Genomic DNA, 70,198 nt, shown 5'->3' with positions numbered 1-70,198 from the left:
CCCCGGGTGGCAGCCTCTGCCCCAGCAGGCTGTGTGCGTGTGGGGCTGGGGCTGGGTGACGGGAACCCCAGGACTGGGGCCCAGTGACACAGGGTCAGGGCTGGGCTGGCAGCGGGACGAGCGTCACTCCCACAGGGGGCCCCCAGCTGAGCCCCCAGGGAACCTGGGGAAGGAGGGGACAGGGCCCCCGTCCCACGGCCCCTCCAGTTCCCCGCGGGGATGGCGTGACGCACAGCCTGGCCGTGGGCCTCTCAGGGCCGCAGGCGGGCGGCTGACTCCCTCCTCCGTCTCACACTGCCCCCGCCAGGATGCCCCCCCCCGCTCCGGGCGGGCGAGGGGCTGGGTTGGGGGAGCGCTGCGGGGGGGAAGGAGTTAAGCTCAGGCCACGCTGCACGTCACGGCCAGGCCGGGGCCTGCAGGCGGCTGAGGGGGTGGATCAGCGTCAGCGGCTGACGTCAAGGCCCCGGCGCGGCGCAGCGGTGGGGGAGGCGGGGAGCGCGGTGTGCCGGGGATAAAGTCCCCACCCCCGGCAGCGGGGAGGAGGGCCGGGGGCCGGAGCAGCCCTGAGCCCGGGGAGGAGGGAGCAGCCGCGGAGCAGCCACAGAGCAGCTGTTCTCCGGAGCGGTGCCAGCGTGGCCACGCGGTGCTGCTGGGGAGGGACCAGGGCCAGGCTCCTTGCCGGTGCCGGGGGGGCCAGGCCTTCACTTCCCCATTAGCATGAGCTGCTGGGCCCCTCACCTCCGCGACCCATTGGGCAGGGGGAGGGGAGCCCGCGTGGAGAACGGGGGTGGAGAAAGGCCGAGCTGAACAGAGAGAGCCGCACACGGGTCCAGGCAGCTGCACACACATCCTGAGAGGTGCACACGCACATGCACCCGCCCCCAAGATGTGTACACACACATGTGCACACACGCACGTGTGCACACACAGCCATGCACACCCCGAGATGTGCACACACGCACATCTGGGCACACACTCCCCAAGACAGGCACATATACACGTACACGCACACACAATGAGATGTGCGCGCACACCCCTGTGCACCCACTCGTGCAACCGCACACCCCGAGATGTGCACACTCACACGTGCACACTCATGCACAGACCTGCATCCCTGCCCTCCCAGCTGCCTGCGTGTGCACAGAGACACACATGCCTGCTGCCCCCTCCCCACCCCGGAGGCAAACTCTCCTCCCGCTCTCCGGGCAAAGCAGCCGGAAGGGGGAGAGGTCTGCAGACACCTGGCTCCCCCTCCCTTGCGAGGGAGGCTGGTCCTAGGGCCCCAGCTAGAGATGCTACAGGGAGGCGATCGATCGATTCCAACTGCAAGGGGCAGGGGGCGGGAGGCCACTGGTAACACAAGCCAGAGCCTGACTGTAATTGAAATCACATGGCCTGGCCACATGCTGGCTGCCCCGAGCCACCCGCCCGCCCGTTAAAGCCAAGCGGCTCCAAGGGGGCAGGCGGGGGCTCTGCCAGCTCCTGGGTCACACGCCCAGGCACCCAATCCCCGGCAGGCATGTCGGGGTGGTGCTGGGAGCCATCGGAGGGGTCCTTTCCCCACTGACCCCAGCGGCTTGCGAGGGTACCGGTCACTGGGTGGTGAGTGCTCGGCCCGGAGCCAGGGTGCTGAGCGCCAGGACAGCAGGGCTGGACCCGGGCCTCTCTCAGATCTCAGGGCTGCCAAACCTGTGTTGCATGGAGAATTAACCCCTGGCTTGCTGGTGCCCTGCAGCCAAGGCCCTGGGCACGTTTGCCAGCGGCCTGCGTGGGCACCGGTGGGGGAGCATTTGGCTTGATACGCGCAGGGCGCGGCGTTACCCCGAGGGGGGCCCGGAGAACACCAGGGCTGCAGCTTTGCGTCGCCTCCCTGCTGCCCCATGCGCTCTGCTCCGTTGGGTCCCCCCTGCTTGCCATGGGAGGGAGCCTCCCAGGGCAGCTGCAGGGGCCCCGCGGGGGCTCTTCCTTCAGCCCGCGGGGGCTGGTTCCTGAGTGCCCCTGCGGGCGATTTGGGTGTTAACGACCAACCCTTTGCCTCCAGCATCTCCCTTCCTGTGGCCCCGCCGCTAAGGAGGGCGAGCCAGGCTTGGGGGCAGGCACGGTGGCCTCCGAGGCCTGGGCTCCCGTCCGGATTGGGTCACATGTGCACTGAGTTGGAAGGTCTCGGCCTAATCCCTGCGGGACATTGATCCGCCTCGCCCAGGCTGCGCCGTGAGAATGAACCAAATGCCCCGGTAATGGGGGGAAACAGGATTGGTGATGGAAGGGGCCTGCAGACCCCATTGCATTCCCTGGAAATGCCTGTCCCCCCTCCGCGTGGTACAGGCTGCACTGGGTGCCAGGGCTGCAGGTCAGCCCTTTGCCTGGACCGGTTATTGGGCGGAGGCATGGGGGCGGGTTCAGGGTCGCTCTCCTCTCCCCCAAGGGGCCCCGTGAAGAACTGGCATTGACATCGCACGGCTGCTCCCCTCCCCCACAGGAGCCCCACTTGGCAGGTCTGTCCCCCCCCCACCCCGAGCAGTTGGTCCCCAGTTGGAATCAGGGTCTCTGCACAGACACTGGGTCACTCCAGCCCCCTTTTCCCAGGACGGTCCGTGACGCAGCCTCCCCCGAGGAGCGCAGCCGTGTCCGTGGGCCAAGCCGAGGGGGCTCCAGGGCTCCCCGTGTGCGTGATCCGCGGCCGTGGGTTTGGTAGTGAGGCCAGGTGGAGGCTGCACCATTTACAGTAACCCGGCCTGCCCTGAGACCTGGGAGGGCGGCGTGACCCGCTCAGCACATTCGCTATGACTCGCATCCTCTGCCCTTTCATCTCGTCAATAATATCTGCACAAAAAATCCCTCCAGGTTCCAAAAATAGCAGCGGCCTGGGCGGCAAAAGGGGAAGCTGCAGTGCAGGGATGGAGAGCCAGCGCCCCGGTGCACGGGGCTGTACAGAGAGCTGGGCCGGGCAGCGCAGCGAAGGGGACAGCTCGACGGCGAAGCGGGGATAATCAGGTCTGGCGCACGGCCCGGAGACAAACAGAGCCGGGGATAACTCGGGGATAATTAGCTGTCGCTGCCCCTGCTTTGCAAATGGGGAAACCGAGGCACGCAGCAGCGACCTGCTGTCGGTGCCCAACTCCCCCCGGAGGTCAGTGGGAGAGGTGAGAACGGTCGCCGTGACTCACTCGTCGTGCTGCGCTAACCTCTGCTCCACACGGGTCCGCTAATCCCCTCCTATCTCGCCCAGAATGGAACATCCCCCCACACACAACACCCGCCCCCCTGCACCAGCTGGGACCACTGGCAGCTGCATGGCCTTGGTCAGACCCTGGAGGGCCCACGCTGGGGCACAGGGGTCTGTGCGGGCTGTGAGGCGAGAGCGCCCCCTCTGGAGCCCCCCAGCCTGCCCTGACCCAGGCCCCGTGCTGCCGGGGTTTCTATAGGGCGCATGCCTGGACGAGCCATTCGCCCAGGTGTAACCCGCCCCGTCCTGCCCCCGCCGGGGCTGAGCCAGAACCAGGCGGGTTTTGTCTGGTTCGGGTGGGGGATGCTGGCACCACCTGGTATGCACCCTGCAGGCACAGACCCGCTGGAGGGCCAGTCCCAGCCCTACTGGACCATCCGGCGGGCGTGGCCGTGCCGTGGCCCCAATGCTGCATTGCCGACAGGGTTGCCAGCACACTGGCTGCAAACAAGGCCTTGCAGCATGGCCAGACGCAGCGGGGACCGGAGGAGGGCTCGGGCGCAGGGAGCCGGCCTATTGCAGGAGAGCCACGTCTGTGACGCCGCCTCGGCTCCCACCCTCCCCATGAGCCTGGGGTGGGGGTCTTGGAGCGCTGCGCCCCTCCATCTGCACTGAGACATCCTGCACAGCTTCCTCGCTTGGGCGGGGACCTCCCTGCCCAGCCCTGGCCCAGGCCTGGCCTCCCCTCCGGGAGCCACGGCGGGGCCTACGCATGGCGGGAACGGGGCCAGGCAGGGATCTAATCTTGCTCTTTCCCTCCTTGAGCCCAGCATGGCCCCTGTCCAGGCATGGGGGCTACCCGGCTGGGCACCAGCCGCCCTCAGCCAGCACCTCGGTGCCAGCCCCAGGAGGGCAGCGGGCGGGAGGCAGGCTCTGTCTCAATGCGGGGCCGCCCTTGTGCAACCGCAGGGCGTGTGGAAAGCGCGGCCGGCCTGTTTCCACAGCACTTTTGGAACACGCAGCGTGTTCTGCAGCACCCTGGAGAGGGGGATGGGGCGCAGGAGTGAGCTGGGGGGGGCGGGGGTCTGTGCTGGGCAGGTGCTGCGGGGGCGAGGGGGGGGGTAAGGGAAGAGCAAGCGCCAAAACCAGAGGGGGGGTGCAGGGGTCATCCCAGCAGGGGAGAAAGCGAAGCCCAAGCGAACCTGGGAACAGCCCCTCCCGCTAGAGCAATGGGGCAGCTGCCACAGCACGTCCTGCCCCAGCCCCTGAGGAGCTGCTGGCAATTCTGCCAGGGAGCAGAGGTGCCCCCCAGCCCTGTTCCCGAGTGACCCAGAGAGTGAAGGCTGTGGGTCTGGCAGTGCCCAGCCTGGATCTGCCAATGGCCCCTGTGGACCGTGACTCGGTTTCCCTCCTGCCCCAGGTGCCTTTCACCACATTCCACCCCAAGTGACTGCAAATCCCGCCTGGAATACAAGGGCGCCCCTCCCTCAGAAGTGACGGGGGCGGGGGCAGACCAGGGCAGCTGCAGTCCCCCACCCCAGCCCTGGGCTCCCGCCCCACTGCCAGGGAGGGTCCTGGCACGGCTGGGTTTGGGTGCCGGGCGCGGTTCCAGAAGGCAGGCGGGGTTGGGGCTGCAGCACGAGCTGTTCCTCTCCTTCGTCGAGCGTTTTGGCCGGGCCCCGGGCGGGCCCTCCTGGCTGGGGCCGGTTCCCAGCAGGGCGGGCCACATGGCTGCCGTGCCGGCGCAGGATGTGGTGCGGGCAGATTGTGCAACGACGCCGGGTTTTTCCTTCCCTACATGAGGGGCGTGTTTGTGGCCCAGCAGTGCCGGGCCCCAGGGATGAAGAGCCACACAAGGCGCTGATGGGTGAGGAGGCGCTAGGCCACGTGCACTGAGTGCTGGACCGGGTCGGAGTGCCGGAGTGTGGGGGAGGGATAACTCAGTCACCCCAGGTTGTGAGGTCAATCCCTGAGAGAGCCGTTTAGGTCTCAGAGGCAAATCTGCCAGGGATGGTATTTTGGTCCTGCCATGAGGGCAGGGGACTCAACTCAATGACCTGTCAAGGTCTCTTCCTGTTCTATGATTTGCTGACTCCTGGTCTCTAGGCCTTCCTGTGGCCCAAATCCTGCATGATATGGGGGGTTCTGTCCGCCCCCCCCCCCCCCCGGGACAATCAGAAAATTTCTCCCTGGCACTGCTGTGGTGGCTGGTGAGGTTTGTAATGCCCTGGCTGACTTGTCTCCCTGCGCGCTGACATGGCAGCAGCCACCTGTGGGGCTTGGCTTGGCGTGCCCTGAGTCATCCTGACCTTGGCAGGAGCAATAGGGCTGGGCTAGCCTCCAGCAGTCGCTCCTGCGTGTTAACGCCCTGCTGCACTGCCCGAACGAACGCAGGGCAAAGCTGCTTCTCCTCCAGCCTACGCAGCAACAAACAAGCTAGGGAAATGCCCTGCCCCTTTCAGGGCCCAAAGTCCCTCTGGCTCGAGCCAGGTTCTCAGCTGATGTGCTCCCTCCTCAAGCTAGCTTAGGTGCTGCACAGTCCCAGAGGCGCTGGGGGCAGTGGAGAGAGAGGGAGACTTGGGATCACGGAATGAAAAGAAGAGGGAAGAAGCAGGTTTCAAAAAAAAAAAAAAAAAAGGAAGTTTTTCTTCACTCAGTGCACAGTGTCAACCTGTGGAACTCCTCGCCAGAGGATGTGGTGAAGACTAGGACTTTAACAGGGTTCCAAAAGGAGCTAAATCGATTCATGGAGGATAGGTCAGGTCCATCGATGCTTATTAGCTAGGATGGGCAGGAATGGTGTCCCTAGGCTCCGTTTGTCAGAAGCTGGGAATGGGCGACGGGAGGGATCACGTTCTATTCACTCTCTCTGAGGCCCCTGGCGTTGGCAGGCAGGACACTGGGCCAGATGGCCCTTTGGTCCGACCTGGTAGGGCTGTTCGTATATGATGACCCAACTGCACCAGGGCTGGGTGACTGCCCAGGAAGCTGGGACACTGTGCGGCTGGGGTGCTGCTGCAGAGCCAGACGTGCTGTTCTACCCTTGCCCTCCCGCCCTCTAAACGTGGCCTCTGGGGACCTGGGCTGGGCAGGAGCGTAGCCAGTTGGGGGGGCCTGCTCAGCATGGGACAGTGGGTACAAGTGACCCAGGATCACTCCCAGGAAGTGCCCTGGCATTTCCGTCTCCAGGCTCTGCTCTGCCCGCTGCAGACCTGCCCAGCCACATGACAGCGGCCGCTCTGCGGGCCCTAGGAAGGCCAGGAGGAGTTACCGCAGCCCGGAGGCTGCTCTACCTTACACAGGCCCAGCAAGCCCGTGGGGGGGTGGGGGGGTGACACATAGAGCCTGGCCCGGCCCGTGGAGGGCTGGGGAGAGACTATGAAAAGGGGGCGGCAGAACCAGCCTCTGTGGGTCACGGCGCTGCAGCCGCTGCCGCTCGTGTCCCGGCAGCTCCGGTGAAGCCAGACGGCTCAGCCCACGGCTGCCCCCCGCCTCCGCCGCAGGGGCACACCGAGGGCGCTCCCTCCTAGGGCAGAGCAGCTGGTCCCCACAGCGCCCGCCTTGCCAGGCCCCGGCGTGTGCAGCGGCAGCGCCTGGCTGGCTATGACTCAGCGGCTGAAGCTGCCACGATGGAGCCGGGAAGTCAATGCAGGCGGGAGAACGCCGCCTCCGCTCCATGCCACTGGGGGCGGGGAGGGGGCAACAGGCCGGTGGTAGCTGGATGCTTCCCCCCAGCACCGGTCCTGCCTCCGCAGCTCCTTTGATGGCGGCGCGTCAGCCGCTGCCCGGAACAGCCAGCGCAGGCCGCGTTGCCATAGCGATTCGTCACTGCCAATTGGTTGTTGTGGCAACTGGGGTACAGCCGTGTATGTGGTTTCCCCCTCTCTTGGCACATTGAGAACCAACCGCCCCTTCCCCGGATGCATTTCTCCTGGCCCCATCCCCATCCCACCTGAGCACCCCAGTGGGGACACATTCACCCCCTCCCTCGCCCTGGCTAGGATGGGAGCCAAGCAGGGAGGCTGTGCGGAGCAGCGACCTCAATCCAAGCCTCCCACAGTCTAGGTTTGCACCCTCAGCCCTGGGGCAAGGCTGGGCCCAGGAGTCCGGGGGAGGGAGAGAGAAGCCAGGAACTTCCCCAGAGACCCAGTGGGTGGTGCCCAGAACACAGAGCTGGGAGCCGGAACCGGGGGTTCTGATCCGGGCTCCAGCCGACAGCCGAGCCGCCTGGTTCCGTCACTTGGCCCAGCCGTCTGGACGATGGCTCAAAGCGCCGTCTGGCTCCAGGAGCAAGCGTGGCTGTACAGCCCCGTGCACCGTGCGCTCCTGCCCAGCGCCTGCGTTAGCCCCGCACGGCCAGCCCCAGGACCGTGTGGAATTTGCCCCCCTCCAGCCCAGATTGTCACTACTGAGGGGGCTGGAGGCGCGTCCCCTCGGGCTGCTCAGGGGAGGGCAGGACCCCCCCGCCCGCAGGCCGAATGCGAAGCACCACTAAGACCCGGCCAAGCAACACAGGATGGAAAATATGCAAATAGGCTGAAGTGGAGGGGAGGTCATTTCTGAGAAGGTTGGCGTGAGCGAGTGGAAACAGAAAGCCAGAGCTGGGGCAGCTCTGACACCCGGCTCGCCTCAGGAGACGATGCCCAGCCTGGTTTAGAAACCAGCCGCCATGCACAGGCTGGAGCCACAACACGCACAAGCCAGAGAGGCCCCCGGGGCGCTGGCCCAGCGGCCGGACAGGCTGGGAGCGCAGCAGGCTCACGCCCGGGCTCACTGAGCCGAGTAGGCAGCTTTCAAACGCCTACCGGGCCCCATGTCAGCCAGTGGGGGACCTGGTCAGGGCAGGCCCCGGGGGGAGGAAGGTGAGGCAGCTGGCTTCTTCCCCAGCTTCACTCTGCATCCAACCCGGAATCCTCCCTCCGGCTGAGGACGTGCCGTGAGCTGGGTCCTTCTGCCCCCGCCCATGGCTACCAGTCCCCTGTTACTCCAGGCTGCATTACGGCAGGCCCTGAGCGGTGGGCCCCACACCAGCGGTCCGGGAGCGAGGGACCAGGCTGGCCCGCTGAGGTCGCCCACCCATGGGACCCCCGGCCGGCTCCGCGCCCCCAGCACGCCAAGGCACTCGCTGTGGGCAGCAAACGAGCAGTTCGAGTGCCCAAGCGTGCCAGGCTGCCAGCCCCATGCTCCTCTGGCCCCAGCTGCATGGACAGGCCTCGGGCCGGCGAGTTCGTGTCCTGGATGGGGCTGGGATGCAGCTCCGCCTGTCCCTCCAGTCTGCTAGCTCTGGGCTGCAGACCATGTGCTTGGGGGGTTGTTTACTGGGTGGGGGGGATCAGAGGCCCCCCAAGGGAAGCTCACAGGGCAGCAGATCTCATCTACAGCCCAGCCCCGGAGCCATTTTAGTGGCCGTGTCCTTGGGACCCATGGCCAACTCCTGGGCACTTGAGAGCGTCCCTAGGGCGGGGGGTGCAGGCTGAGCCAGAGGGGTGCCAGGCACTAGGGAAGGGACAGTCAATGCAGTTCTGCTCAGTGGCAAGGGGGCTCCCAGCACTTCCTCCAGCCACCCAGTGCCACCTGCTAGCCCCCGGGTGCATCGGTGGCAGGCCTGTGGCACCAGCCTACCTCACCAGCTCCAGGGGCTGGAGGTGACAGAGAGTCACTCCTGGGGGAGCAGGCAGAGGGGGCGGGGGTCTGCCGATGAAACTGGGTGCTACATGGACAACAGCCCACCTCAGCATGGCCGCCTCAGGACTGCGACATCCCCTGCCGCCTCCCTAGTTCCTCAAGGCTGAGCTTCCAGACAGGCAGCCCTGGCGAGGAGCCTGGTTCAAGGCGACAAGAATGGTTCCCTGCAGAGGCCCTTGAGTCAGTCAGGGCTTGGGGGCATGTGGGAGAATAAGGCAGACTTGAGCCTAACACATTCCCCTGCCCCAGGGGAGGGAGCCACAGCTTGGGGAAACTGAGGCACAGCTAGTCAGCTGCAGTCAGGAATAGACTCCTGGCCCCATGCGCCCCACAGTGACGGCAGGGTCCCACCTGGGGAGCTGCTGGCAGGAAGAATGGGCCGTGCTTTGGCTTCTGTGGTGCGTTCATCACAGTCCCCACCCAGGCAACAGGCGAGTTAGGCTGTTGCTTTGCGGTCGATCCGGTGACAGGACAAACACCCGGCTGGCCCCTCGCTCACAGCGCTTCCCAGCCGCCTCCGAGCCGGCAGCGCTTCGAACTGCTCGGCCCCCTGCTCCCCCCCACGCCGTCTCTCTCCGACTTCCGGCCACACCGCAGGGTCCAGCCCCAAGCCACCAGCCACCTGGGCCCTTTGAAACCCGGCCTCGGGGCAGGCCGACAGCCAGGCATTGGGAGTGCAGGAGAGTGGCAGGCGCCTGCAAGCCACAGCGGGGCTGCCAGGGTTAACAGCGGTGCCACGCAGGGGAGCGTGGGATAAATTTACCTCCCGCCTGTCGTCAGAGGAGGCGGTAAAAATAGGTGTCTCCCGCGAGCGGGTTTGCGTGCGGGGAGAGACTGGAAAGGTCTCCACTGGGCGCCATGGCAACGCTGGCATCACCCGGCACATGCATAGGTAGATGATGGATTGGGCAGCGTCAGAGCCGGAGCCCGGAGCTGGCCGGAGCTCCCTGACACTCCCAGGAGTTTGACCAAGATTTTCCGACCGGGGCACCTCCCTCTCTGCCCTGAGGCCGTTCAGGCCCCTAATTAAAAGCAGCTTGAGTCTCAAAGCCGCTGCACCTGCTGCTCCCAGAGACGCTGCCAGGGAAAGGCAGGCCCGTTTCGTGTCAGTGCCTCGCTGTGGCCGCCCATGCGTGGGCCCGGTGCGGAGCTCCCTGCCCTGGGCTGGGCCAGCCCCTCTATCCTTCAACAGGCAGGCGCGTCGCCCCGTTCTGTTTGGCAGCCGAGCCGCAGCTGCACTGGCCTCCTCCCTGAGCCCCACTGGCCTGGCGGCCGATCCTGGCAAGCGCCTCTTCCAGGGGCTGGGTGGGTGTGCGATTGTATCACGGCACCCTTGCCGAAGGCTGAGGCAGCTGGCTCTTGCCCCTCCCACACCCTGGTTAAAGCATGGAAAATTCGCCACCTCCCCAGCACCGGCCCGGCCCGTGCCCTCGGACACAGGGCTTGCGTAATAAGCAGAGCATGGCAGAGCAGGGGGCCCGACGGGCACGGCTACACAGCAGGGCAGACAGCGAGTGAAGCGATGCCCGTGGTTAGGGCTGCCAGGTGTCCGGTATTGAACCGGACAGTCCGGTATTTGAGCTTTCTGTCTGGGAAACAAATTGAGACAATACCGGACATAGAAAAGTCGGGTATTTTCTAATTAAGTATTTTTTATTATAATCACGAGTATCAGTACGTAGTTGCGCGCTGCCTGGATGGGAGACACGCGCAAACTGCGTGAGCACGTCGACCAGCCAGGCAGATCACAACTACACAGTAGAGAGGAGGGGGGCGGGGGCGGGATGGAATCCCAGGGGCCGGACTCACCTGTGCGCCCCGCCGGAACCGTGCGCGGGACGGGCAGCACCCTGGGGTCTGCGTGCGCCTGGGCCAGCCCTGCTTCCCACCGGCTAGTTCCCCCCCACCCCACTCACCCCCCGGCCAGCCCTGCTCCCCCCAACCTCCTTCCGACCAGCCCTGCTTCCCACCAGCCGGTTCCCCCCCACCCCGCTCACCCCCCGGCCAGCCCTGCTCCCCCGACCCCTTCCTGGCCAGCCCCACTCCCCACTCCCCACTGGCTGGTTCCCCCCCGGCTAGCCCTGCTTCCTGCCGGCCGGTCTCCCCCCCCGATATCCCCCAATCAGCTCCCCTCCCAGCCAGTCTCCCTCCCCCCCATCTGAGCTCAAGTGTATATGGTATTTTTTTGAAACCATCTGGTAACCCTAGCCATGGTCAATCGCGTAGCTGAAGTAGGAACAGCTTAGTCCGGGAAGTCGAAGGAAGAGCGCTTTCCTATCGACGTCCCTCACTCCTCGTGAAACGAGGGCTGCCGGAGTCGGAGCAAGCAATCCCCCCCCCCACTCGACATGATTTCGAAATCACAGCCGCACTCCGCGGTATTTCGAAATAACGCCCGTTATGCCGAAAGAACACTGCAGTGTAGACAGACCCTATCGGCGCCAGCCCCGCCCACCCGCCAGCCCCGCATCAATTCCCTGTGGGGACGCTCCGAAGGGGCGACTCTGGCCCCTTGCGTGCGAGGGCCGAAAGCGGGCAGTGCTCCGCGGGCCAGGGAGGGAGGGCTAGGCCTGTGCTCCGCCGCCCCAGGGTCTAGGCTCCTATCTCAGCTCCTGGGCTGTGAATCTGCCCAGCCCTTGAGCTCAGGATCTGGCCAGCTGGCGGGGGTGCAGCCTTGGCCAGCTGGCGTGGAATGGGGCAAGGCAGCAGAGGCCTGGTGAAAGAGGGCAGAAAGCAGGGGGGGGGGGGGAGGGGGGGGGACAGTCATTGCTCTGCTCATTGGTGCTCACTGCTGACCCCTTCTGGCCCAAGGCAGCAGTGACGGGCTTCTCCCTGGGCTCAGGTCAGGCTGGGGCTGGGAAGGGCGGGGAGCGATGGAGGGGAGCCACGTCCCAGGAGGTTCCACAGACCCTGTAATTACAGGGGTGGGGCTGGTGCAGCCAGCGGAGCAGGTTCAGACTTTCCATCCTGAGGAAACAGCCAGCTACTCCCTCCGAGGGAGGGGGGAACAGGCCCCGGGCAGGAAGGAGGCCCCTTACCAGGGGACGGGCCAGGCAGGCGCCCCTCAGAGGAGCACTCAGCCTGGGAGTTCCCCCTCCTGGGAGCCTGTTGCCAGCTCAAGTCCCTGTCTCCACCTCGAAAGGACTCAGGCTGCTGCCAAGCGGCTCTGCCCACCCAAGGGGCACAGCGGGCTGCTCCGGCAGCAGGGCCAAGGCCTGGCGCGGGCAGGAGCCGGCCCAGCTGGTTTCCTTGCCACTCCCCTCTTTGCTGCACCCACAAATCGCTGGAGCAGCCGGCCCTGCGATGTCAGCAAACAGCCCCACCCTGCCGCCTGATGTGGCTGATCCTTGCCCCCGGGGAGGGAGGAGGGGGGGGCTCCCTGGCAGCAGACCCACCTCTCCCCCCGCACGAAGAGCCAACCCTGGGCAAGCCGAATTGGGCACCTCCTGCTCTATCCCAGGAGGGCACCCGATCCCCCCTCCCCCAGCCTCCCTGCTCCTGGAGCCTGGCTCCAAGGAGGCTGAGCGAGAACCATCCCTGCTCGTAGGTGCTCTAATCCGTTCCAGAGCGCGGCAAACCCACCCCTGGGCCTCAGTGCAAGGGGCTGGCCAGCAGCCAGGGCTGGGAGCCAGGCCTGGCCTTCCCACACTGGGATTGCCTGCAACCCCAGCACACACAACAACAGAGGCCTTTCCAGCGCACCCTTCGGGGGAGAGCCGCCCACAGGCCTGGGCTGTGGAGTTTAGACACTGGGGGGGGTCAGGCCCAGGCTCTGGGACTTACCCCTGGCAAGTCAGAACCTGGATAGCTACACTGCAACATTAACCCGAGCCGGCCCGGCCCCGGCAACTCACACAGGCCAGCTGCCTGGTTCACTGCAGCATCCACACTCCCCCAGAGCAATCAAGGCAAAAGTTAGTAGCTATGGCAACCAGGTGCCATAGGGACCCCTTGCAATCCTCTACTTCCCGGGCCGATCCTGGCGGCTGGGTTTGGCCCGACAGGAGGGATCTGTGACACCCGGTGTCTCCACGCTCCGTGCCCAGCCACAGCCTCCCCTTTCTGCTCCTGGCACAGGAAACAACGGCAGGGAGGGCAGCAGAGCCCAGCCCAACGGCCACTGGTCCAGGTTTTCAGACTCTTCCGAAGAGGGAAGGCCAGAGGTGCCCAGCAGCCGGTCTCAGCTCCCCCCCATGCCAGACACCACAGCAGGGCCCTTTGAAGGTGTCAAAGGAGGAAAAGCCCCATGAGTCAGAGGTGGGCAGCCCCCCGCCCAGTGCCTGGCAGCCATCACCTTCACGCGAGAGGAGGGCTTCTCCCCTTGTCTGGCCTGCTTCAGACATTGCCCACGCACCTTTCTGCTGGATCTGTCCCTGGGGCAGGAAGTGGGGGGTGAGCCCGCTTGGAGCTCCCCCTGCCAAGAAGGGGCAATCCCTGTGGAAGGGAGGTTAGAATCATAGAATCCCAGGGCGGACAGAGACCTCAGGAGGTCATCGAGTCCAGGCCCCTGCCCGAAGAACCAACCCAACTCAACCAACCCAGCCAGGGCTTTGGCAAGATGGGACTTAAAAACCTTTAGGGATGGAGATTCCACCCCCTCCCTAGGGAACCCAGCCCAGCGCTTCCCACCCACCTAGGGAAATAGCTTTTCCTAGTATCCAACCTAGATCTCCCCCCCCGTAACTTGAGCCCATTGCTCCTCCTTCTGCCGTCTGTCACTACTGAGAACAGCCTCTCTCCATCCTCTTTGGAACTTCCCTTCAGAAAGTTGAAGGCTGCTCTCAAATCCCCCTTCACTCTTCTCTTCTGCAGATTAAACAAACCCAAATCCCTCAGCCTCTCCTCGTAGGTCATGTGCTCCAGCCCCCTCATCATTTTGGTTGCCCTCCGCTGGACCCTCTCCAATGCGTCCACATCCTTTCTGTAGTGGGGGGCCCAGAACTGGACGCAATACTACAGATGCGGCCTCACCAGTGCTGAATAAAGGGGAATAACTGCTCTAGATCTGCTGGCAATGCTTCTCCTAATGCACCCCAATATGCAATTTGCCTTCTTGGCTGCAAGGGCGCCCTGTTGACTCATCTCCAGCTTCTCATCCACTGTAACCCCCAGGTCCTTTTCTGCAGAACTGCTACTTAGCCAGTCAGGCCTCAGCCTGTACCAACGCTTGGGATTCTTCCATCCCAAGTGCAGGACTCTGTACTTGTCCTTGTTGAAACTCATCAGATTTCTTTTGGCCCAATCCTCTAATCTGTCTAGGTCACTCTGGACCCTCTCCCTGCCCTCCAACCTATCTACCTCTCCCCCAGTTTAGTGTCGTCTGCGAACGTGCTGAGGGTACAATCCATCTCCTCATCCAGGTCATTAATAAAGATATTGAACAAAACCGGCCCTAGAACCGATCCTTGGGGCACCCTGCTTGAAACCGACCGCCAGCCAGATGTCGAGCCATCGATCACTACCCATTGGGCCCAACAATCTAGCCAGCTTTCCAGCTGCCTTACAGTCCATTTATCCAATCCAGGTTGGCTGAAAGTTGGTGCTGCCAAGTGGAATTCCCATCGTCAGCCGCACGCCCCTCTGGGGTCAATTCCCAGCCCTGGGCCTTCAAGCTTGGTGGGCGTTCCATGCTGAAAGCAGCAGCCCAATTAGCAGAGCAGGCCACAACCTTCCCCCTGAAAACACCAAGCGCAGCCCCGTTACCTGCTGCTGTCCCCCCAGCCTGTCTCCAACCCAAGGGGATGGGTGCGTCGTGCCGGGCACAGGGGCCACTAGTCTTTCTAATGTGCCTTATGGCACGGCAAAGATACCAGCCGGCCAAGTAGCTCACAGGTAGCTTAGCCTTTGATGTATTGTACGACGGAGTTTTATTCAGACTGCCCTTCGCACCCCCTCCCCCCTGGGGTACCCCAGATGCCTTGAGGGGCGTCCAAGCTGAGAACTCCAGCAAAGGATTTTCCTCGCCGTGTTACAGCCGTGGGAAGCCCTTTGGGAAAAGCCACGTCCTTACCCATAGCGCTACAGCCATGTTTGGAGTCTCCCAGATCAAGCTGATGCCTCACGTGCTATTCCTGGAGCCAGCCTGAGCCAGCACGGCCTAAGCTCACGTGTCCTCACTTAGTCACACTTCGGCTCTGGCACCTGCTAGCTGTATTTGTCACGGAGTAGCTGGAGAAGCATTTGGCTGCTGCGCTGAGGCAAGGGACTGTGGCGCTACGCTCACCTGGCTCCACAATCTCTCCCCTGGCTGCACAGTGCTGCTGGGATCAGAGCGACGCCGGGATCTCCTGAAGAGGGGTCTGGCTTTCCCGCAGCCAGAGCTGGGCCAAGCTACAGGCTGACTGGGCTACTGCCCGGGGCACCCCATCGTCAGGGGCCATGCTCCCAGGGAGCATGAATGGCTCTGGCCGGCCCTGCCCACAGCCGGCTCTATACTTCCTGGCCCAAGCACTGTGGTTTGAGCGAGCACAGACCAGACTCGTGCTGTTGCTCTGATGGAGATGGAAATCCACTGGGAGGCCAGTGGTTTCAAGTGTACGTCAAGCATTCGATTCCCTTGGTTTATTTCCTTCCCCCTGCTGCTGCAAACATCTCCGCTCCTGAGGGCCCTGCCCCCCATATCCGGGCTCCGGCTGCAGCGCAGGCTGGGACGCACAGGCACCTGTCAAACACCCAACACGTGCGAGGAACTTTTCACCACGGGTCCTGGTGCAACACCAACACAGGGCAGTGTGTTCAGGTGCAATGCCCCTGGGGAATTCAGCTGCCCCTCGTGCCGGTCTCCTCCGCCAGCTCGCAGTCTGCAAGCAAGGATCCTGGGGTGAAAGCCACACACTCCAGAGAGGGCAGCTCCGGGGGCCTGATGCATAGGCCCAGAGGGCTCTGCATGATGCTGGAGGCCCTTGGCAAATACATTAGCACCATCCTTATCCCAGGGCACCATTCTAATGTCTCGATACCTCTGTCCCAGGCAAGCCTGGGTCCCGGTTGCCCTCCTGTATGAGGCCTCTTTCCAGCTGTCCTCAGCCTGCGACCGGTGCAGCACCAGCTGCCAGGGCAGGAGTGCTGCCTTCTGCTCGGAGCCAGAACGGTCCCGCTGTCACTGCCCGGGGCGAGCAGGCCGGCAGGGGGGTTGGCCCGTGGTCATGCACGGGGGAGGAGGTGGCTAGTGGCAGTGCAAGGCTGTGGCTCAGGCAGAAAAGAGGAGGCATGTGGATGCTGGTGGCAGAGGCCACACAAGTATTCATGAGCTGTACTCAGCTCCATAGGCCCCAGCTGTAAAAACCAGGCCCCGCTGCTTGCTCAGAGCAGCATGGCCTCCCTTGTGAAGCTGCACCGGCAGGCAGGTGGCTCAGAGGTGCTCTTGGCTCTCTGGAACCACATGCTCTGAACTGAGCATCATGGCTCTCCAGCCCAGCCCTTCCCCCGCCCCAAGCAAGGCCCCCATCAGGTTCAACCCAACTCTGCCTCGCTGGCCGGTCCCCGAGAAACCTTCCCAGGACCCTCCCCAGCGGGGCAGAGAGCCCGCTTGATGCCAGACAAGCTGAGAGAAGCTCTTTTCCTTCCGCCCCCCGGCTCAGGGCCAGGAAGCCAGTGATGCACTGCAAGAGGGGGCAGCTCCTCCCAGTGCTGTCGGGGGCTGGAGCTGCCATCGCTTGGCACTAGCCAGACCAGCTCCTAGATTGACCAGGGGGCTCGTCTCCCCCTGAGCAGACAGAAGCCACTGCTTGGAGTATAAGGCCCAAGCGCTGCCACACTCTCCAGAGTCTCACCTGGGCTAAGCCAGGCTCCATCCAACTCCCACCCCTGCTAGAGGCCGGCCGGTGCCCTGGAGCTGGCTGGGAGGCAGTGCACAAAGCACCTGCTGCTCCTGGCAGGAGGCTTAGGGTTGTACCCCCCACCTGCTTAGACGACTCCTCAACCAAGTAGCAGAGAGACCCCCCAGCTTGGGCCAGCAAGAATGAACCACGGCTGGGCCTGCCCATCTCCACCAGCCAGGCGGGTCTCCAGACCAGACACTTTCTGATACGTAGCTCCTTCCAGAAAAGGCAAAGCCCCTGGCTCAATGCCGGAGGGTCGGCTTCAGCCAGAGACGAGCTGCCAGCTGGTCCCCGGAGCCGGCTGGGGGGGCATGGAATGATCTGAAATTTAGAAAGGAAAAGGAGGCGGCGGCGGTGGCGGCAAAGGGTATTTTTAGTCGCTTAACACAGCCCTGAAGTATTTCTGCGGCCACTCCCTCCGGGCGTCTCATGTGTCACTATTCCAACGCGCTCTTCCAGCTGACGGCACACAAGGTCTGAGTCACAGCGGCTCACTCAACAGAGCTGTTTACACTTTGCAAAGTTCCTGCTCTTCTAAATAGAGAGAGAGAGAGAGAGAGAGAGGTGTTCCCAGTGTAAACACATCCCTCCCCCCCAACTACGCACAGGGTCTGTTTCAACACAAGGGGTGGCCCTTGCCACAGAGCCGGGCCGGGGAACATAATTGTATTTTGGGGAAAGGGAAATTCAGAGTCAACGCAGCCAGGACAGAAAAGGGTGGTGGCGGAGTGGCAGCTTCTACTAGACAGTCAACACCCTAAAGGGAGCTCAGTAGAACACCCTGTTCAGGGGACAGGGGAGCCATGGTAACAGTCTCTGATCACACACGTCTCCTGGTGGTTAACGGGGTTTCCCATCCCCACTCGGTGTCATTTCTTTTACTTCTCTGGCTGCCTGAGCAACATAAGAACGGCCGTACTGGGTCAGACCAAAGGTCCTTCTAGCCCAGTAGCCTGTCTGCCGACAGTGGCCAGCACCAGGTGCCCCAGAGAGGGTGGACCGAAGACAATGATCAAGAGATTTGTCTCCTGCCATCCCTCTCCAGCCTCTGACAAACAGAGGCCAAGGACACCATTTTATCCCCTGGCTAGTAGCCTTTTATGGACCTAACCTCCATGAAATTATCTAACTTCTCTTTAAACTCTATTATAGTCCTAGCCTTCACAGCCTCCTCTGGCAAGGAGTTCCACAGGTTGACTACACACTGTGTGAAGAAGAACTTTCTTTTATTAGTTTTAAACCTGCTACCCATTAACTTCATTTGGTGTCCTCTAGCTCTTCTATTATGGGAGCAATTCTTACAACTTCCCTCCTTTGCTGCAGCTCCTGCCTCCACCCCCCCACTGATTCTGCTCTCCCTAGGCCAGCTGTCGTCCCCCCCCCCCCCCCCCCTCCATGTTGCGCTGGGTTTCCTCTCACACGGTTCTGTCACGCACCTGACACCCCCAAGGAAAAAAGGGGAAGGTTAGTTTGGGGCACAGACAGGGAAGATGGTCGATGCAGAACACGGATCAGTGATTCCAGCCTACGTACCATCATGGGCCGCAGCTTAACGGCCTCAAGGATGACACATGGGCCGCAGCTTTGTGATGACTGCGCTGCACATAGCCCACCGGCCCCAGGTTGAGACCCACTGGTCTATAGATGTTCTGTGCTACAGCACTACAGCTAAGTACCTGCAGGTGGACCAATGGCTCCTCTGCAGAAGGCAGGATGTGCACGCACCAGAGAAAGGCCCAAACAGCAGCCTGAGGGGGCTGGGGAGGAGGAATTCCCCTGCTGTAATGACACGCCAGCAGCACTTCCTAGTGACCTCCCACGGTCATGACTTTCAGGTCACTGAGAGTCACGAGAGGCGTGATTAGGGGGATGCTAGCCAAGGGGCATCTGTTGTAACTGCCCCATGTCTGGCCAGCACAGCCCTTCCTGCCATACCTTAGGGCAGGGGACCCTTTTCTGGGTCAGGGGCTGCTGACCCACAGAAAAAATCAATGGGGGGCTGCACACAAGTGAGAAGCAAAAAAACCCTCAACGCTCACTGACATGGCCCCCCGACTGTGGAGAAAGACGCTCGCTCCCCACATTCCCCTCACGCAGCAGAGCCTAGGGGGACCGAGTCGGGAGACTGTGCGCGCTCCAGAGGCTGGAATGCCAGCGTAGGCTCCCCAATGCTGGGGTGGCTCTAAGCCTTGAGGGCCGGATCCAGGCAAGTTGGGCCTGAGGTTCCCCACCCCTGCCTTAGGGACACAAAGAGCCACCCTTTGCAGCGTTGGCTTCCTCTCCCACAGAGGCAGCTGCAGCATTGGAAGTCTCCCGGCAGAGATGGGAAGGGGAGGGGAGTAGAACATTAAAGGGGAGAAGCTGGCACATGCCTTTTGTTCCAGTGTGGCAGTGACATGGACTTCCCAAGGCAGCCTCTGGAGCAGGAGAGCACAAGCCCCGTTTCCTTTCGCGTGGGCTCCGTGTCCCGGGCCAGAGGAAACTTGGCTGCCTCCAAACCTCTCTCGCTGGTTTTGCTCCAAGGAAGCAAGAGAGCCCCAGAGAGCAAAGATAACCAATGAAATTGTACAGGGGGAAAGGAGGGTTAAAGATGGGCATTTTAGCCTGTTAGCTTGTGAGGTTAAAAACAAACACTAATTTATTTAATAAAAAACAAACCCAACTGTCTAAAACAGAGAAGTGAAGGTCTCGGCCATGACCCAGCTCTGTCGCACGCACCAAGTGAGAGTCAGCACTGGTTCAATAAGGGAAAAATTTAAATGGGGACACCGAACAGCATGTTCACGCTTTTTCAGAAGAGGCAATTAAGGGCATCACAGTGGACATGAACACAGAGCAGTGTTTCCCAATTGGTGCTCCGTGGAACCCCGGGGTTCCGTGAGAACGTGGCATTGTCTCATCCCCTCTTAAAGAGACAGTATTTTGCAGGTTTTTTTGCTCAATCAATTCTGGTGGAGCTTTTTTTTTTTTTTGCTTGCCAAATTTTACCCTGGGAATCCTAGGTGTTCCTTGAAATTATTTTAAGCTGAAAAGGGTTCTGTGGCCAAATAAAATGGGAAACACTGACAGATACCCCTTTAAAAAAAGAAGATGTGCTCACATCAAGGTGACATCTAGACTACAGACTTTTGTCGACAGACGCTCTGTCGACAGACACTGTCGACAAAGAGCGTCTAGACTACATCCAGTTCTGTCGACAAAGCAAGCTGCTTTGTCGACATGACAGTGTAGACGCCAAGGACAGTGTAGATGCAATAACGTCTTCTGTCGACAGAACTCTGTCGACAAAAGGCATTATTCCTCATAGAATGAGGTTTACAGCTGTCGATAAAACTGCCGAGTTCTGTCGACATTACGTCAAAAGAACTTGGCAGTAGCGTAGACACAGGTATGGTTTTGTCGACAAAAGTCCACTTTTGTCAACAAAACCCTGTAGTCTAGACACACCTCAAGAGCTGAAGGGTAAGTTACCTGTAATATTTTCTCTCACACACACACACACACACACACACACACACTCTCTCTTCCACGCTGAGTCTGAACAGGTCAGCAGGGCTAATCTAGGAGCACTTCTCCTTCAGGGAACACAACCACTGAAGACTGGGGGAAAATCCTAGCACAGCTGAAGTCAATGGGGGAAATTCTGTCCTTGCTACAGTCAATGGGGGATTCCCATCCACCTCAGCAGAGCCAGGATTTCCCCCTTCGAACCCCCAGCTCCAAGATGAAAACTAAGAATAGATTGTTGCAGGAGGCTTAAGCATGCCAGATCTTGTTAGTGCAACTAATCGCCACGTGTCGCCAAGCAAGAAGCAAGTTTGGGAGGGAACAAGTCAATCTTCTTTCAGACTCCTCTCCAGAGTGACGTTAGGGTTAAGGATCAGCCAAAGCACATCCTCAGACCTCACTGTGAAAACCCCTCTCAAAGAAAGTAGTCTGAAGACTAAGTCAAGCACCAACATTTCAACCCGTTTACAAAGTCGTGTTGTCCGCAGTCTTAAAAACAAAAACAAAAAGCTGTTACCCTCTTTCACTTCCCAATGTGAAACTCACACATAGTAACAGACCAGTCAAAGCCAGGAATTAGTGATGTTATTCGAAAACCTATAGTTGCTGGTTTTTTATTTTCAGTTTTTAAATCATACAACCCAAGAGTGTTTTCCCCTTGGCCTATGCTCCAAGGCATGATAGAGAATTGCCTAATCAGAAACAGAGGGCTAGTTAAAAAAGGCTTAAAAAAATCTTTAAGATAGCTCTTAAAGCAAAGTCAAGTCCTCAATTTCAGTGTCTCGAACTAAAAAGTCTTGTGTATGCAACAGATACGAAAACCTCCCAGATCTGGGTTCAAATATAAAACAAAAAGCAAAACCAAACTCTCCTCAAAATGTTTACACAAGTTCTTAAAACATACAAGGGACGTGTGGGTGTATTAAAATATAGATAGCCTGAAATATTAAACAGAACTTAACTCCCCTCAGGAGAGAGTCTACTGAAGTCACCTCCTTTATCAAACTGAAAAGGGAACCCAAATCTTTCCAATTATGGATTTACTGGCTAAAACGGTGACAGTAATGACCCGAGCTTTACCAGCCGAGGAGGCTCTGAGGAGCGGAGAAGGTGCACAATGATTCAGAGAGTCTGTTAAGCTTGATTAACCGGGAATTAGAAATCTAATACCTTTACATACATGGCAATCTGGAGGTGACAAAATCAGATAGCCTCCCAACACTGTCTCTGGCAAAGGTACAGACAGCGTCTCATTGCTTTGCGGACTGTCTGCCTGGCTTCTTTTCCTGCTGCCCTCTTCCGCTGCTTGGTATCCCTCGGCCACGACCACCGAACACTCCTGCGGAAGAAGAGAAGCAAAGTCAGCAGTTCCGTCGCAGGTATAATCTGGGTGCAACACACACACACACACACCCACCCACCCCCATTGGTAGGCTCCTTTGCCATGGCTCCGAAGAACCTTAAAATCTACTCTGTGCTAATCCACAGCACTCCACCTAGCATCAGAGTGGTGTCAGATCGCTCCCTGCGGAGACTGTTAGCAACAGACTCCCTGCTAGGGATGTTAAGAAACGAGTCATTCGTTAATTTGTCGTCAACTACTCGATTTTCCTGCTGAGCCAAGCAACTACAGGCAGTCCCCAGGTTACATGGATCCAACTTACATCGGACCCCTACTTACAAACGGGGTGAGGCAACCCCGCACTAGCTGCTTCCCCCCAGCAGACCAGGGAGACGCGGAGCAGCTTTTCTCAGCAGACACCTCAGCTTGAGAATAGAGGACTGAGGGAAGTGAGGTGTGGGAGAATAAAACTGAGCTCTGGAGAAATGTTTGGCTAGAGTTTCCCCTACAATATGTACCAGTTCCGACTTACATACAAATTCAACTTAAGAACAAACCTACAGTCCCTATCTTGTACGTAACCCAGGGACTGCCTGTACTGAGGATGTTAAATATGACTAATTGACTAGTCGATAGGGCGATTCCGCCTTTGAAGTGTGGCAGCAGCCTTAGGGATTCCAGCTGATCCCGGGCTCCACACGGCACTTTGAAACGCAGGGAGGAGCCTGGGGATACCCCAGCTGGCCCCGGGCTGCACGCAGGGTTTCAAAGCAGCAGTGCCAGGTGGAGCCTAGGGATGTAATAGTACAGTTGATTAACTGGTAAGTAAAAGCTTATAGGTTAACGCGGTAGACTACATGCGTTCCCTTCTCCCCGCCAGTAAATTTTTAGCAGGTTGGCCAGCAGCCTGGCTCAGTCCTGGCTTGCAATGGGGTGTGACTCTGAATTTCAAGGGTATTAAGAACCAGGCGGGCAGGCAGCCCAGCTCAGTTCTGGCTTATGCCAGGTCCAAGAGCTCAGACCCGCCCTCCCCAGACAGGGACTGCTGCCATCCTGCGCTACTGCCTCTATCAGCAGCCACAGCACAAGGTGACAGGCAGCGAGTCCGTGAGGGGAGCTGGTTTTTAAACTACCTCCCCTTGCGGGCCAGCTCCTGCCTGGCACCCTGCACTGCTGCCTCCAATACAGTGGCTGCCGGCCCTGCCCCCGCGGATTATAGAATAGTTGACTAACCAATACAATTTCATGAGGTTACTTAAGTGGGTCTGGCCCACGAAAGCTCATCACCTATTAAACCATCTTGTTAGTCTTTAAAGTGCTACCCAGTCCTGTGTTTTGTTTGACTATTCAGTTACCTGATATTTAACATCCCTACCAAGTCTAGCCCCAGGCTTCAAAGGGGGCTGCCGCTTTGAAGTACCCCCCCTTTCTCTCTTGCTGCCTCTTTCTGAGCGAGGGTGTGAGCAGGGTGAATCCCAGAGCAGCCCACTCCCGGCACACGTACTCCCACCAGAAGGTCAGGCTGGAGGAGCACACTGGCAGCGCGTTCGTGCTGACCTGGACGCACGGAGATTGGGGAGCAAGGGAGAGAGGTGGACCCGGGGCCAGGCTAGGAGGCTGCTCCGTGTTGCTGAGGCCCCGCCATGAGTGCGGTCTGTCCGGGAGAGGGATTCCTTCCCCATCAGGGTGCTGCGTGCGGAGGTAGGTCTGAGGGGAGCTAGCCGTGGTAATGACACGGTGGTTCGCTCTTGTAACTGACCTATCTTCAGAGCGAGTCACTTTCTCCGCCATGTTGATTTCTGCATCCTTGTGGCAGCCTTTAGTTAGTTAGTTTTGGCCTGCAACAGAATGTGCTCATCTTGCTAAACGACTGATTTGAAAACTCGCCAAGTGCACCGACACACTGGTCACTTATTTTGAAAATTGTAACTTTTTAAATGGGACTCCTAGCTCGTTGTTCTAGGAAGCGCTGCAGTGAGCAGGGATGCAGACGTGCACTCGCCTAACCGATTCACCGATAAGCACCCACTTATTGGCGAACATCAACTACGCACAGCACTCTCCCCTCCGCAAGTAAATCTTTGAGCCGGCATGCGGGCAGACCTGGCTTGTGCGGGGACCCAGCAACAATCCCCACTGCAGCTCTGCACGGTGGTAGTTGCTAGGGACTTGACACAAACAGCTTCCTTGGGGTCCGCAAGCCAGGTCACAGCAGCTCCCAGCCTTCTGATGGGGGCACCCAACTTACATGCCGCCGGTGGGACACGGAGCCGTCTGGGGACTCTTGCTCTGCCGCCTATCCGTGCATCTGGCTCACTGCGCCCATGGACTGGTCAGGTTAGTGAAGGGAGCCACACTGCCAGCCTAAAGCTGCCTGCTCTTTCCAAGCAGCTGAAGATGTGGCCTACAGTGCCCCCTCCTGCTGGCCAGGAGTAAGAGACACAACCGACTGCTGAAAGGATCGTTCCTCTTGGCATTAGCCGTGCACCCAATTATAGCTTTGCTCCTGCCTGCTAGCTCCTTAGCAAACTGCGTGGCAGTAACAAGAGACAAGCCTTTCAGCTGATTAGCTCATGCTACAGCCTCTCTGTCCGACAGTCCCTTCGCTATTCAAAGCGGCAGGGGCTCCTCCGTTTCATTGGCTCCGCTCTCGACCGGGCGGATCCTGCGACGGCACAAGGCCCGACAGGACAGACTTCATGCAAAAGGTTTGTCCAAACCGCCAAGCCCAGAAGCGGCGACGCCAAGTGCTGTGGTGACTGGACTGGAGGAAGAGAAGGCCAGGCACCTTCAGGTGTCTCAAGGTCACTTTTGCGCTGGGAAGGCTTCTCGAGGCGGAGAAGAAGCAGCAGACACCCGAGCTGCGTTCCCCTGGGAGCGGACTGACATTCCTAGGGATAACGCCTTTGCCAACAGAGTCCCCGTCACGAGCTCTCCAGTTCCACCCTGACACTGCCTAACGCACTGCAACCACGGTGGAAAATGCCAGGTGGAAAATGCCAGGAGATCAGTGAGACTGGATGGGCTTGTCACCAGAACCGTTTCCTAACAGCCTTGGCAGCTGCTGGTGCACAGAGCTAGCTGTGCGTCACCGATGTCCTAGGTCAGTGGTTTTCAAACTTTTTTCCTCGTGCTCCAGCTGGAGAAATTTGTTGATGCCCACGACCCAGTATAATTTGACTAGGGCAAGGGTGTCCAAACTTTTTTCAAAGAGGGCCAGATTTGAAGAAGTGAACATGCGTGAGGGCCGTCCCCGCACCCTCAGCCCCAAGGCAGAGGGCCCGCGGGGTCGGAGGCGGGCGGAGAGCGCAGGACACGCCGGCCTCACGGCGGCCCGGGGGCAGGGCGAACCCGCAGCCGAGCGGGGGAGCGGGGCTGCGGACGTGCCCTACAGGGCAGGCTCTAGGACCGCGGAGGCCATGGGCGGCGGCGGCGTGGCCGGAAGCGGCGCGCTGGGCGCGCCAGTTCAAAAGAGCGCCGGGGAGCCAGGAGAGGGGGAGGAAGCGGGGGCCGTATTAAACCAGAACACGGGCCGCAATTGGCCCGCGGGCCGGACTTTGGACATGCCTGGACTAGGGCATGGCCTCCTGGGTGGAGTGAAGGACAAGAGTTTTGGGGTGTAACACGGCTCCGGCTTGGGGGAGGCGGCTCCCGCTCAGTGGCGCAGCGAGGGAGCTAAGGCAGCTTCCTGCCTGTCTTGGCACCGCAGACCCTGCTGTGGCTTGGAACAGCCAGCAGCAGATTCCCAGGCAATGGAAATGCGGAGCAAGTGCTCAGGGCCGGGGCAGGGCTCAGGGCCTCCCGCCCCCACCTAGGAGCCAGGCCTTCTGGGGTGCTGTGCAGTCAGGGAACTGCCTTAGCCCCTCCCCCTGCTGCTCAGCAAGGCCCAGCGCCCGACATTTCACCGCCCAGCCCTGGGTCACGACCCGTCACTTGAAAACCGCTAGTCTAGGCCACCTGACATTCTGCTGTAACAGAACGAGTGGGCAGTCCAGGACGGTCCTTAGGTGACACGTCAGACCTGGTTCGAGAGCAAGGGGCAGTACTGAGTGAATCCCATAGGTTTGACCAGAGGTGCAACCGGCCTTGAGGGTGGGAGACAAGAAGGAGGAGGATAAGGAATGACCAGCCACAAAAGGGTCCTAAGGCAGAGGCAACCCCTGCACGATCGTTTCTCCCAGCACAGATTTCTTAGGGTGGCTTTAAGCCGATGGCCTTAAACACCAGCTGAAGGCTTCACAACTGCAGGGCAAGATCGTGCCAAACCCTGAGCAAGTGAACCAGAGTCAGCAGCTGGGCCTCTTACAAGAGCCGCAAAGACTCCCCAAGGGATGGCCAGGTGTGCTCTTACACCCGCGCCCTGCGCCAGAAAGAGGCTTCCCCTGCCCCCTGCAGGAAGGATCCGATCCAATGCACCCTCGGACAGAACGTTACTTGCTCCCCAAGCGGGTTTGCTAGCAGAGCAGGTGGCACGAAGCTCCCGCAAAGAGGGACAGAACCATTTGACACAAACGGGCCATGGACATGGACAGGTTCAGGGCCTTGCTTCTTTGTTAAGCTCCTACCTAGTTCCAGCACCTTCGCCTGCCTTACAGGCACCTTTGGGATTTACTCCTCCTTAGCTGGCTCTTTTTCGGGGGTCAGTCCGGCCTCTCACACCACACAGCACTACCAGCGTAACATTCAAAGGAACAATTGCATATACAAGAGATCTGCTTGAGACCCAAGCGTGGCCACCCCCCTGTAAGCAAGAGAGCAAAGAAGATCATTACCTCGCCCGGCACCTCCACCTCCTCGGCCTTTCTGTTGCTTCTGCTGCTGCATGCCACCGCGACCTCTTCCTTTTGACACCACCTCCTCCTTCACCATGTCAATAATTTCATCGGGGATACGCAAATACTTAATCGTGCTGCCGCGAATGTAGCACTCCGGCATTCGCCAGAATTTGTCTCCATCCTGCGGGGGAGAAACACATGAGAGCAGAAGAGGCGTGCAAGTGCACACAAGCACTCTTACTTCTTTGGCTCAGAAGTGCCTACGTCACTTTGAAAACGGGACTACTTACTCATTGCCAGCAGCAATAATTTCGCAAATACAAAAGCATCCCTTGTGGAGGAGGGGGAGGAGGGAGAATGGACGGAATTGGGCACAGAGTTTTACCATCAGTTGTGCGACTCATCTCACAATATTCAAAGTGCACCAAGTCTGAGTTAAGATGGACGGTAAAAGCCGGACATCTACTGAGCACGAGGAGGGCCTGAAAGCGTACACAGGACATTCTACTTGGAAAGCAGACTCGAAGGCAATAAGAAACACAGCTTCCTCACCAGAGGAATATCTGCAATAGATTTCCTTCCCAAGAACATGGGAGATCACCCATCTGTTTTACCCTATTGGGCCTATTCATGTGGCACTCGACGGCTGCTTTTAGAGGAATCGAACAGAGCAGAATGTGTGTCTACCAGCTGTGTGCGGTACAGAGCTGTCATTTATGGAGCGAGTTTCAGAACCTTCCAATTCTGCTGGGGACCGAGGCCTGTTAGAATCGTAGCTCTTAAATGATCAGCGTGATGGTGAGAACAAGGGAACACAACGCAGGAGTGTCTGAGCGGAACAATAGCCCAAAGACTGATCCATAATGCAGTCTGAAGGGGAGAAGAGAGCTGGCCCTGCCCTTTGTGAGCTTATGCTAGACAGCCACCAAGAAGGGGCTTTCATTACTGAAACTGTTCTGAGGCTTGTCCGTACAGAGGGTTATTCAGGACTAGCTCCCTGTGCAGACACTTTACAACAAGGGCGCCTTGCTCCCGTTTCGCTTATGTGCTGCCCCCACCCTCTGCCTTGGATCCTCCTAGCTGGGCTGCAGCTCAAAATACAGGAAGCCACTGAGCCCGTCTCCCCTCACTTCCTTGTTTCTGTACTCGGAGGAGTAAACTAACTACAGTAAAACTCCAATAGTCCGGCATCCAATAGTCCAACACTCCTGATAGTCCGGCATCAAAATGGCAAAAGCCTAGTGAGTGAGCTTCGGCAAAAAAATGAGTCACAAGGTAACAACAGCAGCAGCTGAACTGATCAAAAAGGGTAAAAAAGGATTAAAAAACTAAAACATTACAGTATACTGTATACAGTATGTACAATAAAAAGGGTTAAGAACACTTTATATGCATTATACAGGCAGTCCCCGAGTTACGCGGATCCAACTTATGTCGGATCCGCAGTTACGAACGGGGTTTGCTGCCCGTCTCCCTGGTCTGCTGGAAACCAGGGAGCACGCGGACAGCCCAGACGCGCCACGGCTGTCCCGCTACCGGCATGCTCCGCGGCTTTGCTCCGCTTTGCTCCCCGGTCTGCTGGAGACCAGCAGACCAGGGAGACGGGGAGCAAAGCTGCGGAGCACGAGGGCAGCATGACAGCCGCGGCGCGTCTGGGCTGTCCCCGTGCTCCGCGGCTTTGCTCCGGACGCCTGTGGTACAGCAGCTGGGGCACTGCCGGTTGCTCTGGGCAGCATCCCATCTGCTCTGCCCCAGGCGTCCTGATTCAGCCACTGCTGGTCATTTTCAGCAGCGGCTGAATCAGGACACCTGGGGCAGAGCAGCTTGGGTGCTGCTGGGTTGGTCCAGTAGCGCCGAGGAGCGGCGCTACTGGAGCAACCCAGCAGCACCCAAGCTGCTCTGCCCCAGGCGTCCCCAAGTCAGTCGCTGCTGAAACTGACCAGTGCTGACTACAGGAAGCCCGAGGGAGAGTTGCTCTGCCCCGGGATTCCTGGAATCAGCCGCTGATCAGTTTACTTGGGGACGCCTGGGGTTCTTAAGTTGAATCTGTATGTAAGAACTGGCATCGATTCAGCCTGTTGAAACTGATCAGCGGCTGATTCCAGGAAGCCCGGGGCAGAGCAACTCTGCCCCGGGCTTCCTGTAGTCAGCGCTGGTCAGTTTCAGCAGTGGCTGAATCTGGATGCCAGTTCCGACTTACATACAGATTCAACTTAAGAACAAACCTACAGTCCCTATCTTGTACGTAACCCGGGGACTGCCTGTATACATAACCAGCTTACAGTACCTCCTAATACTCTGGCATATCTGATAATCCGGCACCACCTAGGTCCAAATAGGTTCCAGATTATCAGAAGTCTACTGTATTTGGAGCCAGATCCTCCAGGTACAGTCCTGGCCCTCTAGTGACTGTTTCCATTCACACCATTCCACTAACCACAGATCCGTCAGCCCAGGCCTGCTCAGCTGCATTCTGAATGTATTTTTCTAAGTCTGGGCTTGTCTATTGAGGTTTTCCTACGCAGAACTGCAGGGGATTACGAAGGCAGGCAGGACGAGCCACACGGGTGTGACTCAGCCAGGCAAGAGTCCAGTTGTGCAGCGCTCCATGGGCTCTTTCCGATCTGGACCACTTGCTACCCGTGCTCCAGGCTTTACCCTCTGCCAGGGCCTTTCCTAGGCATCGAACGCCTTCCAACCCCAAATGAATAGAGGTTAAAGAAACAGATTCCAGTTCTGGTACACAAAGGCCGTTAATCACACACGGGAAAGCAGGAGGTCACATGAAACATTAAGCAGAACGTGACCACGGTTAGATGACTAGTGTCTAGGAAAAGTGCACCAAGTCAGAGGGCCCCACACTTGGCTGGGAGCCAAGTGGGTCTGGGCAGCGCTACCTCCCCATCCTCTGGGGGGGGCCTAGGGATGTTAAAATAGCGGAAGACGGTAACCACGTAACCCCTGAAAGTCTCAGCAGTCCCACGGCTGCCCGTGCTGTGGGTTAGCTTTCTATTGCTGAACCCGCAGCGAAGCCTTCCTGGGGGCGGGCCTAGCAGCCCTTGCCCACTCAGCTCCAGGGGAGGCGGCTTCCCTGAGCGCCACTGTCACCGTTAACAGAGCAGGAATTCGTTGTAAGCATGTATGGTTAACCAGGATGGAACTTTTATACACTGGAAAACCCCGACTCAATATCAGGCCATTAACAGTTCAGATTCAGTCGTCGCTGACACCTGCACAATACCCCCTCCTACTCCGCTGGGCCCCATTTCTTCTTCCAGTGCGGGCTTGTGACGGGTTTGGGACCTACCTCCGCTGCGGCTCTGCATTTAAAGTGTATTAGGAGCCAAGTGGGCAGGCAGCCCGGCTCAGTTCCAGCTTGTGCTAGGTCCAGGAGCTCAGACCCTCCCCACAGGGGCTGCTGCCTCCCCACACTGCTGCCCCTTTATCAGAAGCAGCAGGGTGACAGGCAGCCAGTCCACGAGGGGGCTGGTTTTTAAACTGGCTCCCCTCACGGATCAGTTCCTGCCTCGCACCCTGTGCTGCTGCCTCAGCCACAGAGGGGCAGGGAGCTCCCCGGGAGTGGGGCCGGAGGACACTGGCTGCCGGCCCCACCTCTGGGGATTATCGAATAGTCGACTAACCAATAAGAATTCATGAGGTTACTTGACTACTCAATCAATGTTTAACATCCCTACTTCCCACAATGCCCCACCGCTCCCGGCACCTCCTCCCTGGGGGGCTAGAAACGCCAACACCCTGCACCTGTCTGTTCCAGCCAGCCCGTCCACTTGCATCTTTCAGTGCTCACCCCGCCTGGGAGGCCCCTCGCCGTTGTGTTCGCAGTGGAGGCCACGTTCAAAGGATCCCACCTGTGGGCCTCATGTGGAGCCCTGCGTAAATCCAAACCACACCGCGGGCCATGGACAAATGGGCCACGGGCCGCGTGTTAAGTAGCCCTGCCTTATAGAGCAGTAACCCAGCTAAAGGGAGGACACAGACTGATGGCCCAGCACCAGCAGTCCCAGACAGCCCGAGCAAGACCGGGGCTTCTTGGCATGGAGCCCCTGACAGTAGAATGTAAAATAGACAACCTTACCCTGGATGTGCAGATGACTTCCCTAAGGTTGATGTTCATCCAGTTATCACAGCTCACTAGGTGACCATTGTACGTTTCACCATTTTTCAATTCCACCAGCTAAGAGACAGAGAAAGTCAAACACAATAACCAACAACTGAAATTCTCAAAAGCAGACAATTTCAGGTAGTATTTGAATCAATTATTCCTTAAGAGGGTATATGGGCAAGAGAAGTGTAGGCCCAGTGTAACACTGAAAAAGAGGAAGTGTACTTTTCCTAATCAGTGTATTTGGGATATAAACAAGACACACACCAAGAGGTATACCCACCACACACTACGGCTGTGTCTAGACTGGCCAGTTTTTCCGGAAAATCAGCCACTTTTCCGGAAAAAACTTGCCAGCTGTCTACACTGGCCGCTTGAATTTCCACAAAAGCACTGACTTCCTACTGCAAGAAATCAGTGCTTCTTGCGGAAATACTATTCTGCTCCTGTTCAGGCAAAAGTCCCTTTTGCGCAAAAGGGCCAGTGTAGACAGCTCAGATTTGTTTTGCGCAAAAAAGCCCCGATCGCAAAAATGGCAATCGGGGCTTTTTTGCGGAAAAGCGCGTCTAGATTGGCACGGACGCTCTTCCGCAAAAAGGGCTTTTGCAGAAAAGCATCCGTGCCAACCTAGACGCTCTACTCCGCAAATGCTTTTAACGGAAAACTTTTCCGTTAAAAGCATTTCCAGAAAATCATACCAGTCTAGACGCAGCCTACATGCACTAATCAGACGTGTACAGGAACAAGGAGAACAAAGTCTGAGGTGTGCTAGGAACTCTCTTTTTTCTGCTGCTCAAGCTTTAGTGTAAAAAGCTGCTACAACACTGGAGCACTCTAATCCCACCTCAGAATCCTAGAAGCCCTGCCGGTATTATTACTTGCGTCTTGAATTGGAAAGGACATCCTTTCTACAGGCCAGGTACATCTTTGCATTTAGCACCATTCTGGCCCTGGTCTGCTTTGCAACAGTGACTTACAGTTGTGTCAGATTGCCTGTACAGGTTGACACTAAGGATGTTAAGGTCTAGTTGACTATCTGATAAGCAAAAGCTTATAGGACAGTCGAGTTAACTAGTCACTTCTCCCCACCCCCCCTTGCTGCCTCCAGCAGAGAGAGGCAGCAGAGGAAGAGGGGAAGAATGGGCACTTCAAAGTGGTAGCGCTACCCAGCTGAGCCAGGAATCAGCCTTGTGGCTGCTGCTTTAAAACCCCAAGGTGGTGTTTCAAAAGGGGCAGCCACCGCACAGCTGATTTGCGGCTCAGCTGTGCAGTGCTGCCCCTTTAAAACACAGAAGCACCATGGAGCCCAGGGTCAGCTGGGAATTCCCCAGCTAACCCCAGGTTCTGAGTGGCATTTCCCTAGAACCGAGGATCGGCAGACCCTGGGTTCTCAGGAAATACTGTGCGGAGCCCGGGGTCAGCTGGGGAGTCCCCACCTGATCCCAGGCTCTGGGGAAATACCGTGTGGAGCCCAGGGTCAACTGGGGAGTGCCCAGCTAACCCCAGGTTCCGAGCGGCATTTCCCCAGAACCTGGGATCACAAGTCCCTGGGTTCTCAGGAAACGCTGAGCAGAACCTGGGGTCAACTGGGGAGTCCCCACCTGATCCTGGGTTTTGGGGAAATGCTGTGCGGAGCCCGGGGTCAGCTGGGGAGTCCCTAGCTGCCCCTGGGCTTCACTGCGCTGCCCCTTTGAAATGCTGAGGTGGCATTTCAAAGGGGCAGCCACCACACAGCTGATCCCTGGCTCAGCTGCGTAGTTATGTTCCTTTCAAATGCTGCCCAAAGACTAGCCTTTAAAGGGTAAGACTTCTGTTAAATTGAGAGTGCTGATCAACGCACCTGACGCTGCTCAGAATATCTGCTATGTCTTATTCTAATCTTATTTCATACAGTCACTCACAAGATAAGGAAGGTTTACTTTAAACTAAGCTAAGAATACAAACAGAGCTACCATACTAAATTCTGGCTGTGGCACATTGAAGATACAGAAAAGCAGCTCACTTCTTTTTACAGCTTCCAAAATCACCTCCCTACCCAGAGGTTTCCAATACAGAGACCCTGACCTGGTGATCTTAGGACTGAATAAGGATCTCAACCGGTTAACACATTACAAAGACCATTTCCCCTCTCTGGATAGTCACATTTCCACACCAAATGCTGTGAATGATCCACTTGCACCCTGATTTAAATTAGCTTCATTAACACAAGCAGCTTCTTCCTTATATAGACACCCCTGCTTCAAGGTTCGGTTCTAGGACCGGTTTTGTTCAATATCTTTATTAATGATCTGGATGAGGGGATGGATTGCACTCAGCAAGTTTGCAGATGACACTAAGCTGGGGGGAGAGGTAGATACGCTTAAGGGCAGAGATAGGGTACAGAATGACTTAGACAAATTGGAGGATTGGGCCACAAGAAATCTGATGAGGTTCAACAAGGACAAGTGTAGAGTCCTGCACTTGGGACGGAAGAATCCCAAGCATAGTTACAAGCTGGGGACCAACCGGTTAAGTAGTAGTTCTGCAGAAAAGGACCTGGGGGTTACAGTGGCTGAGAAGCTAGATATGAGTCAACCGTGTGCCCTTGTAGCCAAGGAGGCTAATGGCATATTAGGTTGCATTAGGAGGAGCATTGCCAGCAGATCCAGAGATGTCATCATTCCCCTTTATTCGGCTTTGGTGAGGCCGCAGCTGGAGTATTGTGTCCAGTTCTGGGCCCCCCACTACAAAATGATGTGGACGCATTAGAGAGGGTCCAGCGGAGGGCAACCAAAATGATAAGGGGGCTGGAGCATATGACTTATGAGGAGAGGCTGAGGGACTTGGGTCTGTTTAGTCTGCAGAAGCAAAGAGTGAGGGGGGATTTGATAGCAGCCTTCAACTTCCTGAAGGGAGGTTCCAAAGAGGATGGAGAGAGGCTGTTCTCAGTAGTGACAGATGACAGAACAAGGAGCAATGGTCTGAAGCTGTGGTGGGAGAGGTCCAGGTTGGATATTTGGAAAAACTATTTCACTAGGAGGGTGGTGAAGCACTGGAATGGGTTCCCTAGGGAAGTAGTGGAGTCTCCATCCCTAGAGGTGTTTAAGTCTCGGCTTGACAAAGCCCTGGCCAGGTTGATTTAGTTGGAATTGGTCCTGCCTAGAGCCGGGGGCTAGACTTGATGACCTTCTGAGGTCTCTTCCAGTTCTATGATTCTGTAACTTCCACTCAATTCATCTGAAGAAGTGGATTTTACCCATGAAAGCGTATGCCCTGATACATCTGTTAGTCCCTAAGGTGTCTCGGGATTCCTTGTGGTTTTTTAAGAGACTGCAGCTACCCCAACAACCCAAAGTGTCTGACGCTGATTGCAAGCAGTACTGGCAGGAAATATCCTTGTTACTCACCATCGGATGGTTCTGGGCAGTCTTCAACAGTGACAAGGGAAGCTAGAGTGAAAGTAAATAAAGGATAAGCCTGAGAAAAGTCAGCAGAACAAAGGATAAAGGCAGCCTATTTGCAGACAGTGATAGAAATGTAGCCGTGTTAGTCTGGTGTAGCTGAAACAAAATACAGGCCTATGTAGCACTTTAAAGACTAACAAGATGGTTTATTAGATGATGAGCTTTCGTGGGCCAGACCCACTTCCTCAGATCAAATAGTGGAAGAAAATAGTCACAACCATATATACCAAAGGATACAATTTTAAAAAAAATGAACACACATGAAAAGGACAAGTCACATTACAGAACAGAAGAGGGATGTGGGGGGGGAAGGAAGGTGAATGCCAGTGAGTTAATGATATTAGAGGTGGGGAAAGGAAGATGTCTGTGAGTTAATAGTATTAGAGGTGATAATTGGGGAAGCTATCTTTGTAATGAAGACTCCAACTATCTTACACATTACAAATATAGCTTCCCCAATTATCACCTCTAATACTATTAACTCACAGACATCTTCCTTTCCCCACCTCTAATATCATTAACTCACTGGCATTCACCTTCCTTCCCCCCCCCCCCCCCCCATCCTCCTTCTGTTCTGTAATGTGACTTGTCCTTTTCATGTGTGTTCATTTTTTTTAAATTGTATCCTTTGGTATATAGGGTTGTGACTATTTTCTTCCACTATTTGATCTGAGGAAGTGGGTCTGGCCCACGAAAGCTCATCATCTAATAAACCATCTTGTTAGTCTTTAAAGTGCTACATAGTCCTGTATCTTATTTGCAGACAAGCATTATTTCAGCCACAGATTTACCAAACACAGGGCAACTGCATTTCGGAGCCACTTCCCCAGGGAATACAGCCCAGGAGCTGCTGCCATTCAGATTAGACTGAGCGCTGACAAAACCCAGCAGGAACTAGGGAGGGGAAATGCAATGTAATTATTCAGCCAGTTCACCCATTAAGGCATAGGATCCCAAACCAGGGGGCGTGAAGAAATCCCCCCTCCCCCAAGTTGTGCTGCTATTTTTGTTTTTTTTGCCCCCCCCCCCGGTCAGTTCCTCTTACTTTTTTTTTTTTTTTGCTCAACAAGTTTTGCTGCTATTTGGGGGGGGAGGGGGAATGGGGGCATGAGCGTTTCTCAAAAATCAAAAAGGGGGCGTGATGCCGAAGTTTGGGAACCATTGCATTAAGGGGAGGGAGCGGCTCCCCGCCCCACGGCAGGGCGGGAGGAGGCCCCCCCACACCACCGGCAGCCCCCACCTGCAAAGCTGGAGCAGCCCCCACCTGCAAGGCGCCCCCCCCCCCCCCCACGCTGCGCTGCCCAGTGCTCGGCTCCGCACGTGTCAGGGAGCGAGGCGAGGGGCGGCGCGCGCTATTCGGCGTATTACGGTAGTGCCCGCAGCGGGATCCGCGGGCTGGGCGCCGCACGTGCTCTTAGGTGCATTACGGTAGCATGGAAAGGCCCGCGCCCCACCGACTCACCATCTTCCCGCTCGGCTCCCGTCCGCCTGCGGCCCCGCGGGCCCCGCCACGCGCACCGCCCCTGCCGAGCTGCTCCGGGCCGGGCTCCCGCCTTCCGCCACCGCCGCCAAGCGACAGCCGCCGTTTTACGGCAGTGCCGTAAAACGCGGCCGGCGGGCGCGACAGAGAGAACGGCGCGCGGCGTCCCCCGTTACCCACAATCCTCCCCGCCCTGGAGCCTGCGTTCCACACAATGCCCCGCAGCGCCCCCTAGGAGGCTGCATTACCCACAATCCCCCTGCAGCGCTCCCAGGAGCCCCCCTCCCATTGTTATCCATGGCCCTCTGTTGGACTCTACGTGCCCTGCACAGCTCCTCTTGCAGCCCCCCCTTCCCTGGCTGTTCTGAGACCCCCCTGTCCCCCCCAGTAAACTGGTCAGGCTCAGGCCAGCGCCCATTGGCCTGCTGCTCGCCCCATGCTGTGCACAGATCCCTGGCTGCCCCCCTTGTCTAAGCCCCTCATTGCCCAGCCCTGCTTGGAGATGGAAAGTCAAACAATACGGGACACGCTTGACATTCCATCCCAATCTACATGGCATCTCATTTAGGAAATACCGGACACTTCTATTTCCTCATTTCTAGTGTCTCAATTGGGTTCCCAAACTGAACGCTCAAATACTGGACTGTCCGGTTCAAAAGCGGACACCTGGCAACCCGGCTGGAAACAACACAGCAGTTAAAATTGTGACAGTCAACCGTAGCTCCTCTGTGATGGTGATGAACCATCTCTGGCAGCCATGAGAAACGTCAATCCTCTCTCCCTCTGATCTCGTGCTTCTTTTCTTTTCGTCCTTCCAGTCCTGCCTATAGTTATGTCTAGACTGCTGCTTTTTATTGGGAAAAGGTGCACAAATTGTACTCCGCAATTTGCCTCCCTTTTCCCAATAAATTTGTCGGAAGAGGCTTTTCTGATATTTGGCCCGTCTTCACTGGGCCAAATTTCGGAAAAACCTCCTCTTTCAGAAAAGCCCTTCTTCCTCGTGGCATGAGGAAGACCAGGCTTCCGCAAAAGCATGTCTGCTCTTCCGCCAAAAGCAGACACGTTCCTCTGGTACACTGGAAAAACTCAGTAGTCTAGATATAGTCTATGCTCGCATTTGCAGTACAACACTGCTAGCAACTGGGCTCTGAGCAGGTGTACAAGCCCACTTACACAGAGCTCATTGCAGAACAGAGGCCTAAACTTCCTAGTGTCCAGCCTTCCTCTTGCCTCTCCTCGCATTCCCTTGAACATTAGCCATGCGTACAGCACTGCATTTTAGTAGCAGGTTCACAATCTAGAAATCCAGAAACTATTGGAGAGTAACAATGCCCCCCAGTGGCTGTTTCTCTTTTGTTTTAAACCATTAGATTAGGTTAATGAATAAGTCAATAATTCTACCCCAAAACCATGGCAAAGGGACCAGTGAAAACTAGGCACAGCATCCCTTTAATTCTTTGAGAGATACATATACATCCTGGCTACGTCTACACTGCAGGCTTCTTGCTCAAGAACGGCTGTTCTTGTGCAAAGACTTGTGGAGCGTCTACACTGCATGCGCGTTCTTGCGCAAGGAAATTTATAGTAAAGTGTTGGAACAGAAGACTTCTTGTGAAGAACCAGCAGCCAGGAGAACAATGGATGTTCCCTCTTCATGGGCAAGGTTATAAAAGTATCTTGAGAGTGCCTCCGTCTTGTCTTCACTCCTGCTCTCTGCTCCAGGAGCACTTTTGCCAAGGACAGAGGGCTTGGAAGGATTCATGAACCCATCATAACATAGGATGTTCTCCAGAGACTTTTAAGCTGACAGCTTGTTACATCTCTGCTAAGAGCCTGCATCAAGAACTTGGTGATTGATGTATGTAATGTATTTGCTTTAACAATCCTACTCTCAACCTTTCCTTTCTTTTATGAATAAACCTTTAGATTTTACTTTCTAAAGAAAACCTAGTGTGTTCTTTTGGGTAAGATCTGAGGTATAAATTGACCTGGGATTGTGGATGGTTCTTTGGGACTGGGAGAACCTATTTGGAGTTGATGAAATCGGGTTTAATCTCTCACCTGCATAAAGTAGCGGTGGCTGGTGCACAGGTAAAGCTGGAATGTCAGGGTTGCTTGTGAGACTTCTTGCTGGCTAGAGTGGCAGCTGAAGTGATCTGTGTGACTGGTTTGGTGCCTTATAGGGAAGACTTCTGGTTCTGAGCAATTCACCCTGATTTGACACTCTCAGTGGTTCCCAAGACCAACCTGTTATGTTATAATGTCTAACCATCTTAAATAGGTGTGAAATTATAAGACTATATATTAAAATACAGATGCTGTCAAATGAAGGATGAAATATAGTAAATATTATTTTTCTTATTGTATTATTCTTCAGTATTTAACGGCCTCTTCTCTTCACCAAAACAGACTTAATTGGGAAAATATGATGTCCAACTAAGAGTCACAATTGAAAAACTTCTACAGACTACATCACCTTAAATATGTATTTGTTGGGCAGGTGATCTGGGAAACTTGTAAAATGGAAACTGATACATTGTCCATCTTCAGAATTAACAACAGTATAGTGGAAGTCTCCTTTCAAGTAAGGAATTGTAAAGGTTTATACTATAGCTTAATAAATACTCATGGATAAACGCCAAATATCTGATTAAGAAAACAAGTGGATTTTCCTGTTGCATATTAAAAGCCTAATAAAGCAAAATGCTGAGTTAATGGGAGTTAAGAATGCTCAGTACCTGCAACATTTATAAAAAGGCAAATGTTCTTGTTATTTAAAAATATTATGAATCAAAGTCTTGTGGAATACACCCAACATTGAAGCAAACTGATCAGGGGGCTAGGGGACATTCCATGGTTAGCCAAAGTTACATTACGTTTACCACTGCTCCATCATGAAACTTTCACTGTAGCAACCAAGAAAGATTACAGAGGACTTTGGCAAGAACTAGACTTTGCTGGCAAAACTAGTCATCATGAAATGCCATTATTGCACTAAACCACATCTCAATTGCGGTTTATTTTATTATACTCATGGCTAGGCTTCTATAACTAGCTATAGTTTATCCATCCCCCATGTAGTGAGAGAGACCCTGGCACATACCTACCTTGAGCATGCCAGGCTGCACCCCCTTTTCCTGCTTATGCAATACTTTTGCATTTTTGGCTGTATTTCTACCCCAACCTTCTCACATATGCACCCCCTCTGCATCACTCTACAAAATGGTGGAACCTCCTTATCAACCACCTCCTGGTGATAGTCAAAGTGGCCATCTAGAACACCAGAAAGAGGATGTTAGCTGAAGGGATTCTTTGCTATAGTGCGGCTCATTTCCAATCCACTCTCTGCACACGTTTCCAGGCAGAATTCTTCCGGATGGCAGCTGCTGACTCCCTTAATAGGTTAAAAGGGAAGTGGTGCTGGCCAGGGTTCTCTGCTTGGTATCTCCAGGTTCCCTACCTTTGACCCTCCATGACTGACCTTGTTTTTAATTTTGTTGTCCCCCATATTTAACTGAGTCCCAGGCTCACTGTATCCTCCCTGTTAGGCTAGAGGAGAGTCCTTTAGCCATGGCAAGTTTGTGCCCACCCACTTCCCAGAAGCCAACAGGATGGTTCACCCAAAACACATCTCCCACCTGGTTTTCAGGTGTTGAGCCTGTAGTTAAATGATTAAATGGGTTCTGACTCACTGACACAGATGTTCCCTTCCTTCCCACCAGCCTATAAGGGAAGAGAACTACTTTCTTCCTTTCAAAGAGATTTAGCAAACCAGACCAGGTGTAAGTTTCCCCTATGTCACGTTACTGAATTTGAGGGAAGCAGCCAGATCACTGCTGCACCCATAGGTGGGGATGTTGGCCCCAAAAATGGTATAAAAGGGGCCCATGTGGGGTGTTGAATAGAAGCTTACTGTCTGCTAATCCTATGTACGCTAGTCATGTGATTGTATAATGTCTGTGTGTTGTTAGGAATCTGTAATCTGTGTGGATACTGAATATTTCTCTGCATGTGGTTGAGCATTGGGCAGAGCCCGGCCTATGGACATGCTAATTAGCGAGGCCCTGTGGGACAATGGCACTCAATGGGCCAAGGACACACCTAAAGAATGAGGGCTGACACCGAAGGGCTGCCAGCAGGGAACACAGGGATGGGCCACTGGCCAGGTGACCTGCTGCAGCCAAGAAGAGACCAGGAAGGATGTATAAAGAGGCCATGTGGTGAACTCCATTTTTGGTACTCAGCTCAGCACTTCAACCCAGAGGCAGCACTGCAGGGATCAAAGAGCCAGGAAGAACTGTGGACCCATCCTGATCCTAGGATGCGCAACAAGGACTTTTGAGCCAGCAGCTGTAACATCTCTGCTAGAGCCTGCATCGAGAACTGGGAGATTCGATGCATGTAATGTATTATCCTTTACAACCTTACTCTCATGCTTTTCTTTATTGTAACAATAAACCTTTAGATGTTAGATGCTAAAGGATTGGCTCAGCGTGATTTGTGGGTAAGATCTAGAGGGTAAATTGACCAGGGATCTGTGGCTGGTTTCTTGGAACCGGACAGAACTTGTTTGGGGTAGGTGGGATTAGGTTCTAAGACCCCCCACCAGTGTATGAGGCCCGGGGCCATCTGGGGCACGGATATTGCTGGGGTTTTGGAGGGGTTTTGCTTGGGAGGCTTCAGGCAGGCTGCTGAAGTGCTCTGTGGGACTGGTTTGTGGCATGTTTGGAGAGGTCACTAGTCTGGGGACTATAAGGAGCCCCGAAGTTGAGCAATTCGCCCTGAGTGGACACCCTCAGTTGTGCCCAAACTCGGCCCGGTCCGTCACACCCTACCAACAGGCAAGTAAAGGAAAATGTTTGAGGTGAACTTTATTCAATTCTTTGTTAATAAAGAACCCTGAGGGGATGATTTGGCTTTACATAGTGTGGACTTTGTGTATTGTAGTTTAGAGTAGGTTAAGAAAGACATAACCAGGCATATCAGTGTGATTATGTGGGTGCATTTTACATGGCTTTCAATGGTGCTTTCCCATCTCATTTTTCCTTGTAATTTTAAAGGAGACTTAGCCAGCCAGCTAATTCAGGACTTAAAATACCCTGGATTGCCTTTTATAGAAGCATTTCGTATTTCTGCCAAAAAGTTGTGACAATGGTAATTTCCTTATGGTGACAAAAACTGAACACAGATGGATACAAAAAAATCCAAGAATTTACTTCTAGTTGCAATCAACGACTAGGTAGTGTCCTTCCTATAGCACAACAGTAGTAATAGCAGACTGTGCTGACATTATAATTCCCACTCTAGTACAGGCTCAGAACAAAGGAAAAATAGGTCAAATTGGTGAAACTATCCAAGCTTGCCAGCAGTCACCACAACCATCACTCAACTGCATTACAGCGGTGTGTTGGGGTACCTATAGGAAAGGTACTGTAGGGCTGAGGGAAACAGGAAGTAAAGTTAGCCAGTGCACTCTGAGCCACTGCTTATTTGCATTCCCATTAGCAGAAAATGCCAGAGTGTTCCAGTTCATTCACGTGGCCTGTGTAGGGTTTCATCACGAAAAACTCAAAGGTTCAAGTCCACTGGAAGGGCACATCATAAGCAGGGCCTGGGCCACTGCTAAAATCAGGAGGGGCTGCTGAGGCCGTAGGGCTGGGTGTGCAATCAGACTGTGGAGGCTGTCTCAGCCCTAAGGGCAGAATGGGAGGGCTCTCAGCTGGGGGGCTGCCTGGCTAGGCAGGGGGACTTTAAGCCAAGGGAGTAGGGACAGAATGGGGGTGGGGGCTCTTAGCCCGGGGGACTGGGGCAGAAAGGGGACTTTCAGCCAAGGGGGCTGGGTTGGGGGGCAGGAACAGAACGGGGGGGCTCTTAGCCCGGGGGGGCTGCTGGGGACAGAGCGGGGGGGGCTCTTAGCCCGGGGGGCTGGGGCAGAGTGGGGGAGGGGGCGGGGCAGAAAGGGGACTTTCAGCCAAGGGGGCTGGGTTGGGGGGGGCTCTTAGCCCGGGGGGGCTGCTGGGGACAGCACGGGGGGGGGGGGTGTGTCAGCCTTGGGCACTCAGCGGCTGGTGCACGTGACGAGTTTTGCAGCTTCCGGTTTGCAGGCCACCTGGCGGAAGTGTGGCCGGCTGGCGCCGCTCTACGCCCCCGGGCGGCCCGCTCTATGCTCGTGGGCGGGCGTGGGCGGCGGGCGTGGTCACGTGGGAGGGGGCGGGGCGCGCGGGGCGGGGCGGGGAGCGGCTCAGTCAGTCTCCGGGCGGCCGCGGGCAGGGACGGAGGCGGGATGGAGCCTCCCCGGCGGCTGGTGGTGGTGACGGGTGAGTGGGGGCGGGGTGCGCCGCGTGTCTCCGGCCCGGGGGCGGAGGGGACTTTGGGGGGGAGTTGGGGGGCTCTGACGTGGGGAGGGGTGTGGGGGGCTTTGCGGGGGGAGGGGGTCTTTGAGGGGGGGGAGGGGTGCCCAGGGGCTGAGGGGGGCTTTGAGGGGGGGAGGGGTGCCCAGGGGCTGAGGGGGTGGGGGGCTTTGAGGGGGGAGGGGTGCCCAGGGGCTGAGGGGGTGGGGGGCTTTGAGGGGGGGAGGGGTGCCCAGGGGCTGAGGGGGTGTGGGGTTTTGAGGGGGGAGGGGTGCCCAGGGGTTGCGGGGGGGGGCATTTGGCAGGGGGAGCAGTGGGCTCTCTCCTGGAGGGGGTGGATCTGGCTGTGCCTCACTTTCTCAGCTGCCTGTTGTGGGGGGGGATGGTCTGTACATTTTCCCCCCCCCCCCTTTTTCCAGCCTCTGCTCCCTGCACAGGGTCTTGTTGGGGGAGCAAGGCGAATAATCTGGTGTATTAAAAGTCAAATTGCCCACGGCTGCATGGGGAGTCCTGGAAAGCTGGGGCATGAAGAGGCATTTACACCCACACGTCTCCCCGTCCTCCCCCCATCCACGCCAAAAGTGTTACCAAAATAACTGTGCCTAGCAGAGTGGAAGTGGGGAAGCGAAGGAAGGAATGAAAGGCTCTTACATAGCAGGCAAGCGCTTGTCAGAATCTTTTCCTAAGGGTACAAAGGGGTCGGCAGCTTGATTTGTGGGGAAGGCAGCTCTGTAACAAATGGAAAAGTGGATAAAACCATTCAAACTGCAATTAAGGTTATTTGGACTGTGAAGTCAGGGAAAGTGGTGAGAGGTTTTGCTGATGCACTGGAGTGATTTAAATGGGGAGCAAGTGTTTCTACAAGGCATCTTTATGTAGACCTAGGAAGAAGGTGGCAGTTCTGGCTGGGGTTGGAAAAAGCCAGGATATGCAACAAAAAGTGTCTACATCTGCCACTCATCTGTCCCATCAAATGCCTAAAAAAAAGAAAAGTTGTGTTTTGTAAAATGTCCGTGTCTTTCAGCACTTTCTTCCTGTGCATCTAGGGAGTCCAGTTCTGACAGAAGTTAACTTGCCTTAGACGCATGTTTACCACTGGGAAAATCTGTGTACTGTACAACTGTTGTACTTGCTTTTTGAAGTCTCTTTTTAAAAGTCTGGGAAATAAGGCCCCCTCAGTGTGGATGTCAGAGAATTCATGGATGCGGTTAGTTGAGTTTATCTTCCATAAAGGGCACCGGACAAGAAGGAATCCATGTACACACCATGTGTGGTGTGAAGAGCAGAAGGCCATGTCTGTGGGAAACAGATAAGGAATCAGAGGGTTAAACTATACTGTGGGCACCTCTGGACTTGCCACTGAATAAGGAATTTTGTTTTGTAGCTAGGCTTGTTATGGAACTTAAGAAATACAACAGTTGGGATCAGGAAACATTTCTGGTCATCTTTAGATAGTCAACTCAATGGTACTCTAAAAGAAATTAACAAAATCATGTGTTTGCATTGTGTTGCTTTTCACTAATTGCTGGTATGACACTGTCTCCAGTGACCTTTAGCTTATGGGGGATTATGCCTGCACAGAGAGGACACTTTCTTGTGGAAAGCTTAACAGGATTTTCTTTACAAGCTGAAATTTGAATTTGACACTAGTTAGATTGTACATAGGGACTGTGGTGGTTTTTGTGTGTGTTTTTAAATAAAATTCCTGTTTGAGTACACAGTAAATAACATAATAGTTGTATGCAGTATAACCTGAAACATAACTTACTGTTCACACCAAACTGATTACTGTCATAATAATGGCAACATTCTTAAGGTATTTCCTTCAGCTGAACAAGACTTTTGTGTGTTTTCACAAACACTCCAGTCTAACAAATTCTGAAAGTTAATTTAAAACTATAAGGGCATAACTTTACACGCAGCTGAATTGCCTAACTTCTGTGGTTGTGCCAGAGCAAGGAAATGCTTGCTCAGTAAAAACTGTTATGAGTTACAAGTTAACTAAGTTATTCATTACAAAATTTAGGTGCTTGGGCAAGTATTTTACATTGAACTATTGTAACCTTTTGGTGCTTATTGTGCAGGAACCATCAGCAATATTCTGTTTAACTTAATGTTAAAATATACCAATAATAATGGAAGACTTAATTATGATTTGGAAATATTTAGTGGACCTGTTTATTTGCTTATGTATTTGTAGAGGGATATGTGGTAAGCTCTGACAGTTGTGAGACAGGATGATTGCACCTGGTAATGAAGAACAGAAACTTCGTAACTTCTGAAAAGAAGGAAAACAAGCTCTGTTAGAATTGGGAGGGTGGTCTTTATTTAGACAACCTATTGAATCGTAATCTTTGGTATTTTTTTTTTGTTATTGAAAAGACATAAAGGATGTTCTATAAGTCATACTTTTGGAAGGTGGAAAGGATTTGAGTACTTGGATGTAAATGAGCAAGAATTTGGTATCTGAAGAAATCATTGTGGTATTTGAGTAGTTTCCCTGGGGCACATTTAAAAAAGTAAAGTGCAAATCACTTTGCATATCTGTATCCAGTCAAGTCTGCCATAAAGATTTCATCACTAAATCTTTATTTCTATTTCAGGGTTTGGCCCATTTGGAGAACATGCTGTGAATGCCAGCTGGATTGCAGTTCAGGTAACAACACAGATTAAAGCACACTTGGCATGTGCAAAGAAAGTGCTGTGCTGATGATGAATCCCCCTGTTTAAAAAAGTTAGAATTTGTGAATCTGTTAGAGAGATTTGGAGAACTTGTTCCTGAAATTTATCGTGGCCCACCCACCTCAGATTGCTCATTTTATTCACTCATCAAACAGTAACATGTTTTGGATAAGTTGAATTTCATAAGGCTGAGTTAATATATTTTTTTAAAAGAATTCAGAAGGTAACTATGAACATTGTACAAGATTTCCTAGTCTTCCCCCCCCCCCCCCCCCAGAGGAGAAAGATGTAGATTTTATAATTCCTCAAAAAAACCTGAAATCGTAGTGTGCAATAGTGATCACAGGTTTGGGTTTAAAAAATACATGAGATCTGATCCTAGTTCTGCCATTAATAATGGCCTTGGGCAAGACAGCTAACCTCTGTTCCTCCATTGTGAAATGAGGATCATATGCAACATCCCTGTGGAGACAGGTACAGTACGAGACTGGCTTTTAAAGCACTGTTATTTATTGATGAGGCACAGACCACTCCTGGATCAAATCATTATTTAAGAAGCTTATGCCATTCATGGTCTTCACATCTTCATAAGCGTGTGTTCTTGCATCTATCGCACTGTGTTCTTACAGTGCTGATAGATTCACACACTAGATCTGAGCATCTATCGCACTGTGTTCTTACAGTGCTGATAGATTCACACACTAGATCTGAGCAAGAAATCAAACTTGCACTATCCCTATAACCGTGTTAATTTGTCACTGAACTACTGCATTATCCCATATCTTTGTTATTGGAGACGGTGATAAATCAAATGGAAGTTAAGAGTATATTTCAGTACATTTGCCCAGGGAATTAGACTTGTTTTTTTTTCTCACCACATCCCTATCTGCCCCAGAGTTCTGGGACTAATGTATTCTTCAGAATGCTTTTAAATTAAATCACAAACTAGAATCAATTATAGTGAACTAATGGAGGGCTGGCCAGATGTCTAATGCTCTGCTCTGTTATGTGGAGATCAAACCTTTGGTTCCTTGAACTGTAGGGGCTGATGTACTTCTGAGAGACAGTTCCCTCTGCTTTGTATTGTAGCAAATGGGAGCTGTCTGGCTATGTATGGAAAGATATGTAGTATGTGTATAGGAAAAACTGCGGTTACTGTCATGTTAGTTGGGCTAACTGGTACATTTGTCATTGGCATAAGGTCAGTTATCCCCAATAAAGAGAGTTTGTAGCAAGGCGGAGACTAAATAATGGGGATCTGGGATGAGAAAAAATAGACTTGGTGGCCCACTCTTCTGTGGCTTGTAAATACATAATCTCAGTTAAGGGAAGGGACTAGCTAACATCCCACCGGTCCCTCAGTTTAAGGCATTGGTGATTGTGATCAGTTCCATCGCTGCTGAACACAGTAATAATGTATATTAGAGAATCTCTTTTTAACATAGATTAAATGTGCTCTGGATATTTAAAACTACCCTTTGAGTTGTAAACAGGTTGCTGAGTTATAGCTGTACGTGTGCTGGCTGTACTGTATGCTTTTCTTGTGGTGGATTGTGACTAAAAATCCTAAAAAACTTAAACTTTCAACAAATGTGTAGGGGATTTGCATTTCCCCCACTCTATTCCAGTCCTGAGAGGCCCAGACAAAAAGGAACAGCATGTCTTTGAACACGTGCAAGTTAGGCATTGTGCGAGTTTCAGACAGGAGACTTCATGGAGCTGAGTGGACACAAAGACATGTGTCTGAGTTTCTGAATCCCAGACAGTGTGATCTGCATTTTAATAGAAGAAAAATCAATTAAACAATCTTTGTAAATCCTCCCTAGCTTTAGGGCTAAGCTAGTTCTGGTTTATTACATCTTTTATTATCCTGCATCCTGAGGATAAAATTCTGTTTTTCTTCTTTCCAGTCCTTTTTTGTGTTTTTATGTTTGTTTGTGTGTGTGTGTGTGTGTAGAAGACTGTGTGTGGGTTATTTTCCCCTCAGACTGCAATGACTTTCTAATGTGATCAGATGGGTCTTGAAAGCCAAATTATTGCTTACACTTGGTAAAATAAGGATATCTTGAAACTAGTCACTGTAGCATTTTGAAAATGCTAAGACTTTAGCTGCTTTGTACTTTTGTATGTGCATGGAGAGGCTGATCCTATAAATAAGATTCAGACAAACTGGACACACAACTATGTGCATATGCCCTTTTAAGAGTAATAACCTAGGCTCGGAGATGTATTTTTTCCTCCAAAAATGCTTATTTTTGTTTAAATAATGTCTTAAGATTTCATTATAAATCTTCTTTCTATGTAATACTGGACTGATGTCCATGTAGCTAGAACACTCTAGACGTACTAGATTGTTTTAAAAAAAAAAAAAAAAATTAGTTTGGATGAGAAGTGAAAGCAAAGTTTCATCCAAGGGAGCTTTAAAGAAACCAACTGTCATTGACACCAGTTTCCTGTTTATTTAAACCTACTGGCTTTCTCCCTGGTATAAAATAGTCTGTTTTCTGTACAAAGATGTGCAGATCAGCTTAGACACAGGTGTGCCCTGTAGACTGTGAAGCTAATTGGCTGCTGGGTCCATCCCATTGAAGTATTTCTGGCTGAGCTGGAGGATGAGAAGAAGGGTCAGAGTGCGTTTTGACATTACTAGGGACAATTGCTGTCAGGGTGTCTAGACAGACCTGATAAGGATATTAAAGGCTCACAAAGAGGTCCATTGTTGAAGGGTCAGGGAATGGGTCAAACATGTTTTTTTTCCCTATATTTGTCAGGTATACAAGGCTATAGATAATAAGTTGTCTGGGGGCCAAAGGACATTTTTATTATTGAGTAGAAGTGTGTGTCTGTGTGTGCTGTTTGGTAAAATGTTAGTTGTGAATTTGTAAAACTACATTTAATGTAAATGTGGATTGAGAGCAGAGAAGTTGGCCTTTAAATGGTTCCAGCTGCAAGTCACACCCTGGAGCATTTCAGTCTAGCATGTAGAATTGAGACAGTGTGTGCACTGTCTAGTACTTTCCATACTCTTAGAAGTGGGGGTAGAGAATTCCTGGGTATTAGATAGAAGACTGACTTATTCACTATTGCTTTAATATTAATTTAGCTACTTGTTTAATTGATGTGCCAAGTAAAATACTGAACACTTTACGTTAATCTACTTTTAAGCTGTGATGAAACATTACTTAGTATCCGTCTCTAGTAATGAATGTCTACATGCTTCAGACGCTAATCAATACAGCAAACCTTTCATATCAGACTTGCCCTCAAAGCTACAGCAAGTGATTTATCACTGTTCTTTCTCAGACTTTCATGGACCAGCAGATCTGACTCTTATCTCTTCTGGGTCTATTAGTAATCTTTTTGGGAGAGGGTGTATGTGTTCGTCTATCCATACAAGTGAAATTTTCTCTGTGTGCCTACTGCAATAGAGAAAGCATTGATAACTAGAGAGAAACAAGGATGAAATTAAATGTATCATAACCTTACTGGCAACAGGGAATATTGTAGAGCATTCTCTGCTGCTTCATAGTTAATGTTGATGTTAGCTTCCTGTTACTGGTAAGATATTTCAAAGGCTTCTCCATCAAGGTTTTCCCAAAGAAACCAATTTTCTTGGAATTTTAAAAGCTTCAACTCATTCTCTCAGAACTATTCTGGCATGTTGATGATAATCAGAAAAGGAGTTGTAAAACTGAGGTGCTTTGAAAACTTTTCTAAGGTTTTATGGCTGACATCTCCAAAATGTCTTGGCCTAAAAAATCCAAGTAGAATCCATAAGAGCTGTCAGAGTAGCACTTTCCTGCTGGGAACTCTATACTAAGGCTAACCCTTCACTCAAGTTTGGCGAAGACCCAAACAATATTGCTATATAAAACAATCCAGACACTCTAATGTTGGGGTTTCTAGAAGTGTAGAAATAAACAATGAAGATATTCAGCCTGTTTCTTGCTGCCACTTTACCTGGCACAGTTCACACAGTTTCTCAAACACAGCTATACCTCCTTATATTTTTAAAAGTTTGTTCAAAGACTAAGAAATTGTCAGGCACTACTGGAAATAGGGTTTCATCATCTCACAATAACTTATCTTGACCTTTGTGTATATTTTTTGCAAATTTTAGGGGCAAAACTGTTTAAGTGGACTATGCTAACTAACATTTTTTTCCAGAGATCTCAATGTTTGAATTTTTTACGAGGTGCAGAACTCTTTGAAAGTAATATTGGTTTGGGTGTTAGACTCTGTTGAAACACATGTTTAGCCTTAATGCTTTAAGTTGGTCTGAAAATAATTCTTTGAATATCCATTATTTGGTCTGTGGATCAGCTTAATTTTTTTTTTAACATAGCAGGAACCTGAGGGCATTCTACAAGTAGCCATGTTTTTAAAACGCAATTAACAATATTTGGCTGGCAACAGAGGCATTATTTAAATGGGCCTCATTTCTAGACTACACTGACCGCTCACCCTCTTGGAAATTTCAAGTTAGACATGCAAAATCAGTATTCGCGCCTGAAAGTCTGGACCAGCAATTTATTTAAAGCATGTTTTAGACCTAGCCCAGAGCATGACAGAAATGTAAGTGCACTGTGTTTAGAAAAACAGTTTGTTCTAAAGAGTGGGCACTTCATAAGTAGAAGTTTGTAACTATAATTGGGAAGCAAAAGAATTGTTTATTTGTTCCTTTTAAAGTATCCTATAGAATAAGGCCTGGAAACTGCCTTCGTTGGTCTGATTGCAGTATCAGGATCTAAAGCAGGAAGAGAAAATGGATTTTGAGAGTGAAACTGCTAAAGATTAAGGATGTTAAGAGGCGGGTAATTACAATTTGTGTCAATGACACAATTAGTCAAAGTCGATAAGGGAAGGAAGGCACTCTGACCCAGTCCAGGAGCTACCCCCGCTGCAGCTCTGCAGTTTTAATGTAATAGGAGCTGGGTGCACAGGCAGCCCACCTTCTACTACATTTAAACTGCAGAGGTGTAGTGGGAGTAGCTTCTGGACTGGCATGAGCCAGGACAGAGCCGGGTCTGCTTCAGCTCTGCATTTAAAATGTAGTAAGAGCCAGGTGGCTTGCTCAGGCTGGGTCCAGCAGCCCCTGCCCATTGCCAGCCCCAGATGCTGTGAACCAGAGCTGCTGCTGGAGCAGCCTCCCCTCCCCTCCCTATCAGATTGGGGAAGGGGGGAGGTAGCACCATGGAGATGGTGCTGGGGGGCAGGCGACTTTTAAACTTAGCCCCCTCTCCTCCGCCCCCCCCCAGCACTGGCTCCTTCCCCCCCTTGCTGCCTCTCATACAGAGACAGCAATGTGGGGGAAGTGAGTAGTTGACTACTCACTTACATCCCTACTAAGGCTGTTTTTTTTAATAGTAATCCTTTAATGTGTACCCATACATTGGGAGTAGGTCGCTTTTGTGAAAACTACAGCATGAACTCCTGAAGACAATTAAAATATTCGTTCTTGGACCTGTAAATGAGTTGAAAGTTATTTCCTTGACGCATACACGTAACTCTTAGTTTTTTGACACTAATTGGAGTTGGCAAGAGTAGAATTGCGCTCCTTAACTGATAACACATCTGCAGAACAGTATTGGAAAAGTGACCTTTCCAAGCAAAATATGGGTCATCAATAAAAACAGATGTAGTACAAGGTATCTCACTACTTGTAATTGTGTGTTCCAAAAGAAAAATACGCTGGTCACTCATAACCAGTGGGGAGGGAAGAGGTGAGGAAAAAGGACCTACGAGGAAGAAGGACCTTAGGGATGCTGATGACTTGTCTGTCACTTTGTTGTTTAAAGAGCAATGGGTAACATTTTCAAAAGTGGCTACATTTTTGTCTTCATTAGGAAAGATGTGGGTTCTTAACTCTAGTTAACTATATAAAGTCCCAGTGCTGACAGTCTGTAATTCCCACATGAGTTGACGGGTAACACATGCAAATTACGAACGGTCTTGTCTGCACTGGGATTCTATCTCGAGGTAGCTAACTGGAAAAAACAATCTGTGCTCATAACTCAAAACAAAGATTTTACCTAAATCCTACTGAAAGTCAATCAATTCCAAAGACCCTTAGTAACTTCTGAAAATGCTCCCCAATGGTAAAGCTCCTAAACCAAGTATATGGTATAGGTTGGAGCTCGTCTTTTGAACTTGCTTAAGTAAATCTCTTCCTTTTTTCAGAGGCTTCAAATGTTGTGCCTGTGTCCCTCCCTACAGTTCTCAAGATGTTTGGGGTTTGAGGGCTCTGGAAATGATGATTTCACTTCTGATGAGCCAATCCTATTCTGGGCTAGAATGTTAAAGTCCGTCGTATCTTATGAACAAGCACCTGACTGAAATCTTGCTGGTAAGACTGGAATGCATCAAAATGGAGGTGGCAGCAGAAGAGCAAGAGTGAAAAGACACCAAACTGGTGTGTTTGGAAATCAACCACAGAGTAAAGTATACGAATGGAGCTACTGCGTTTTGTTGAGATGAGCAATTTCCACTATAAAGAACTAGATAGAAGTTATCCTACAACTAACAGCTGGAAAAGAGGCAAGAACTTACGTTGCATTTGGATAGAATTTTCCAGTACAAGCTGTATTGAAACAATATCTTTCTCCATTCTGTGGTCTTTGATTGAAGTATGCATCCTCCCCCTTCCTTAATTAACCTAGAAGAGGCCTTTGGCTAGAGGTCTAGCTGATACTTGCAGAGTTTTTCCCCAAAAGGTTTAAAAGGAAACTGGCCCGAGCATGCTTTTATTTTCTACCCTTATGAATTTCCTTGGAAAACATCTCCTGAATTCAACTTGATAATGTCTTAAACTACAATAATTCAGGCTGCACGTTATGCTACCAAATAAATGCAACTTGTGTGGGGGGGCGTGTTGGTACTTTGCACTCCCCACATAGTCCACCCTTTACTGAAATATTGGCTGAGCTTAACTAATGCAGATTTCAGATATGATGATTCCTTCCAGACCCCATTGTCATTTTTTGAGTCACATAAAGAATAGTGCAAGTGTTGAGGCTCAGTGTCCATTCCTCCTGGCACAAAATACAGAAAACCACCTGTACTAGGGTATTACACAGGAAGTGCTGGAATTGACACAAGTAGAAATGCTTCAGATCAATGTACTGAATCTATGCAGGTGCTTCCACTTCTGCCGCTTTGGCTTTTGGGTGCCACTGAACACTCTGGAAATGGGACAAGGGTTTCCAAAGGAACTTCACAGTTGCCAAGATCAAGAGAACTGAGCTGCCTGAATAAAAGCGCAAGCAGAACTACAATGGGAAAATGGAGTAAACACCTGCTCTTTGAGGGAACACACTTTCAAGAGGCAGGTTTGATATCTCATGCTCCACTGAAGTACTGGAGAAGAGACACTGGACAAATACATTTGAAAGAAGAAACAAGTGGAGAGAGGATTTGTCCCTTGGATACCCGAGAAGCTGCTCAAGACCTGTTCATCCAGGTAATCTTAAGACCCTGTAATGCTGCAAGGCCAGTGGTGACATGCAGAGTAAGTGCCGATCACAAGGGAAAGAGCAGCCTGGGGGCAACTTCTCCACAATTTTTAACTAATGGTTGGGGAGGGGGAGCGGGGATTTGCTAGTTGCCTTTTCCTAGATCCACACAATCGTCCTCTTGGGTACCTCACAGGCCTACTCTGAGGAACACTAACTTCTCGATTTCCATCCCTGCCCCAGATTTCATGTACCAAGGCCCTGTTGTGCTAGGCGCTGTACAAACCTAACGCCAAAGAAGTTTACAATCCAGCTATAAGAGAAGAGACAACAGCTGGATACAGACATGATGACTACAAATAAAAAACGTGTGTTGCATATGAACAGTTGTTATACTTCACCCTGTAGCTGTCCTGACTCTCTGTGTTTCTAACTTATATAATACCAGAGGGAAATGATCAAGGCTGTATTTCTAAGTCTTAATGTTTAAAATAATCAAAGTCAGTCCCTTTGTTCCTCAGTACCTCACTAAGCAAGTGGGGGATGCGTTATCCTGTGATCTGACATAAGTGTTAAAACTTGTATCTTAATGTACGAATAAAGAGTTCAATGAAGTGGCACAAATTTGAAGAATCAATTATTACTAGGTTGTTACAAAAAGTAGCCAAACAGTACAATGCGGTATTACTCTCCCCAAAACTACTAAAGCTTCCATGTGCTATGCTGCTGTTGGAGGCACCATTCAGTTGCTAGCACAGGTGTAGTGTCCTTGTACTTAAGCCATGCAGTGATATACTCAAAACAATCTTTTTTTCTCTCTGACTGTGGATATATGGGAAAGTTAGGGCATCTCTGGCCCCTGAATTTAGTTACAGTCTGGGATGGGGGGATGGCTTTGGTTTTCTCTAAGATTATCATAGGACAAAGTTTTGACGACCGCAGAAAGTCTAGTCCTGCATTTAAATAAACCAAGATTAAACTCGGTTGAATTTTTAAGGAAGTCAGATGCAGTCTTATTTTAAAAGAGTCTCAAATATAAAAGTAAGCAGTTATTTTGCACAGAGGGTATACATTCTGTAACATTTTATAACTGCATACATGTCTGTATTCTGGTCCATTAATCTTAACTAAAATTGTAATCTAAATTCTCTTAGTTCAGATGGTGGAAGCAATTCAGCAACAATACTGATTTTGTATGGATTTGTGGAAAAATAAATGCATTGATTTATAATGAACCTTCATATCTTACAGAAGTATAGAAAACACCCTTCTGGTCTCTCCCAAGACTAATCCCATAGCCAGCTGCTGGAACTCTTACACACACACACACTCTCTCTCACACTCTCTCTCACACTCACACTCACACTCTCTCTCTTCAGTAAGTTGTCTCCGCTTTTCAGCTGCACACTTTTGATGTGGAAAAAACAATTCATTTTCATAGTGCCCGGATCAGCATAGAGCAACCACAACTTACTGAAATTCAATAGCCTTCTCCCACCCAACCCAAAATACATAACTTTGATATGGTGAAAAGTGACAACCACGGTGTCAGCGAAGTCACATTCTACCTTTGCATTTCAGATAGCCATCATGGCTTAGAATGCATTTGAACATGTTACCTACAAGCACAGGGACAGTCACTATAGCTCCTGGGGAACTTCGTCTCTAAGCACTGCCATCCACTCGGATTCCTGTTATAAAATCTGTATATGTTCCATAAAATAAACAATACTAGGTTGCTTCTTAAGCAAACCTGGATACCTTTGGTGCAACAAACCAAAGGTGGCGCAAATGGTGCTGTTGGTTCTTATAAGTGTGTCAGGAAGCATTCATTTGCAGTGCACTAAATCGGGGGTGGGGAACCTCAAGCCTGGGGGCTGGATGCGTCCCAAAGCTCGCCCAGATTCGGCCCCCGAGGCTCAGGGCTCTCCCCAGTATTGCGGAGCTGGGCCTGGAGCACGCAATCTACTAGTCTCGGCCTCCTTACGCTTTGGTGTGTGAAGGAAATGTGGGGTCCCAAATTGGGGCAGTGTGAGTGAGGGTTTTCCCCTCACTTGTGTGTGGCCCCTGACTGATTTTTCTGTGGATCAGCGGTCCTGATACAAAAAAAGTTCCTCACCCCTGCACTATATGATCAAGTAAATGGTCTTAATGCTTGCTTACCCCTAATATTTGATTAATCTATCAAACTAAAATGTATTGAAACAGCAAAGTCCTCTGAAGCAATACAAAGGTTATTAAAGGGATAGTGCAATCAAGATACCTGTTCTTACGGGTTCTGTCTTGTCACAAACAACATCGGGATAAACATGACAACACCCCATGAACCACTAAGGTCTTATCTTCACTGTGATCGATGGGGCAGAGATCGATTCAGGTAAATCGACCACTGATTGCTCTCCTGTTGACTCTGGTACGCCACCAGAACAGTAAGGTGAGTCAATGAGGGAGTTTTTTTTTCTGTCGACTCAGCACAGTGTTGGACCTGCAGTAAGATCTAAGCTATGTTGATTTGAGTTACAGTACTGATGTAATTCAAATTGTGTAGCTTCGATCAACCTGTCCCCGTTCCGTAGACCTTCCCTACGTGTCCAGATGACATTGAAAGAAGGAGGGTGGCCTTATCTTTAAAACTGTGCAAGGTATCTAGTGAACTTGAGTCTACTTCTGGCTCTGCTGCTACCCTGATAAGTCAATTGCTCGAGGTTGTGTATCGCTGCATTGCCAGTCTCTAAAATGGGGACCTTACTTCCTGTCCATGCATCACAAATGGGTTTGTGAAGCTGAATTAGCTGTTGGGGAAAATGCTTGGGTGAAACATGCTGCTGCACTTCAAGCAAAGCATTACTTAAAGTGGTCCCACGTGGCCCAGGTCTGGATACATATAGAGGAGTTCAGCATATCCGGAAGATGGGAATACACCTCATGTTTGCCTTGGCATAACACTATTGTCATACCCACTAGCTGAATGGGGTGAGGGGGGGCTGTAAGTGGCCCTTCCTGCTTATGGGGGTGTGGGAGCTGGTGGAGATGTAATGCACGCTAACACTTGCAGTATGCATACTGATTAGGGATATTAAAATGCATTAAGTAAATGTGTAACCGCTGAAAATGTAAGCCGGTTCCTCACACACACTGGCTCCTGCCTCCCCCCCGCTTTCTCCAATGGCGCAGCCTCTGCTACAGAGGCGGCAGCACAGGGGCGGGGGAAAAAGCGGCTCCCTAGGAGCTGGTATGCATGTGGGAATGGCTGTTAAGGAGCATGCATGTAAGTGTGAAGGTTAACCGATGAGCCCAGGCTTATCGGTTAACCATGTACATGGCTACACTTTCACATCCCTAGTACTGATTGGTCAGGCAGCTGTGTGATGTGAGTTGCACTCGCTCAGTGGAATGGGGGAAGAGAGGTACCTGAAATCCTGCTGTAAAATAATTTTCCTTCAAAAGCTGAATGACAGAATGTAGCTCAAGATTGTCCGTGTGTCTTATGCCTAAAGGAGTGTGTGTTCTGGCCCTGCATAGGGACTTGTGCTGTCTAATTGTACTACCCCAAGGGACCAGATTCCCAGTTGCATTATAATATTTAATTTAATCATCTGGAAAACTAGTTCCTGTAACATTTAGCCACAATGCCAATTTTCCCTCTAGTTCTTTCCATCCATGTGCGCACCAAGGCACGTGTGAACATGCACCACCCACAGAAACAAAACCTAGCTGTGGGCTAATCAGCTGAGCGGCACCTGAATCTCTTCTGAGCAGCCGCACCAGCACCCAGCTTACCAGGAGCACGGCACAGCGCTGTCGTTTGTCTGATAGTCTTGATCTGAGGGGTTTGGGACGCTGCTTCCCAGTGTTTCCTAGCTAGCTATCTTCTCTGTAACTGAACATTCCTTCCTTTAATACGGCACCTTTCTAGCTAGCGTCAAGCATGCCACAGAGCTTCCGCCTTCACTCTTGTAGAGAAAAATTCAATGCTGAGTGTTCAGCTGAAATTCAGTCAGTGTCCAAATATGTAAAATAGTCAGAGGCCTCTTAGAGGAGGAAGTGACCTCCTGCAGGATTTGAATCTGAAATTAAAAGTCGCTGTTGCCAAATTAATTATAAACATAAACGGATGGTATAGGTGAAACCAGCATAGGAAACTCCTTTTCCATTTTAGAGTTCCAGGCTGCACAGTATTTTTGATCCTGCCAAAGTGAAAGTAAAACCCGCAAATCTATTGAGTCATCTGTGCTGATGCTGCTTTTGATAGTTAATTCCCCAAAAAGGATAACAGAGTGTCAGTCTGCCTGCTGGTTCTTTGAGATGAGTTGCTGACTTTAAAATATGCAAGTTCTCATGCTTGCATGCATGCTCCTTCCTATCGCTGTCCCTGAGCCCCCCCGCCCAGCTAACAGTTATGGAGCAAACCTCTCCGCAGGACAGGTACAGGGGTTGCTCTCGATTTGCTGTGTCACTTCTACAGATGGCCAGCAGAGGAGCAATAGTCATGCCATTCTTCTTTAATTCAGAAGGCTTTCAGCCCTCTTTCCAGGGGGCACGGAAGCAAGTCAGCTGAAAAGAGCTGAGAACAGCAGCAAGCACACGTGAAGGCTGGCCCAGCGGTAGACTTTCCAGCATACATGTCTGAGAGCTTTACACTTACTTTGTTTCCCCTGTTCTCAGGAGCTGAAGAAGCTGGGCTTGGGAGAAGGTGTGGATCTGCATGTATATGAAATCCCCGTTGAATACCAAACAGTGCAAAGACTAATTCCTGCATTGTGGAAAGAACATTGTCCACAAGTGAGTAACCTGCAAAGCAGAATGGACCAGATCATAAGGATCCATGAGTTTACTATCATGGGCTGCTGTTCCTAATGCAAAGTCAAACTTCTGACGTGTATTGATAAAGTGTTGATATATTGACGGATCTTTCCCATTAACAGAAACCTGTGAATTTGAAAGTTACGCAGCTTGAAGTATAGAGAGCCCTGGTGATAGTGTCAGTTCCCAAATCACCTGCCCCACTGGTGTTTACATGGCCTTGTTGAGATCAGCCCACTTTGGTCTCCAACCTCTGTCACTGTTCTCAGGGCAGGAATCCCATAATCTACTCCAGGGCTGCAGATCCTTGCAACTCACGAGTCACCTCAGCAGGCCTGACTGCAGCTCCTCACTTGCAGCTCTGTTCTCTCAGGGCAAGGACATGGCTACGCAAGATTAGCCAGCTTTCAAACAGCAAAATACTGTTTGTTCAGAACACAAGCATTTGAGAGAAAACCCATCTTTAAAAGAAAACGGGTGACGTGCCTGCCTGCCATACCAGATGGTCATCCATCTTTCCCATGGAAGTCCTGGTAGATTCTAAAATCACTCAGATCCTCCTACAGGACCTGATTCTGTTGGACGTACCTTTGTGCCTGTTAGTTCACAAGTACAGGTTGAACCTCTCTTGTCCAGCACCCTCAGGATCTGACTGGTGTCGAACCAGAGAATTTTCCAAACCATGGGTGGTCAATATTATGTAGCAGCATGACCAACACTTCCACTGCTTACTGGGCTCTCAAAAGACACTGAGGGGTAAATTAGAGCTAAATAACAGCATGGAACACAGAGCCAGGACTGGTGCCTGTAAATAAACTCTTTGGGAGTATTAGAAACTTGCCCACACCCGGATAACTTCCGGATAACTAACAAGTTACTTCCGGATAACTAAAATCATGCCGGACCACGGATGTTGCTAAACTAGAGAGGTTCAACCTGTAGTTCAGTGGCCCTCTGCCAATCTTGCACAGTTCCAAGTTCTCTTTGTTCACCCTGAATTAGCTCACAGTAGTTGGAGTGCTGTTTCCCAGGGGATGAAATGCTCCAAGCTTTATCGCCTGCACTGTTTCAGGATTGGCAGTTTGCATTAATTACACCCCAGTACTGTAGTTGCTTCAGGAAACCATCTCTATCTTACTAGTTTAGTCAGGCATGCTATAAGAACAGAAGAACGGTCACACTGGGTCAGACCAAAGGTCCATCCAGCCCAGTATCCTGTCTGCCAACAGTGGCCAATACCAGATGCCCCAGAGGGAGGGATCACAAGTAATCCTCACGTGATTCTTCCCTTGTCACCCACCTCCAGAGAAACAGAGGTTAGGGACACCATTCCTACCCATCCTGGCAAATAGCCATTGATAGACCTAACCTCCATGAATCTATCTAGCTCTTTTTTAACTCTGTTAAAGTTCTAGCCTTCACCACATCTTCTGGCAAGGAGTTCCACAGGTTGACTACATGCTGTGCACCACTGGGCAGCACATAAAGAGATATCGAACATTTGCTTTTGTATGTGCTGCTGTCTAATTATACTTCCAATTCCAAATGGAGTGTGTGGTTTACTGCTCAGTTGACAACGCTGAGGTTCTGCTATAGCGCTCTAGGGTTTAATGCACCCTAGATACACCCCCCCGGCAGTATAGTAGATGTCCCCTGGGTTACTGTCTTACCTCTTTTTTCCCATCCCCCTAATTTCAGTTAGCTCTAATTTAGGGTTTTTTTCTTTGCAGTTGGTGGTTCATGTAGGTGTGTCAGGTATGGCTACAACCGTAACACTGGAAAAATGTGGGCATAACGTTGGATACAAAGGCTTGGACAACTGCCGTTTCTGCCCAGGCTCACAGTGTTGTGTAGAAGGAGGCCCAGAGTGCATTGATTCCATTATTGACATGGATGCAGTTTGCAAGAGAGTGTCAACCCTGGGACTAGACGTCACAGTTACTATATCCAAGGATGCTGGCAGGTATGGGATCATAGTGAACAATGGTAAAACCCATTCATGTGGCTGTGTATATTCTGTTTGTGCTAGACTAATGCCGGGGGGGGGGGGTTTGTGGGCCTCTCATGTCTTCATGCAGGGAGCAGGGGCGGGGAAGGAAATCCTAATTTGTCTTTTGAAATGAATTTAATTTAATCTGGGACTACAAAGAGAGAGGGTGCCTTACTTCTAGACCTGGGCTTACTCATGGTGCCCCTGGAAGACAGAGGTCAGAGTGTTCAGATGCCCAAACTGGGCTTCCATGTTTGGGTGTGTCTGCGTTGTAAGTTTTAACCCTAACTGTGAATTTCCTAGGGTTGTAATTGAAACATCACTGTAATGTCATTGGGGGTAAAACACTGATACGTGCTCTCAACCGTAACTCCTTTTTACCCATTGTCTGAAGCATTGGAACTGGACTCATTTTCTATTGTTGCAATAATGAAAAAGAAACAAAGGTTCTTATTTAATCTGGAGATCTTGCCACAGTTCTGGCATAACCCTGGGGATGACATGAAAATTGTGCACCATTCATAGACAAACCAAAGGCCCAGGGCTGGAGCTGAGAGCCATTAAAATGTTTGTAGTAGACTGACATGTTGCATGCAACCAAAGGTTCTTATCACTGCTCTTTTTCTATGTCTGTGGGATGTTTTGGGGCCCTTACCTTGTGTTTCTTGGAAGTCCACTTAGATCATTATCACATAGTGTTCTTATTGTGGGAGTAGTTTCCAAAACTGCATTAAACCCATAATGCAGTCTGCAGCAGAAACAGCTATCATGTGGTTTTGTTTTACTGTTAAACATTGTCATAACTTTTTCCCCGAATAGCAAAAACAGCTTCTTCATTTTAGCAAAATATATCCAGAGAACTGAAATATTAGTTTGAAATGACTTTCTTTAATATCTGCAGCTGTATCCTTATCTGAATCTTGATATCTCCACTTCAGCTTTCCTTACATAAAGCGAAATTATAAACTCTGCAAAGTTTGCATGTCTTCCCCCCACCCCTGTTAAAGTGTGCCAAAGGAAGGGATGGTCTGGAGTGTAGGGCCCTAGCCTGGAATTCTAGATACCCTCTTCTGCCACAGCCTTCCCATGTGACCTTAGGCAAATCCCTTACCCTGTCTATGCCTCCGTGTCCCCATATGGATGAATGGGACAGCAGCGCTATCCTGCTTACAGGGGTGTTGGGAGGATAAATACGTTAGACTGATGCACTTGTGGGCACTTCTCTCTTCCTTAATTAGAAACATGCTAATTTTGCTCACTTCCATCAGTTGTCTAAAATAGAACACTGAAATGACAAATGTTTAGGAACAGGCCCTCTGCAGAGCAGAGGAATGCTCTGACCTTTAATGACATTATTACTTGGATGCTACACTGAAGGTTAGCAGTCTATGCCTCTGGAACCTGCCTTCTTTCCATGTGTCTTTCTCCGTTGATACCAGTCTGTGCAGTAACTACACAAGGACAGCGGAGAAATGGGTTTTTTGTGCTTGTGACACATGCTGCTGTTCATCTACTTGATATTTAGCAGCTACAAAAGTGATGTTTTTACAGTCTGGGGAGAAATTCTTTGGTGCTTTAGAATAGCTGGCATGGAAATGACGAGAGCCTTTGAAACCTGTTTGGCTGCTGCAGAGACAATAACTGAAGTCAATACTGGATGAATTTAGCCATTTTTTGTAAAGAGCTTTCCAGTTTTAATTAGCAGAAGCCATTGGTCCTGGGTTTCCCACCCTCAATTTTATCCATATCCATTTGCCCAGAGTACTTACTACTTACTATTAAAACTTTTTTTTTTTTAATTACAGATATCTCTGTGATTTCACTTACTATACTTCCTTGTACCAGAGCCACGGCAGGTCTGCGTTTGTTCATGTTCCTCCACTGGGAAAACCATATACTGCAGAACAGCTGGGTCGGGCACTACAGGCTATCATAGAAGAAATGCTTGATGTTTTGGAGCATTCTGAAGGCAAAATCAATTGTCGCCATGAACACTGAAGCTGGGCAAAAGTCCTATCACTGTTGCACTTCCAAAATATTCCCTGCTACTAAGTACTGGGGGAGAAGCCTGTCTGAAATGTACAGAACAAGAATGGGAGACGGGAAAATGAAACTTAATTCCACGTCCAGCAATTTTGTGGCATTCTTTTCTTCCTGTGTGAATTCCATCTTGAACAAGAAAAGATTTGACATCTTTCCTTTAAACCACCTGCAACTACTTATGTCCAGAAGTGGCTGAAAAAATGTGTGCTGTGTTTTATACAGAGGCTATCTGTAAATCAAGTGACAGCTATTGAATGATCTAATGCAGTGCAGATGAAAAGGTTTACACCTGGATTCAGAGTTTCTGTGCAGGAGTCATTAATTGAAAAGATTTGCTATTTTTAAAAAAGACTCTAATTTTACATTAAAACCTCTAAGCAGTTGGCATAAAAGACTGTGAACGTATATTGGGTTTTAAACAGTTCTTGCTTGGGATGGGGAGTCAATTATAATTGTTTGAGGGGCAATGAATCTGTTTGCCAGTCCTAAAATACCCATGTATTTGCATGGACTCCTGTTAAGACTTTAATAATGCCGCAAACAGAAGAGGTACAGAATTTTGATTTCCCTTGTTTGTTGGTGAGTGCTTGAGGTACAAAGAGGGCATGAGTTTTTGTATGGGGGAGACACCCAACTTGCACCAAATATTTCCAAAAAATGAATTTTATTGTGCTCTTAATATCACCTACCTAGCTCAGACTAACCATATACCTCCTTTATGAAACACATTGTTTCATATGTGTATAAAACATACTTAGAGCGGTTGGAAAAGCTTTGCTAGTGACACTGTTTCCATAGGAGTTTCTCTTCCCAGAACCTCATTGCTTACCCTACCCCTGTATTCTTTTCATTGTTTGTTGTATTTTCTTTAGGGACTGGAGGAAGAGTAACATCTAAGGACTTGTCCGCACAGTGCGGCAAAGTGCTCTCGCGGCTTGTGATCCACTGTCCCTTGAAGACCCTGCTGGTATGCTCCGAAAGGTTTCTAGCGCACATTGACAGAGAGAAACCTGCTTCAAGACTGAACTCATGCACAGCACGTTAAAGCGCTTTACAAATCACACCCCTCTAGAGAGCTTTGGCGTGCCATGTAGACAAGCCCTAAATTAAACATTAACTTACATGGTCTTGGTTTTATTATATCAATATGCTAAAATATGCATCACTATGCTAAAATGTGATCAGTATGCTACAATGTGAACAAACAGCATACTGGGCCCATTGTGTATATTTAAAAGAGCCCTTCTCGCATTGTATAAACTGAGACTTGTATTTTAAAATTTCACTCAAAAGGGGCATTTCTGGGCAGCCTCTCTGTGCCCACTGTTTGGTGAAATGACCTCACGTCTGGCATGGGGGCTAGGTCTGAAGCGCTGCTTGTCCTGCGAACTTTCCCAATGCAGCCCTCGGGAACATGGGTGTAATGTTCTAGCCAAGGTTCAAAAAGGTCTTTGAACTAGTAGTATGTGATCTTGACTCTGTTGTGATGTAAGTGAAAGGTGAGCAATGCCACAACAAAAGTAGTGGTTAAATTGGTACTAGCTAGCATGTCTTTTTAAGGAGCCGTTGAAATAAGAACTTGTGACTAGTTCTAATACTTTTACTAAGATAGATACTAAACTACGTTTTGAAACCGATTAGAAATGTCTCTTACTGTTTTTAGTTCTCTGATTATGAATGATTCTACTATAGTATCTCTCAATGAGAGCTGCCATTTTGCTGCTACTTCCCAACAGGAAATCGAGTGACAAAGAAAACACCACTTGGCATTTGAATGCGAGAGAGAGGTTGGAGACTTGCGCAGTTGTGTGGAGGCAACTCTTTTGCTTGGGAAGCTAGTGTCTGGAGATGTTCAGATGTTCTTTTGGGTTATTTAAGATTGGTTTTCTGGGGAAATAGCCCCATATTTTCTTCACAGCTTTTCTGATTGATAGAACTTGCTTTAAAAGTGAATGTACAGTCTTTCATATGCATTAAATGCAGAGTAGCACTGCTTTGTCGGGCTGTCAGCAGGCAGGCCAGATGCGTTTCCTGTTTAGTAATTTATTATATTTAATGTTTTGTTTAAATATTGTTGATTTTACTCATTTTTGTGACTAGTGGAGGTAATGATCTTCTAGTTTTCCCTTTAATTGATAAGTTCTAACCATCTTAACTGCAGAACCCCCTTCAAAAGAGAGAATTCATGTATTCCATTATGTATAGTAGCAGAATTACATAATTTCTGATATCATTTAATTTCCACATTTAAAAAAAAGGATTCCTAGCTGTGAACAAAATGGAAGCAGAGCGCCACAGCTGCCAAATGAGGTAAAATGACCATAGAGTTGAAACTCCATGGGATGATCTCATAAAGGGCTTCAGAGCAACAATCACATCTTTCTTGTAGCATGTGTCTCCAGCAAGTCACAGACAAGAGGGCCCCTAAACAGAGAAACTAAAGCTCTGCTTGTCTGCAGATTTCTTATTGGCTCATCTTGGCAGGTATCTACTTGTGTGGGCCACCTGTCTGCCAAGCATGCATCCTAACTGAGTAAGGGAACTCTTTCACATCTCTGATCCTCTGGATCATTGGCCAGGTGTGTGTCACAGTTTGGTAAACATTTCCCGTTCTAAACGGGATGCTCTGTCAATAGCTCTCTATTGAATGAGGGTAACTTTGAGTGGAGATAGTCTTTAAAGAGTTTGCAAATGGTCAGCCTCAGAGAACTCCACTAGTGCTGATATTGCAGCATGCTCAGTGGAATCTACTCCAGGTTAGACATGGATTATACTGTGTAGAATTGAGGAAAGAGAAGCATCCAATTCTGTGAACAGAAAAGGTAAGAAGGAAGTGTCTTCTAGGAGGCTAAATCTGCATTCAGGATTAGCTTGCTCAGTCAGTGGAGTCTCTTCAGCCAAATGCACTTGTGAAAGGATATTTTGGGTCCCTTCCCACAATCCTCCTGTAAGGGGAAAATCGACATGATTTCTGACAAGTCTGCTAAGGAGCAGAAGATGTGAACCCGAAGTGTCTGTCAAAATTCCTATTTCCACTACTACGCTTTCCTTTGTTTTGAGCAATGTTTTTAATTTGTCTGCATTTCCTCACAGTCTGCTTTTGTAAAGCTTCATGTAATCAGTTTTGTTTGCTAGAAACTATAATATATTCTATAATCTTTTGAGAATAAGTTGTTGGGATCCCCTTTTTAACGAGTTGGTGTCTCATTAGTGAAGTTTTGTATAGTGATTTTTTTTTTAAATTGTGACATTAAATTCATTTTATTTAATCTGTTTTAAATTAAGTACTTTTGGGGGTTTTGCCTTTTTTGTTAAACTCATTAACTCATGTGTTCCCTAATACATACATATTTCGTTTGGAATCCCGCCATAAAAATAGCCAAAACCTTTAGTTACTGTCTTGTGTAACATTTGCTGCCTGCTCTAGCCTCAGTTCATTAATAAATAGAACTTTGCCTGGGCGGCCCTTTGCCAGCTACAGAATTTTTCAAACCAGCAAAGTAAATGTAGAATCCCCCAAAAAATCAGGATTAGTTTGAATAATTGGATACCTGTAACTAGTACACCTTGTAAATGTGTGAAGTGCTAGTCCCTGCAGCAGGGTCTGTATTAACACTTTCCTGAGAGAGGGGGTGAGGCTTGGTGTATCTTTGTTTTTAGAGAGAGAGGGGGGTTGCAGAATAGAAGAGAGAATTAGGGAGGTTCCATTGTGTTGGTCAGGGTGTCTTTACATCCTTACAGCTTGGGGTAGGAAGTGGGTAAAGAGTTGACTTGTGGATGAGACTCGGTTGTTTCAGTTAATAAAACTATGGAGGATTTTAGTGAAACCCCAGATGCTCGTAAGCTCATTCAGGAATTAGTGACCACGTTGGCAGGGGAATTAAGCTTGAATGAAAACACGGTAGTATCCATTATGAATGTGGGGATGAGATGTACTGACTCAGTGGTCACACTGATGCGGGGTGTTTTCCAGCACTGCCAGGCTCCTCTGAAATATAGTAGTAGCTGGAAAGATTGTCAAAGGTAATGAAGATGGTTAGAGAGATTGAGAAGGTTTGTGATGTGAGACTGCAGAGACTGGAAATATTTCGTCTGCAGAGAACAGTTTTACAAGGAGGGACGTGGTTGAAGGTGTTCAAAATCGCAAGACTTAGTGAAATTAAAGGGGAGTACATTTAGAATGGAAAAAAATGAATGGCACGTTTTGCATCTCTGGGCCTGGCGCAGCTGTGCTGCGTTCAGTATTGACACTATGAACGAAGAATAAGAGCATTTACACTGACTGCTTGCTGGCAGTGAGAAGGGATTTGTCCCCATGCAGCATTGCGCATGGGTGAAGGGTTGTCACTTTTTGAAGTATTGGGTATTGACTGCCGCCAGGGTGTCTATCTACTTAGGGTGTGTACTATAAGAGTTTGGCTTATAAGTTCCATAGGGATCTATACATAACGTTTAGACTTCAGTGGTGGTGGTGGGGGTTGTCTGCCTGATCTTCCACACAGTGCTAACCTCTTTGTGCCTCAGTCAGCTATCAAGCAGTGCAGGTTGGACCTCCCTGGCCCGGATGCCTCAGGACCTGACTGTTCCTGGACAAGGAAGTTTTCCGGACAGGGAAGGTCTTGGTGGGAGGAGGCTGGCTTGACGGCCCCACCCCACTGACTCTGGTTGCCCTGCCAGCTGTGCACTCTACCTCTCTCCTCTCGTGGGCGCCGATGCCCACACTGGTTTCTCAGACCGGCCAACTGTGGGCTCTTGTGCCCTGTGGGGTCTGCTCTCAGCCACCGGCAACCTCTGTGCTGGGGCTCTCTGGTCCAGCAACATTGCTGGACCAGAGAGTCCCAGACCACAGGGGTTCAACTCGTACCTTCAACCACTGTCACGCAGTGACTCAGCTGGGATAAGAGCTCCCAGGCCTGGGCTCTAGCTGACAGCCTGCCAGTATTTTTTAAAATGAAAAGTTAGGAAATTCCTTTTTTTTTTTTTTAAAGTGTTAAAATACCGATAATCCTCATACTATATGAACATGTAATCCAGTGAAACATGATGTGCAAGCACACCTATGAACTATGGGAAGGAATCTCCTAAGAGGGGGAAGGGTAGGTAGAAAAGAGCAACTAGTCTGGCAGGTGACAGCCTCATGTAAAAGAAAAAATATCACATGAAATAAACTCCCCAACCTGAGTGTTTCTGTTCTGTCACAGCCTACCCACCAGTGACCTTGAAACCCGTTTCAAATTGTAGCAGAAGTGTTCCTAATCTTCCCACTGGCGTGTTTTTGTGATACCGCATTGAGCACTCTTCCGAATTAGTTGTGGTGTAAAAATATGACTGTCTAGGTGCTACGTAAGGGAGAGCAGCAGGCAAGTGTGTGTGTGTTCATGTTTGGAGTTCAGGATGCTGCAAGTGTGTTCACAATAGTTCTGAATTCATTTGTATGTCTTGAACTGGCTTCTCTGGGCTTCTGTCTGAATGCGGGTTGGTAGAAAGCTGATTTCCAATAAAATACTGAGGCGGAGGGGCAATTTGATGGGGCTTCATTCAATTTACCTTATTCTGGGTTTTATTTTCAAAATGTTGAGAAGCTTGCATAGAAAGCTCCTTCTCTCGCTCCTTCATTGCGTGTGTGTGTGTTATAGATAAACACATCCTAATAAATCTTACAGTCTTAGATTGCATTTTCCACATTTTGGTAATGGTAACGTTTTGAGGGGGAAAATACCCTTTTTCCTTTAAAAAATAGTATTTGCAGCTTAACATAGACAATGTCTGTCCTAGCAGTTTCACTGACTTGCTGTACAGCCCAAAAATATACTGTTGGGGGAGGGGGTTGTTTTTCAGATACAGCCTTGTTTCTGCTGCCTGGGGGGGGGGGGGGTTCCCCGACAGTGTACTCTTGAGGTGTATGGTTAATTCTTTACCCCCCATTGAAACATGGAAACTGCTTCTATTTAAAGATCTCTTTTAAAACACAACGAAATACACGCTGTCTACCTGTACGTGAGAATATGGGATATAAAATTATACACTGCCCTAAAGTTAAACTCTGTGCTGTTTACAGATTCCCATCTTGTGTTGCATCAGCTTATTGAAATGCCTGTTAACTTTGATTAAGCAGGGGAGTGCCTTTTCTTGGGCTTTGCTTGCTGGGAATTCAGCTTGTTGGCGTGTGAGGATAATGAGCCATTTGCACATAGGGAGGCAGAGGGCTGGATTCCTGTAACTGGGAGAAACCACTCATTACCTTTCAGCGTCCTCTTTAAATTCTATAGAAATTTTGCATTGAACTGAGCTCTTAACACCAGGAGTGGGGAACCTAATGCCCGGGGGCTGGATGTGGCCCTCTGCTTGCCTGGATCCAGCCCCCAAGGTTGGGGGCTCCACCCCAGCATTGGGGATCCTGCACCTGCACTTCAGTCCCCCTGCGATCTCCACCGTGGGGCTGGAGCACAACACAAAATTGACTAGCCTAGGGCCCCCCTAGACTCTGGTATGCAAGGGGAATGTGGGGAGTGTGTCTCCTAAGTTGGAGGCATGTCAGTGAGGGTTTGGGTTTTTTGTTGTTGGGTTTTTTGTGCTTCTCACTTATGTGCAGCCCCCAACTGATTTTTCTATGGGTCAGAGGTTCCCGACCCCAAAAAGTTTCCCCACCCCTGCCTTCCACCTTCCCAAAACACATCCAGGCCTAGCGAGAGAGCAAGCTACTTGTTAAATGTACTTGCACACATAGTACACCCTTATAATTCACTGGTCTTCAGCAGACTGGATGAATTCCTGGTCAGAATTCTTCCGATCATGTTCTCTTGTCTGTTTGTCTCTTGTTTATGCATTTCTGAATCACTCAGCCTTTCAAGATGGGCACTTTGGAACCTCCTTTGTTACTTGTGTTCAGATAAACATTCTCTTCCCCCCTCCAACTCTCTCAGGTGTGCTTATCAGGACTATGGAAGCCACAAGTATACATTTATTGGGGCTTCTTTTTTTCTCTGTGCTTTCTTGCAGTGCCTTGTAAAACCAACCGATCTAGTGTGTCTCAAAAGGGCTGTGTAATAACAACTGAACAGTAACATACCTTCAGATTGTCATTGCTAGACTGGACTCTTGTAACTGACAATTTAAAACTGACATTTCAAAGCAAATAAAATGAGTTAATTCTTTGCTGTGTGGTGGTATTTAACAAATGCTTTAAGAGTTTTCTCACAGATGCCCTCTTAGAAGGTTGGAATCACTTTGTTTTTAAACTTCCAGTACGTCGTATAGATTTTTGTGTCCTGTTTCAGGGAACAATGCTTAGAGGTGGTATTTTGCAGTCTGTTTTGTGGATACAGTAGTATTTATGGGCCCCTAGGCACTGTGTAATGTAGGACTTCTCAGAAAACTTAGATTGGCCTACAAAGGGAGTGGTGTAGAACATAAAGCCAGGGCTCTGGAGAACATGGTTCTGGCATGTTACTTAGCACAAATTGTGTATTTTTCTTTACAACTTTCTCAACATTAAAATGCTTCCTGTGGCCACTTGCCAGTGTCCTTCTCCTCTGCTCGGGGGAAGGGTGGTGTCACCAAGATTCTTGCACAGGTTTGGCAGCAAGATCAATTCGGCAAGAGATCTTGGCAGGCAAGTTCTGAGCCTGAATCTTGCAACGTGTCATCCTGTGACTGACTGACTGATCCCAGGAAGCAATAGGCAGAGGTTCCCATTAAGCAGTCGATGTGATGCTAGTGTATTGATTCAATTAGGAGAACTGTTTACACATAATGACTTGAAGGCGCCTTTCTGGCACAGGCCAATGGGTTTTGGAACTCCCTCAAGATCAGAATGTCCACAGATCTCCCATCTTTTGGACTGAGAATGTTAGATGTTGTGTAATTGAATAGTCATGTAACCGCACGAAATCTTAGCAGTTACACGACTATTCGATAATCTCCAGAGGCAGGGCCGGTAGCCAGTGCACTCTGGCTCCACTCCCAGGGAGCCCCCTACGACCCTGTGCTGCTGCCCCTGTATCGGAGACAGCAGTGGGTGGTGGTAGGTGGGAGCAGGTCCGTGAGGGGAGTGAGTTTAAAAACCAGCATGGGGTGACAGCAGCCCCTGTCTGTGGGGGGGGGTCTGAGCTGGGGTAGATAGTGACCACAGCATGGGGGGTGGGGGTAGGGGGAGCACTGAGGAGCTAGTACTTGGTGGAAACAGCTTTTAAGCCATCTCCCCCCACCCAGCATTGGCTGCTGCCTTCCGTCCCCCTGCCTCTGTAGGAGGCAGCGGAGAGGGGGGAGAGAGCAGGCGGGTCCGCGTGAGCTGTTGTGTGCGGGAAGCTGGCTTGAAAGCTGGCTCCTCGTGTATTGGCTCCAGACTACCCCCTCACCCTCCATACTCCTGCCTCTATCAGAGACAATAGCACGGTGGGAGGGGACAGATGGATCCGGTGCTTGTGGGGGGCCAGCTTTTAAGCTAGCTCCTCCTGGGCACTGGCTCCCACTCTCCCCTCCCCCCTTGCTGCCTCTAATCAGAGGCAGCAAGGAGCGGGGGAATGCATGTAGTCAACAAGATTAACCAATAAACTTAGGCATCCCTACCGATGACATCCCTACTTTGGACCAAAATGCAAGATCCAGCTCTCTGCCAAGGATAATGCTTTAAACAAACACCACACCCTGGCTCCTCTGATGTCAGCTATTACCAACCAATACACCTAATCGCCCCTGAGCATCTGTTAGTTCCCATCTCCCTGTCAGCCTCTCATTTTGAGTACAGTATAAATGCCTAGATAATATTGTACACGTCAGAGAATACCACTGAATGTAATCTTAGACACTGGCTAGCATATCTAGACAGATATTTATAGAGAGAATACACAAAGGCCAGCCATGTCTTCTGTCTGCTAGGGTTCAAAAAGCTTCACAGAATGAATTCAGAAGCATTTAATATGGCAGGAAAGTGGGGAAAATAGGATTTGAGTCCATTACTGTTTTAACTCCTGTCTGAAATTAGCGTGTAACCCTCCCAAAATCATATGGGGCGTGTGAAACTTCTGAGGCAACGTCTCCATCTTATCCCATCAAGCACAGACCTTCTCTTTAGCTGCATTTTTATAGGACTTATACTACATGTCATGCATTAAAGAACCAGGCGTGACTGAAAACTAGACAGTGAATTTAAATATGGCTCTGGGCTGCAAATTCTTCACAATGAATTCTTCAAAATCTGAGACACTGACATGGTGGGTGGGTGGCTTGTTGTTTTCGGTTAAGTCTTTTTCAGAGTAGATGTGCCAAATTAGTCCTGTTCAGATTGAACCTCACTAGGCTGGCAACATCTGCAGTCCAGCATGATTTTAGTTAACAGATGTCCACTTCTCATGGTTGCAGCCAAGTTTCCAACGGGCCCATAAAGCTTGTTTATAGCCACTAGTCCTGGCTCTCAGTGTCCTATGCTATATGTAGCTCTGATTTACACCTAAATATCTTCTAAGAGCCCAGTAAGCAGTGGACATGTTGGTAACGCTGCTAGACAAATTTGACCTCAGGAAATGGTTCAGCAAATTCT

At 51.1% G+C, this 70,198-nt stretch overlaps 2 protein-coding genes across 3 annotated transcripts; one reads left to right on the top strand and one right to left on the bottom strand.

The window, feature by feature from the left end:
* Positions 1-20,758: 20,758 nt before the first annotated feature.
* LSM4 (LSM4 homolog, U6 small nuclear RNA and mRNA degradation associated) lies at positions 20,759-35,506 on the bottom strand. Its single transcript, XM_075902914.1, has 5 exons — positions 35,324-35,506; positions 33,805-33,846; positions 30,392-30,490; positions 26,293-26,476; positions 20,759-21,517 (listed from the first exon to the last, which is right to left on the bottom strand). Exons 1-5 carry the CDS (start codon positions 35,324-35,326, stop codon positions 21,429-21,431), a joined length of 417 nt encoding a protein of 138 aa, XP_075759029.1. The 5' UTR covers positions 35,327-35,506; the 3' UTR covers positions 20,759-21,428.
* A 6,024-nt stretch (positions 35,507-41,530) lies between these two features.
* Positions 41,531-67,815, top strand: PGPEP1 (pyroglutamyl-peptidase I). 2 transcript variants are annotated; one of them, XM_075902913.1, is made up of 6 exons: positions 41,531-41,658; positions 42,111-42,349; positions 44,295-44,347; positions 56,490-56,606; positions 58,358-58,590; positions 60,423-67,815. In XM_075902913.1, exons 2-6 carry the CDS (start codon positions 42,328-42,330, stop codon positions 60,613-60,615), a joined length of 618 nt encoding a protein of 205 aa, XP_075759028.1. In that variant the 5' UTR covers positions 41,531-41,658; positions 42,111-42,327; the 3' UTR covers positions 60,616-67,815. The 2 variants fall into 2 exon arrangements, with proteins under 2 accessions (XP_075759028.1, XP_075759027.1); XM_075902912.1 differs by lacking the exon at positions 42,111-42,349 and having other exon boundaries at positions 41,560-41,658.
* The last annotated feature ends 2,383 nt before the right edge of the window (positions 67,816-70,198 follow it).

The sequence above is a fragment of the Pelodiscus sinensis genome, chromosome 19 (genome assembly GCF_049634645.1).
Source record: "Pelodiscus sinensis isolate JC-2024 chromosome 19, ASM4963464v1, whole genome shotgun sequence".
In the NCBI taxonomy this organism is placed as follows: Eukaryota; Metazoa; Chordata; order Testudines; family Trionychidae; genus Pelodiscus; species Pelodiscus sinensis.
This window is presented reverse-complemented; position numbering and strand designations above follow the sequence as displayed.

Coding starts and splice junctions, on each gene's coding strand:
- LSM4 (XM_075902914.1), bottom strand. Junction 30,491..33,804: donor CTGCCCAGAACCATCCGATG/GTGAGTAACAAG, acceptor TCTGTCTCTTAG/CTGGTGGAATTGAAAAATGG. Junction 21,518..26,292: donor AGGTGGAGGTGCCGGGCGAG/GTAATGATCTTC, acceptor CTTCTTCCGCAG/GAGTGTTCGGTGGTCGTGGC.
- PGPEP1 (XM_075902912.1), top strand. CDS start 41,625: ATGGAGCCTCCCCGGCGGCTGGTGGTGGTGACGG. Junction 41,659..44,294: donor GCGGCTGGTGGTGGTGACGG/GTGAGTGGGGGC, acceptor TTTCTATTTCAG/GGTTTGGCCCATTTGGAGAA. Junction 56,607..58,357: donor GGAAAGAACATTGTCCACAA/GTGAGTAACCTG, acceptor TTTTCTTTGCAG/TTGGTGGTTCATGTAGGTGT.